This window comes from Leptidea sinapis, chromosome 11 (genome assembly GCF_905404315.1).
Source record: "Leptidea sinapis chromosome 11, ilLepSina1.1, whole genome shotgun sequence".
Lineage (NCBI taxonomy): Eukaryota > Metazoa > Arthropoda > Insecta > Lepidoptera > Pieridae > Leptidea > Leptidea sinapis.
In genome coordinates, this window is record NC_066275.1 from 7,994,075 (window position 1) to 8,066,163 (window position 72,089).

The window sequence follows — 72,089 nt, forward strand, 5'->3', positions numbered from 1 at the left end:
GAAGCTTTTCACCATGCTTATTAATTATTATCTTCAGGCTTAGGCAACGGTAAAGAAATTTGTATTTTTTTCTTGCTTTGCAGTTTTTAAAAGGTCTTTCGTCTCAAACTGATATTCAGCACTGGCATTAGCAATTTGCCTCTTAAAAATAAGACTTCGTTCCATATACGGATCAATTTTCATAAAGAAATCACAAAGCTCATTTGCCATTTTTAAGCCTTCACTAAGATTTTTCAGAATTAAATGTCACATTTCCAGTGCTTTTTGAAGCGTCTTCTTCAATGGGCTGTGAATTTAACTTTGCCTCCAAGTCGATTCAGTCAAATCTTCATCTTGCGATTCAAGCAACTCCTGAATGTCACTTGATTCTATCTGTTCGTACCCATATCGTCCTATTCCATTCGCAATTTCGGCTATGTTGGAATTCTTTTTATTAATATGCATGTACTATGTACCGATTACATCCGCGAATAAAGAAATCTTTATCCGCGAACATAGGAATTGCGTCACAATTTCTTAAACCGCGAATAGTGAAAACGCGAATGAAGGAAGCTTATTATAGAACTTAGAATATTATTAGAGAACGCTGTAATTTTGACAATATGTTAGTTTTAATTTTGCAGCTGTAAAAACAAAAAAGCAGTGTATGCTTAAGATGCATTTAAATAAATATTTGACAAAATAGTTTAATGATAGTACTTGCAAAGTGTTTCGGCTTATGCGGTAAGGTACTGAACACACCGCGTGCGCTTCCAGAACAATCCTACCACACCGACTTTTTATGTTTCATAAAGCAATTAGTAGTGAATTGTTGTTTGTTTACGCAATGCAAAATTCGTTATCTGTTTACGTTTTGTTGTCTAGGTTGGCTAAAATATGCGAGTGACAAATTGGGCTAACATCGAATACGTTAGGCAAAAGTCCAAACATATTTATCTCTTTGGAGCACGTGAAATATGGGTCATTGAAAAATGTTCGACAAGTGAAACGAATTTATGGTTCCAATTCGATTATGGCGATCCTTTCAGAAGATTTATGTATATGTTAATATGTAATTGTAACTGTAGAACCGACAATAATACTATTAAACCAATGAGTAAATACTATTTGTAATGGATTAACGTTCATTTCGGCGCAAAGGAGAGTAAAACATTAATTAAGATTAAGAGGACATGGCCAATTTCTGTATAAAAGTCGACTTAGTTATCGCATTTATTGTACACGAATGATTTTTGGTGTTTTGAATTCGTGAATATTTGCTCTTTAAATTAATATATGTAAAAAACTCAAAGAACTTGTCATTTCAACAGACTAGACACAAACATTATTAATTGTAGAGAATTACGTACACAATTAGTAACACATTTGCTAGTATGATTGTCGTAACATTGTTATCAAACTTCTATGATGCCAATAATTAACAAAAATGACATTTGACATTTGAAAAAATGTTAAACACGTAAACGCGTTCCATTTATTTATTTTTCACAGTATCGATATAAATATAATGTTCCTAAATTATGTATTTGACATTTAAATTAAATGTCTCCTGTAGTAACTCTTAGCATTGAACAAGTCCAGAGATATTAAAAATTTCGTACTATTTAATATATCTATTTTTATTAAAGAATGCATTAACTATGTATGTGTACATGGAATGTAATTTTTTGGCCATTTATTTCCAATGAGAATAATAATGATAATCTTTGAAACTTCTGAATTGCACCTTTGGTCAAGTTTTAGTGTAAAAGGAAAATATAAAAAAATTGCTAACACAATCAAAACGTTAAGAATTTAAGTCACAAAAAAACTTCTGTTGGTTTAAGTGGAATCGAGATGGACGAGGATTGTCTGATCTCAATGTTATTTACATGAGTATGAATCGAATATTCTCATATTGGGCCATAGAAAAAGCGGCTAAGTCGCATGAATTTAATGTAACATAATTATTACAGGGTGTGGGTGGTTACAAGGCGAGTAACGTGCAAGAGCTTGATGAATTCAGTAAATTGGTCCATAAATGTGAGTATGATGCATTTTAGGTCGAGACCATACACAACGAACGACTCCAAACGAAAGCTAAGAAACGAGAGAGTGTGTGTAGCCAGGCGAATGAAAGGGGAGATCTTTCGCTGTATTTAGACCAGGCCTTATATTAAGTCTGTACGTACTAAATAGCTACTTATTACTAAGTCAATAATTCGTACAAAGTAAAAGGAATATCACGATAAATTTTATAATTAAATATTAACAATAATCGTCAGTAATTATGTATGATTTGTATGTAAAGTAGGTATTACGTTACTCATAGCGTTAAATTTTAAATCAGCCAAATACTTAGTTTTTGTTAATTTATTAAATAAATTCCTCTCAACCTGAGGGGTTATGTAATACAGTTTATTATTACAAATAATTGTATTATATAATTTTATTATATATAAATAGCACATTTTAAAGGTATTCCTATGTAGAAACTGATATAATTTTAATTCCAAGCATTATATAGCGTCTATTGCATGTAATCATTTAAATGATTAGCTCCTAAAATCAAAGAAACTTTCATTATTATATTATTTTAACACATAATTAGTAGCCTAGTTTCTGAATGCTATAAATGTTATCAAAAATATACACTACTTTAATTATTGATCTTAAAAATAGCCATTATTTTTATCGAAGTCCAAGTTTCCAATTACCCTAGCTTATAATAATATAAAGCTTATTTTTGTTTATTTTATTTTATTTTTATTTAATTATTAATCTTAATTAATTATTAATTATGCGTTTAAAATTTACGAAATAACTAAGCTGAGTGATGTGTACAATACTCTATTATGCTTAGCAATGAGTATCACTCTTTGTTCCTTTATTAAAACGCATTGATTATTCAATAATAAACCTACTTAATCTTTTAACAGTATTAGTTCCATTTTACGCTAGTTGCGTGGCCGCGCAAAAGAAAGGATTTCACCAACCTATTTACCTTTCGGAGGGTATGATACGCATTATCTTTGGGAAAGGGTCCCACGGTCCAGATATTCGGGTTCGCGTGTCCAATGACGTCGACATAAAGTATTTGAGTTATGTGGAATATATTATGTTATAAAATGACGAAAAGGGCAAGTGGTCCCCCTGGTGACGATTCTCTACGACGGACTTTGACAATTGTTAATCCCACTTTGGTCGTTCTTGTTTTTAAAGCGTTATACAATTATTTTTTTGATGTATTCAAATGAACTGTGTAAATAATTAAATATTTTGAATAAAATCCAGCTAAAAATGGAATTCCACGTAAAGATAAACTTCAAACATTCATACAGTTATACCCATAGACTTATATATGTATATATATATATATATTTATTTATTTATATATTTGGGCAACTAACAAATTACACTCTTCACATGCTTAAACTTAAAATATAATAATAATATGTATAAGAGTTAATTCACTTATAAGCTACCACAGCATTCATATATATGCAAGCGGAATGAATAAATCAATGTTCTACGATTTGGCCAGTGAGTTATATGATCTGCCGAGTCTAGAAATAGTTGCGTTTTGACCCAGATTAGTCCTAGATTGTGGTACAATATATATACTAGCGTGTAGGCAAACAAAACGTGCGGGAGAGAATAACTTCTCTAACGGAGATACATCAATATAGAAATGGTAACCGAATCTATAGTTACTGTTACTGTTTTAAAAGGCATTTATTTTCTCAAAATTGATTCCTTTAGAATTCTTTTTGATGTCATTTCTAATATACTAGATACAACTACCGCTTCGGAAACAAATGGCGCTCTGGGAGAGAAGAAGCGGCACAAGAAACTCTCCCAGCATTTTTTGCGCTCATTTTTATAAAATTTACAATATTGTACTGTGATTGCTATTGCTATAAAATAATCATAATCTCGTCCCAGGCTGTCCGATCACTAATATTCAGCTGTTGAGTAGAAGGATTTACGACCGAGCGATTTTATACTAAAACATTTTAATTTCTTTATAGATAACTCCTGAACAGTGGCTGGGACTTTACTATAAAAGTGTATACATTTACCCTAACAGCATATGCATACTATGCATCTAATGAAGCCTACAAAATTACATCCACACTACTACATAGAATTAGTAATTACAAGCAATCCCTTCTTTCCAGTGTTATAATAATGAAGATAACCATTAAGAGCAAAAAGTTGACAATGTTGACATTTTTTTATTGACATGTCGTAAACAGTCAGCCACACTTGGCATTAGAATATTCCAAGTCTATTATTATAACGAATTTTATTATTTATTCTTCTGTCTTCAGCCAATTTTGTTCCGAACGTCTTTCCATTTTTATCAATAAATTCAACGATTAATCTTCTAAATCGAAATGTCTATATTTCTACTAGAAAGTACCGTAAAATAAAACTATACAGAAAATTTTAAGTTCACATTGCCCTGGATTTTTTCACATCTTAATTAAGGGCATTGCCGTTTTAAGGATTTTCCTCATGAATTTGGCTTAGCTCACCAGTGGCAGGCTTTTTAGCACAGGATACTGGTCAGACCATGTCGGTGCCTTATTTAGCGTCAAGCAGGAATATGCAAGGTTTATTGTGTTTGAATTTGAAGTGCGCCATTGAAATAACTAGGTCGATCAGACTTAACATCTTATAGGTTAACGGCCATTCCCAATATGTATACTATGAACAGATAGAGATAAATTACCATCTTCTACTGTCAGTATTTAGCTGTCAATAATCTGCGGCTGTCCCAATATACCCGATAAGTCATTCTTATCGCCTTATATTGGGACGCGTGAATTGCAATTTCCATACAAACTTCTATCGCTGGTAAGCTATACGTCGTCCCATTGACAGACAGCGTGTTCGGATAAGGTGAGTTACCGTCGATAAGTTTATTGAGACAGAAAAGTCAAGGATAGTTACAATTTTTATCTCAAGTAAGCGACAAGCGCTTTCCCGATGTCGCTCAAAATGTTGCGTTTTTCAAGAATCGTGAGCGTTGCTTGCCGCATAGCCAGGGCGTATCACTTACTATCAAGTCCATGACCTTCTCCTCTTCTTCACATTTTTTTTTGATATGACCTTCTTTACAACTGTTCCTTGTTTCGAACATCTTTCCGCAGCGGTTTTATATTAAAAGTTCTTCAGTCAGTTTTGTATATATTTTTTTTTAAATGTTAACAAACAAACAACCAACTTCAAAAACACTTTTGATATTCTTTCCAATAAAAAAAGAATTATCGAAATCGGTTGGCGTGATATTGAGTTATTCGTAAATTTCTCGCGCACATACTTTTAGCAAATTAAAAAAATTTATGGTTTTGTCATAATTGCCATTATCAGATCTGGAAAAGGTCCACACGAGCTTTCAAATAAAAAAGAATTATCAAAATTGGTTCACCCAGTCCAAAGTTTTGAGTTAACAAACAGTAAAAAAACATACAGACTTTCCTTAAGACAGGCAATGGTCCTGTAGCTCCTCTAGATACAGGTAGGATAATAGGTGTATCAGCTAAATTGTTCTGCTATTCCATATTAAAACGGAATACTCAGAATGTCTACAATCTACATACTATGATGTAAAATCCATCGAAATAGCAAACTATTGTCAAGCCTCCTCTCTCCTGTATCACACCTCCATTCACCCTATACCATACCTCTACAAATGGCTGCCGTATAATTATTATCGCATTGATTTATGGAGCTGTACCGTCAGCAGAATATAAACGGCAATTTTATCGTCAATAACCAAGCCCGGATACCTTTCATATAACGACAATATATTGTGCCAACCTTGTTATAAACACATCATCGTTTTACAGAGGAACTTTAGCGTGGATAACGTTAAGAACTGAACTGTTGTCGTTTAAATGGGAATAGGTATTTAAATGAAATTTTTATAGGATTAAAACCTTAGATCAAGGATTGGTCTCCGCTGTGCATATATAGGTACAACATTAATAATATGCCGTCTTGTGTTATTGAATTATGCACTAATTACGAAAGTAAAAAATTCATAGAATTACGTACCACGGTTAAGAAATCATGAATTATAAAATTTTATTTGATTTCATTATTTCTCTAATAAAATAAATATGACGCCATGACATCGCCGATCGCCGCCAAGCCGATCCGAGCCGAACGCCACAAAGCGGCTCGAGTCACGAGTGCGGACTTAGATTAAAGTACAGAATTGACGAACTATAAATTCTGTTTTGTTGCGGGATGATTTAGGTAGTATATTTTAGGAAATTATGTAAAAAAGGCGTTGTTTCAGTGAATGTAATACGAAATGTAATAATTTTTAATAAACAGGCGTATATACTCGTAGGTAGCTACACTATCAAACTACAAAAACAAGTTTTAAGGTAGGTAGCGGACGTAGTCAGTGGTGCTATTTGCTTAGGTAGGACTTTTTTCAGTAACACTGTCCTTTTCGGTATATCCCTTGCTAACTGCAGAAGAACCAATGGATTATTTTCTTCTTCTTCCATTATCTTATTGTAATAAGCCTTCAACAAAAAGACATTCATAATAATAATATAAGATACAAAGAATAATAATTGTAAACTTAAAAGTTTTTGGGGTCCGTCGTTAGTAAAATTGTAAAAAGTCCCTTACTGTAAATACATTTCGGTTTTGTTTTTAACCGATTTCAAAAAAGGAGGAGGTTCTCAATTCGTCGATGTTCTTTTTTTTATGTTTGTTACCTCAAAACTTTCGACTGGGTGAACCGATTTTGATAATTCTGTTTTTGTTTGAAAGCTGGTGCTTCCCGTGTGGTCCCATTGTAATTTGGTCCAGATCTGACATTGGCATCCAGAAAACCATAACAGTCTTAAATTTGCTATATATACGTATAGCAATGTGGATGATAAATTTACAATTTCGATGGTTCTTTTTTTATTGGAAAGGATAAACTTCAATGATAGTTTGGTAAGAGTTTCGTAAGGTTCTGATTACGGAATGCATGACAAACTAACGGAACTCTTCAATGCTTAGGAGCAAATTAACGATACTCGGCCGAATCTTTTTTATGATATCCGGATATTTAAGTCATCTACCATAACATAGTTATGATCAAAGAAATTGTAGTAGTCGAATATGATAATCAATGGGACTCCTTAATAACTTACAGTAAGGGTGGCGATCTGTGGCAGAATTTATAACTGTCTGTAATCAAATTGCAAAGCACTTACGTTCATTGCTGGATTTAAAAATTTAGTATATCTACAAATATTTAGACAAATTGTTAGTTAGTGTACTTCAAATTCACTAAAAATCATAAAATAAAAAAAATAACAAAAAAACAACCGACTTCAAAAACACTATCCCAAAACAATAGATATAATGTGCACTATTGCGTATTTTTATACAATCTAATTAATTAATCTAATTCTAGTTACGATTATTGTAATTTTTGGAGACGGTGTCATCCAAGATAGGTTTGTTACTACATACATAGTTATAGGTGAGATGTGCTTGAGTCGTGAGGAGAATGAGGCGAGAGCGGGTCGCGGCGGAAGGACACCGATTCTAAAAATAACTATAATCGTAACTAGAATTAGATTGTATAAAAATACGCAATTATTTTTATACTTTTTAGTGCATATTATATATTACTATAATTGTACAAAATTATATTTGATTATTCCTATCTAATTAATATTATTTATTATTAATAATTAAAACTTTTTTAAATATTTACCTTCTTAATCTAATAATATCAAAGTTTGTTATTTATGTACGGTTTTGTTTTTTATTATGTTTTATGACAATTTCAAAATGTTTTATAATTACCTCTTTTGTATTATTATGCCGACGTTACAAACGTTTGCAGCACTATTTCTGCATCTATTTAATGATGTCGTAAATTCTCAATTAAATTCAGTCCTCTCGCCTTGCTATTAACGGCCACATCTCCTCCATAAAGATTGGAATACTTATTGCTACTGTACACAATTTATTCATATTCTCTTTTTAAAGACTAGTAGGAAATACTAGATTGGTCTCCGAACGGTTTGAAATTAAACGTAAATTGGGTTATATGCACTTTCAAATTGGTGAATGCTCTGAAAAGGTATTAAGACTATTTAATCTACATAGGCAAGGGCTTTAAAACACTCTTTTATCACTTTCTGATGCCCTTGCGAGTCTTGTGTCAGTTGGTCAACTACACGCAACAACCTTTAACAACTTCGCTGTAAGTGGGTTTTCTCATGAATTCGGAAAATAAAAAAACAAATTGACACCTACAAGATTAGTCGGGTTCCAAGATAAAAGGTATGTCGTTAGCCTTGGCACTACTGACGCTCTACAAAATATCCTGTACAAAATATTATAATACACGTGAACAAATACGCACACTGATAATATGTTTTCATAACAAAATCAATCAATAAATACCACATCAATTATTTTGCACCAAGCACTATTCCTTTGACTATGCGCTAATAGGTGTTCCGTACATATAATATAATAGATTCTTTTGACTGATTCATCGACTACTGGGAAGCCTGAAGAACTACTGGGTCCATAAATATGAAATGTTTTACAAAGGTTCCTCTGTCGTTACTATTTATTATTAGTCAATACTGCGAATGGAAATTGCACTCCCAAGGAGGTAAAATAATGAAGGGACGTATGGGAGCGTGCAAACAGAGGCTATGCGCAAAGTTTGATTTTGCGCATGCATTTGCGTTCGCAAAGTACCACTTTACCACACGTTGACAAGAGCGTGCGGGAATGTAGCTGAGCGTGCGGGTATGTAGCTGATCGTGCGGGAATGTGGTGAAAATAATTATATTAAAATTTGAGCAACTTAATAGGAAAAATAGTGTACGATACTCGTGCGCACGTAGGTCATCCTACACTCGCTTCGCTCGTGCGAGAAAGATTTACTTTGCGCACTTGTATCGTAATGTACTATTATAAGGATTTCACTTTTAAAATTGTCATCAATTAATGTTGCTTTAAGTCGAAAATGGTCTCTCTACGTCGATGGAATGACGTCACTGCTGTATATTTATTTACAGCTCTCTGAAAATGACTACATTGAGTGTTGATATTATTTTACGATAGAATCACATAAATTTGCTCAAGAACTAGTAATATTCGCCATCAATAGCTTGTAATTAGTCGGGAATCTTGTTAGCTCCGTTGACATTCGGTATTGGCATTCACCCCAACACACGAGGCCTACCTTAGCCGTGAATTATCGGTGGATTGTTCGCAGACAGAACACAGATTTATGGCTGACTGGCTAATACCTGTGATGTTCATAAAGCTAACAATGTGTCATGTATGAATGGCATGTAAATAATTGTGCTGTTTAGGTATCACAGCTTGACTGACGGCTTTTAGACTTATTTACTTAACACAATTATCTTCAAATAAAGTATTTGACAAATTAAATCATTATTAATTTCAACATGATATATGATAAGATATTTATAGATAACCCGACATTTTGTCGCCCGTGATAATAATTTTTGAAGTGAAACTTCTTTACGCGCATGAGGGTAAAATTTTACGAATGAAACGCAATGAGCGATTGAGGAAGAGTATTTCTTACTCTTGGTATTCCCTACTAGCTTTGTATCTTGCAGGCTTAGCGCGTGGCCACTTGTAAGTAGAACATCTTCCCTACTAGCCTTGTATCGTGCAATTTTTATTTTAAATCCAAGATGACCGCCGCGCAATATTATGATTTCAACATTATGGATATCGTATCCGAGGAACCTCCGATACAGATATATATATCTTGAGAACTTGGGATCATATTTTTAATATAACTTGTTAATTATATTACAATTTTTTATTATACATATAGCATATATGTATAATAAAGAGGCTTCTTAGCATCTGAAATCTAAATAAGATAGAATTAATGCTAATAATTAATTAACGTACAACTCAGCTTAACAAAAGGACAGTATAATATTACTAATCTTTTAAAAGCTAATACCTAACTAATGGCTGTACCTATAAACATTATCATGTGTCATTTTAAGTCACCCTAGCTGATAAATATTTAATCATCGCTACATATTTTAAAACAAACTCCTCCACCGCGTCGCAAAAACTTAAAAATTAATGCACTTATTTTCATGCTGTTTTCAACAATGGTTAGCGTGGTTCTCTCAAGGTTTAAGTATATAATTTGTTGAGTTTATATCTATTATATATATTAACGATATTTGTTAGTAGTGTCGGGAAAATAAGCCGTCTGGGAGCTTTTAACGATAACCCTGTCTAAGCCATTTAAAATATAGCAAAATAATGTATGGTGGAACTGTGTATCTTATGTAGGTCTACAGAAAAGTCCGCGATGGCATATTATGTCTATCTCTGAAGGGTAACATAGTATATCTATTTTAAAACTTTAAAAAATTGGCAATTATAAAGTGATAATGTAAAGTCAATCCATATCAATCTACACATTTCCGATGACTTTAGACTACATTATTACCGAATACTTACATTTTAAGTTTTTTTTGATAGACCATCGTCTGATAAATTCTCGTATCTGAATTTTGAATCTGTTAACCTTATCCAATTTTGATGAAATTTTACATGTTGGCTCATATCCGGTTACACTTTGTTCTTATGATAAGCATGGGCCATCCAGTGATAAGCTTATTTTCATCAGTATTAGTACAAATACAAAACGTGCAACCAAACTATTGAATGAGCTTGCTTACGCTGTGTTTCTCGTTTTTATAAAATACCGCTAACCTTTCTACGGACATACATATAGAAAAACAGACAAATTCTATAAACCACTTTTTTGGCTTTGCTTCTTAGTAAAATAAACAGCAGTTTTCTTTAAAAAAATATTAAATGTTCAGTATTTATTTTTTTATGATTTTAGTAAAGCGTACAGAAATTCATTTTAATAAACTAATCGGAACCAAATCGATTGAACAGCACGCCAATTGATGGAATCTGTTCAATCAACTCGAGAAGCAAATGCTCAATTTGCATGTGGTACTAAAAGGAATACAATTTTCTTAAAAACCTTCGCAGATAATGTAATGAGGGTAAATTCAATTATCCAACGCTGTTGTTTTTCTAGACAAAAAGCATCGGGCTGTGATAAAAGTCGCGATGGACATTGCACATTTGTTGCGCTATACATTCCTGATTTGTGCTAGAGGTTGGCTCATACCAAGTACTGGTAAAACAGTGATCGCCCCCGCCGCATACCTCACCCCGCTGTCGTCATTTCGAGAGGGCTACTGAGGTCTATTCAAATATCCCCTGTCTGTTCGTACCCCGCCCTTCTTCCCTTCACCCGCCCGCACCTCGCAGTCTCGTTCATATTTCGTCGAACTATTTCGCGCAGCATCCCCGGGTACTGAAATGCACTCGCCAGACTTACAAACATAACAAGTAATACAAAGCTCATTGAATAAAGAACCGTATGAGCACGTAGTAAAGTTGAATTTGCATTGCATTGTTTTGCGCAGTTGGAGCTTTTTCTTGCTGATAGCTTGCCGCCTCCTAAAGCCCGGAATAGGGGTAGATATTCGGTACAAGTGTAGGGGCGCGGTTCGCCGCAAAGCTAGACGCTTCCAAGCCTCGGCCGAGCGCAAGCTAAAATATTTCATCATCCAAAAAATCCACAGAAAGAGCTACTAAGGTGCGTATTTCCTGAGTTAAGATTTCGGTTTTCCGACAGGGGTTATATAATTTTATTATCTAAAGCGGCCCCAGGGTACCCTATCCTTAACAATCATGAAGTGACGTTCACAAGTGGTGCCGCTTCAAACTATCCTGTTTCATTTCTTTGACTGACATTTTCATTTGCGGTTCATTTTTAACGAAATGATTTCGGTTTCAGATGCCGAGCTGACTCCATCACGTGGCCGTTTAACACTGAGGTAATGTATAATTAATGTAATTCTTTTCTGTTTCATAACTTTATTTATAATTTGAATTTTTTTGTATCAATAAATGATTGCGATTTTATTTTCTATAATTAAGACTTTATTAAATGTATTTATTTGCAATATTGGGTTAAACTGGCTTCAAACACCCATTGGTTGTATATATAGATACAATAATTTTAACATTATATTATGTATTTATATATATATATAAACGAATATATATTTTTTTTATAATTTCTGTACTGTATTAAAACAAAGGCCGTTTCATTTATATATATAAAGAGGCCTTTTATTTTGTTATAATAATATATTTCTCAAAAGACTGGCAACGCTCCTGTAATTCCTCTGGTGTTGCAACAGAATAGGGGCAGCGGTGATCAAGGTGGTCTCTTCATGTTACTTCGTGTACCTTTTTTCATGGAAATTACATCAATTAATTTTAAACTGTTGAAAAAAATATCTTTTACGTTTTATAGTTATAATCTTTGTTGATGGTACTTGAGGAAATTTTTCCGAGAGGTTGAGAAAATGGAGATTAAAACTTTTCCCATTTTTTTAAACGAGCACCCAATTTTAATGAAGTCGTTCTAAGTATGATGCTTACGATAAGTTAAATTAAACTGGAAAGTTTTGTTGTATTCGTAACACATATTTGAAAAAGTATGTTTTTTATTACCAGTGGGAGGCTCCTTTGCACAGTATGCCGGCTAGATTATAGGTACCACAACGGCGCCTATTTCTGCCGTGAAACAGTAATGTGTAAACATTATTGTGTTTCGGTCTGAAGTGCGCGCTAGTGAAATTACTGGCAAACGAGACTTAACATCTTATGTCTCAACGTGACGAGCGCAGTTGTAGTGCCGCTCAGAATTTTTGAGGAATTTTAAGAATTCTCAACAGTATTGCAATCTAATGGGCAGAGCGTATCAATTACCATCAACTGAACGTCCTGATCGTCTCGGCCCTTATTTTCATAAAAGAAAATAAAATTTATAATTAAAATTCAGACAGAATAATTTTGGTTGAATTGTTTGATTACGGATATTTTTACTTTCCTAAATATATCATAAAAAACTTGTTAATCGAAAAACAAAAATTGTACTAGAAATAATTTGTTAAAAAATTTAAATAATTTAATCACTACATTTTAAATTAATCTATATTTTGGCACGCTAAAATCATTTTGAATTAAATTTAGAGAAAAGTATATAGTCAGCTATTGAAGTATCATTCAATTGTTTTGATGCAATTAATTTATAATAAAAATAATCGAAAATCAGTTAAATTTAAGTAATTAATTAAAAAACTTAAAAGAAAGAGAGTTTATTGTAAATACGGTTTAAATATAGTGCGCACTTAGTAAAAGTTATTATTTTTTGCAACAAATCGACTCTTTAGTTTTACTTGTTACATTACATTACATTTACATTTTTCAACTACATTAATTAAAATAAAACACGATCTCATAGATGGTTTAAAATTATTGATAGTAAAAACAGCCAATACTTTCAACATTTCAACATCGTAATATTTAAAGTTAAAATTTATTTGATAGACTTATATATAAACTACTTGCTAGTAATAAAAAGAAAACAATAATTAAAATTTTTTGGGTATAAAAAATAGATGACCGATTCTCAGACTTTTCAAATCGTACAAAAAATTTATCTTACTACAATAATTATTGTATTCGATTGCCATCTTGCAACCCTATAGCAGATCTGTGGATGGAACAGAATAATATAAAAATAGGTATTAATCGTAGGGTAGTGAAAATTTTAAGTTGTATGTATTAAAAAAAATATTTAGGGGTGCGTTACCCTTATCCGGATAAGGATATGATATGCCGATTCTCAGACCTACGCACACAAATAAATGCAAAGATTACAAAATTTCATACAAATCGATTAAGCCGTTTCCGAAGAGTTTATTACACTTACGGTTGCTATTACAAATATCAAAATACTTTAGACTGATATCGAAAGTATGTTACATAATCAATAAAATGACATTAATAACTTTTAAATAAAAAAGCAAACGAGATGCTCGTATCCCAACACGAAAAAAATATTACTTTCGAAAAACTTGTCGGCCATAACTTATTATTATGTGACCAGAGTCGATTATTCTTCTATTTCTTTATGTTAAAGCTTAAATGGCTTTTTAAAAGTTTTTGAGGAACTTCAAAAACAGCTATACAGCGTGGTGCGATACTGGCGACATTTAATAAATACACGAGTAGAGGTATCTAGCCTTAATTGTAAAAAAAACAATCTAAATTTAAAGGAAATAGTTGAAAGTTTCAAATAAACAAATTATATATTTAGGAAACAAAATTTTGTTCACCCTTTAAGTGGTCGCGGTCGTAAACGGCACGAAGTAGATGTAAGTACCTACGCTATCGCGCGGCTACTATATTTCTTACAGGTTGTTCCGAAATATTAGTATGGAAAATTGATTTATTTATGTGAATTATGTATTTTAGTTTTCAGTTTTTTTTATGATTACGGTTAATTAGTTCTTATATAAACATAACCCGTGTGTTTATTTAATACCGCCATTGTTGCGCCACGCTGTGTGTAACAAAAGTAACAATTAAAAATTTCAGCGGAAAAATAGTACATCCAGAACGTTCCTAATATGATTTTTTTCACATAACCTCAAAATTTATGTAACGTATAACATACATTTTGAGGTTATGTCACAAAAGTGCAAAAACTAAAGTTGTAGATCTTTTTATAACCTAAAACTTTGCCATTTGACTTCTTTCCATAGTATTAGTAGTTTTTCCGGAAATCGAGATAAACCGTTTTTACCCTTAACACCCCCCCTCTTCCTTTTTTTTGTTATATTCTCTTCCTTTTCCAATAGGTTTCACTCTACTTCATTTTTTTACTTTTTATCATTTTCAACGGCTTCAGCACCGGTCTATAATGCTCATGGTAGTTTCGGATTTTAATGTTTCTGCACAAGCTTCAGAATGATTTAGAAAATTCTTTTTACATTTCACCTTCACTGTTTGTATATATTGCCTAAAAATGATTGCTCATCAGTTTAAATTCACGAAACGATCGATAAGAAACCTCAAAATCTAAATTAATACTATATTGAGAATATATTTGATTACAAATCTTACAAACAAGTCAGCTCAAGAAATGCTTAATCCAATTTTAATAAGTTCGGCGGCTTAAGTCATTCTTTGACGTAGCGATGCGTAGTCACGAGCTTATATTGCAACTTAAAATATGAGGCATCACAAATTTAAATATGCATCTGATATCCCTAGCATTAGAGTGGTTCAGCGTTATAGAAAAACAGATTGTAAGAGTAATCCCGTATAACGCGTTTTACGACCTAACATACGGGAAAAGGTACGCGAAGCTAATTAGGAACTGTACAAGTTATTATAAATTTCACACTACAGAAATATTATTTCGGAAAATCCCCGCGTATTATTTCGGAAGGCCCGTGTCTATCCGAAGCTAAATAATGGAAGAGTAACATGACAATATTTTATTTTTAAAAAATGCGATCGCACCATTGGAAATACAATACACCAGATCACGTATTAAAACATTTATTCAATTTAATATAATTTTTCGTGGATGTAATGTACAAAGTCTAATAAATACGCTCATTAGAAGTAGTAACACTACGTCACGCGCTAGAAACGCGCGTGGACGCGAACACTAGGCAAGAACATTATGTTTTTTGCAATTGAAATGTAATTACTTAGGAAAATGATGAAAAAGTCGTTAGTTAGACAATTTTGTAAATTTAAAAGGGGACGTACCTGCAATACGTCTCTCCATTCTTTTAAAGTTTGCATATGCTGTTATTTGGACAATTGCGTGGCGTTACATTCAAAGCTCGGTCGAAACCCAACTGATCGCAAACTCTGCCTAATAAGCACGTAGGTAAATTATTGCTTCTTGACAATTTTTGAGCGTGATTGTGAGTCTAGCTATTTTTGGTACGTCAATGCTGTAATCATAAGCAATGGGTGGTGCATTGGCAATGGCCAACGGCACCATATCGGGCCTTTAATCTGCTGTCAAGCGGTAATGTGCACTAATTGTTGCTTTTTAGTTTTATGAGCGTCGGCGCCGATATCTTAAGTCTCAAATTGACGAACTTTCGGTTTTCAAAGAATCCTGAGCGGCGTTGCATTGCAGGGCGATCAGTTTCAGGGCTAATTTTTTCTCATAAAATATCACACGTTATCAGAGGTACAAGAAAGGATATAGGATACATATACAAGAGTTCTCGAGGGAGTGCAATACTAATTTAACTCGGACAGAAGCTGTTTCACTAAAAGTATATTCAATGATTTACGTTTTATTAATTTACAACTCCCGTCCGTTAGAATAGGGACGGAACCTCGCAATATTAACTTCCAATGTACAAAATCGTTAAATTCAACGGTAAAAAATGTTAAAACCAGTTTTTATCACATACTAGCTGACCCGACAGACGTTGTTCTGTATATAATAAATAAAATAATGTTTTTATATGAATTTGTCAATAATATATCATAACATTAAAAATTGCTTCGTAAAATATGCACCCTGCTGTCGTAATGAAATTGTTTCACAGCAGAACTGTCGAACCGTGCGTCAATAAAATCTCTCATAGAAATTATGTATGGACACATCAAAGGAAAAACAAATTTGTTGTTTTTATTTAATTTAGCAGCATTTTCCTATTTATTCACCTTTTAAACCTTCCCTGTACTTCCACAAATAATTCAAGACCAAATTAGCCAAATCGGTCCAGCCGTTCTCGAGTTTTAGCGAGACTAACGAACAGCAATTCATTTTTATATATATAGATAGATTATTTTATTCGTAGTGTAATAATAGAAGGAGTGTTTAATAAACCCTTATTAACCGGTTAATTCCGCTATAGTTCAAACGAGACAGATATACGTTCTAAATTGTAAACCATACGGTCGTCTCGGTATAGCAGTGGTATAAACAAAAAATTAATATTCACTCTGTCAAATGACTCAAAAAACTGTTCTTAGCCGGCTTATTCGACACAATCTTTTTAATTAACTTAAATGACCAAAAACTGTTTAAAGTGATTAAATATAGAAAACACCGAACCGCCGGTTCGAATTTTTTCGGTTTTCAAGCATTTTCAAAGTGTCTGAATATGACGTCATTACAACGTCACTAACAAGGCGGCCTATCCCTATATCAATGCGCGGGGATTAAAAATCACAATATTTCGTAAACCAGAATAAGCCTTAGTGAAATTTGGAATCCGTATTTATACAAACTAATGCAAAGCTAAGTGAACAATAAGATTTGGTCACGTTATTGTATTATTAACATCAGTTGTTCGCTACTTGGTCCCGTGGTAAGCTATTATTTCAGCCAATAAGCTTGCGACTTAACTCTCTTGCGGCCAGTGATGTGGCAGAGCCAATTTATTATACGACCCGTTATAAGACTCGGAGGATTACAACGATAGCCGAAAACGATGTTACTATACGTCACTGAGCAAATTAAAGCTAGTAATATCTAGTATGAGCTGGTTATTTGGTTGATCAAACTCAATTTTGATAATATTTGATTTCATTACTACTTATATGGTTCAATATCTGAGGATTTTTTATGTTAAACTTTTTTAGGCAGGCTGAGCGTTTTATTTTTTAAATGTTTCTACGAAAATTTACCGGTCAGGTTTCTTAAAGCCTAGTTTTAAGTTATTTCTTATATATCTTCATTCCATATTTATCACAATACCAACGTATTGGTATTATATAAAGCTCGTAAAAGCTGTGATTAAGTACATAATAAACCTGTTTATTGGAGCCGTTATTTGAACAAACCAAATTACTCTGTTGACTCGCTTTTCGGATAAGATTATATTTCACATTTGTCTCGTGTGTATATTTTTTTATACTCGAATATATCCCGGGTGGTAGGTATGTTTAGTATATAAATTAGGATGTGGCGTTAATCCACAGCGCGGTTTTTAAGGAACTTTCTTCCATTTACAACCAAGCTATGGAATGGGCGTTGTGTAGTGTTTCCAAGACGATACGACACGGGTTCCCTCAAAAAAAGCGCGTACACTTTCCCAAAAGGCCGGTAACGCTCCTGTGATTCCTTTGGTGCTTAAAAGAGAAAGTAGGCGGCGGTGATCACTTAACATCAGGTGACCCGTACGCTCGTTTGCTCTCTTCCATAAAAAAAATTCTCACCAGACAAAATAACACCGCTATTTATTATGTACTGTATATAAATTGTATTGGGTATAACCCATGGAATGGATAAAACTAGTTTTTCTGTTCTGTGGTTATCACAAATAATGTGGTTATAGCCTATCCATGTTGGGATTGGCCATTAATAAAATATCTTGCATTCTTTTCTTATTATTACATAATTATTTATACTTATACATAATATCATTTCTGTTAATTTATGTAAGGCCGAAGCCGGCAGCGTCACTCTTTTTCCCAAAGAGGATGTAAATACTATTACTAATAAGAGGACTGCCTAAGTAAGAACTGAAATAATTAATATTTCCGGGACAATACGACATGGGTACCTTCAAAAAAAGCGCGTACACCTTCCTTAAAGGCCGGCAACGCTCTTGTGATTCCTCTGGTGTTGCAAGAGAATGTGGGCGGCGGTGATCACTTAACACCAGGTGACCCGTACGCTCGTTTGTCCTCCTATTCCATAAAAAAAAATTTAGTTAAGTATAAAACGCACAGTCATTTAACATAAGTTTGAAATAGTAGTAATTACAAAATCGCGATTGGCCACAAAATACAATCCGGCTAAGTTTGAAAGCGAACAGTTGCTTGTAACGTATTGGATTTAGGCTATCTCCTTTTTTTACAAGATCATAACCGTCATCTGTCAATTGACACATTTCATACAAACGAATAAATCGCTTTTTTGTTGGAGAGTCTCGCTACGCTAGTAATTCCATTTATGCTCTGTCAATATTACCTTACGCTTTGAACTCATGATGTTTCTCTTATTCTAACAGCAAAACCCAACTTCCAAATTTAAACAAATCATTTTGAAACTTTGTGGCCAAAAATATAACAAAGAGGTCTTATCTTTGAATCCGAACTCCTTGCTAGAAAACAGTATCAGATTGTACTGTAATTACTCTCATAATGATACCACCGATTGGGAATGAAGCGACAGCCCTGGGGCATTAATAAATATAAATAAATTTTCTTTGACTAACGCGAGTGTTACACATTTAAATAAAACACTTTTAAGGGATTAAAACGCGTGTAACTATAACAGTTTTTATCTGATCTCGTTTTCAGGGGCCTCGATCTGGAAAGGTCTAGAAACGTCGGGTTAACTAAAATAAAAATGTTACTTTTACGCAAAAATCTAATAAACAAAACAGTTACAATTACATGCGTTTTAATCCTTTAAAAGTGTTTTACTTAAATAAGTAAATTAATAAATTGTTAGGAAGTTTTGTTTCCTAAGATTCTTGCGCCCGTACTTCTCAGGCCTGAGACATAAATTTTCGAATGGATGGTAGTTTTTGATATTCATTGATTTTAAATCCTATTTTGAATAAAAATATTTGAATTTGAACTCTCACGCAAGATAGGCGACTACAGTAAACGTACTGATAATAGCCCGTGAATTCTTTCCGAGTTTAATATATTAGATTATATTTAATTTGAAATAAATCTTTATAATGTAAATGTGAATATAATGAACAACAGAAAGAAGTGACAATGATTAGTATTAAATTTTAATATTAATACGAAAAATTGTAAATTACACTTTACTCTTCCAATTTAGCAGCACAAAAATAAAAGTTCTAATTGTTATTAAAATCGAGACCCTTGAGAGTTGGGTACGGAACGTGACTCGTAAAATTAGCGAAGTTAGGACTAAAATGAATATGAATGGCTAATAATTTAATTCAACAAGTTATTAAAGGAAATTTTATTGGGATAGCTTCTTTATCTTGTATTAAATTGAACTTTTGAGATGATAAAACGTTTCTAAGATCCTGCAATTAATTATTCAATGGCAAGTTAATTCTTCATTCGACGAATGGCTTATTAACGGTTGGCTTAGTTGGTAAGAGCGCTAGGACGTATCCCGAAAGGCAGGAGTTCGAAACCACTATCGTTACCTATTGAACTAATTTAAATTCCCATCATAATATCTAATATATAAATTTCTCATGTCGCGGTGTTTGTAGTTAAAATCCTTGAAACGGTTTGACCGATTCTCATGAAATTTTGAGTGCATATTGGGTAGGTCTGAGAATTGGACAACATCTATTTTTCTTACCCCTAAATGTCCATGCCATTTTTTTTTTAATTTTTTGAAATTTTTTTTTTAAATTTGTTTGATTATGAGTCAGCATTAAAAAATACATACAAGTTCAATTAGTTCAATTTTCACCCATCTACGATCAACAGTTACTTTTGTATCGCGATTTTAATATCGGCAATACAACGTTTGCTGGGTCAGCTAGTATATTGATACAATTTATAATAAAAAATATCATTATAATAAAGCTTTATTTAGTCCTAAAAGGATTTAAACTTGCTGCTAATACTAAGTTAGTACAGTCAGTTATTCTTGACTTAATACGTACCCCTTTCGTGTAAAAGCCTCCTACATTTACTCATCCGCTTAAATAGATGAATTTAATTCGATTTTTTAATGATAACTGTCAATCAGAGTTCAATTTCAAGAACCTTTTGAATTGTTTTATCATCTTTTACCAGTGGGAGGCTCCTATGCACAGGATGCCGGCTAGATTATGGGTACCACAACGGTGCCTATTTCTGCCGTGAAGCAGTAATGTGTAAACACTATTATGTTAAACAAATTACGGGGCACATGAGACTTAAAATCTTTTGTCTCAAGATGACGAGCGCAGTTGTAGTGGTGCTCAGAATTTGCTCTGTAATGGGCAGGGCGTATCAATTACAATCAGCTAAACATCCTGTTCGTCACGTCCCTTATTTTCATAAAAGAAATTGTTTTATCACCTTTGCTGCCAACGAACTACTTTTGTTGAAATAAAAAAAAACCTTATACCCTTGATAGAGTACACACTATATGAGATGTAGAAGTCCTCTGGCAGTAAACTAGCGTCATTAAAAAGTAACAGTAAACCAAACGAGAAGGAGTTAACATGACGAAACTAATGTCATCATTTAAGTTTATATGACACTGCTTGTGGTGAAAAACAAATTCATTTCACAAAACCGAAAATGAGCTGTTCAACCTGATTCCTGCCGCCGAATTCCACCTTCACACGACACGCCACAAGTTAGGATATCATCCCCACCATCTGGATGTGTGGAGTTTTCTTCCACGTACTACAAAGCTGTGGAATGAGCTTCCTTGTGCGGTGTTTCCGGGACGATACGACATGGGTACCTTCAAAAAAAGCGCGTACACCTTCCTTAAAAGCCGGCAATGCTCTTGTGATTCCTCTGGTGTTGCAAGAGAATGTGGGCGGGGGTAATCACTTAACACCAGGTGACCCGTACGCTCGTTTGTCCTATTCCATAAAAAAAAATGGGAAAATACTCGAAACAACGCGCTTTCACAGAGATGAGACTTAACTAGATCGGTTTTGCGCCCCTCAAAAACCTTCTTATTATCATCTGCAGAGGGTGGCTATGTGGCTAGTCATGATTGGGTCTTAGTAACACCGCGTGCAGAATTGAACTATTGTGTTCGCCAATCATACTTATAGCTCGTCGTCAAGCCTTGTCGCCTTTACGAACCGCAGTATCTTCTTGAGGTGAGTTTTTTTTTATGAAAATAAGGGACAAGACGAGCAGGACGTTCAGCTAATGGTAATTTATATGTCCTGCCTTTACAATGCAGTGCCGCTCAGGATTCTTGAAACCCCCAAAAATTCTGAGCGGCACTATAACTACGCTCGGCACCTTGAGATAAGATGTTAAGTCTCATTTGCCCAGTAATTTCACTAGCTACGGCGCCTTTCAGACCGAAAAACAGTAATGCTTACACATTACTGCTTCACGGCTGAAATAGGCGCCGTTGTGGTACCCATAATCTAGCCGGCATCCTGCGCAAAGGAGCCTCCCACTGGTAGTATTACTAGTATTGCAAACAGCGTCTGGGAGTAGGGTATAGTCGCTAAGGATGGTGTTACGGTTATGCATTAGTGGGCCGCAATTATGGAGGAGATCAAGAGACGTTTCATGGAAAAAATCTGCGAGTTCTTTCAAAACCTTAGTCTTTTATGTAAATCTATAGAGGCGATTCCACCATATGCATAAATATATATATATATATATATATATGTTAAATATGTGCACGTTTTGATATAAGACAATATTACCTAACATTAAATGAAACAATTTATCACAGATATCGCAGATTTACAGACCATATAGGTACTGTGGTAGATACAATAAAGAAAATTGTAATGGTTAGAAAAACGTTAGAACATTGTGTAACCGTTTGCGATCCTAAAATGAATTTTACTTAAAGTGCTTTGCTTAAATTAATTTTACCGTGTAGGTATTCTTTGAAACCTTAATTTGGCTAAAGATTAAATTGGTTTGTCCGGATATTTCAGACAAGGGTTTTTATCGTTGAATTTGCATAAAATGTAGAAATTCTCACTGGTCATCTGTTACTGTTTATGGAATACAACTGGATGACAACGTTTTACGACAACCATCGCTTTATGTTGTCAAGTTCGCTATACGGTTTTTCTATAATAAAGCCGTACATTTCAAGTTGGCTACTTACATTAAGGATTGCTCTCCGCTGCGCTCCAACTAGATACCGTAGGCGTAGTCGCTATGTACGGCAACTAATACTACGTCCAAGTGGGCGTACTTGAGCCAGTCTCGAATAATGTGTGACGTTGACGTACCATGTGCTAATAATTAAAACTAAAATGCCGGGTTACGTAGTAAAACTTTGTAAAAATAATACTACAAGAAAAAAGAAAGACACTGGGATCACATATCATCAGTAAGTATTATGTATTTTATTGATTTCAATGTAAGATAACACAAAGCGTATGTTACAAAATTTGAAAGATTTCATTGAGTGTCTAGATGCCTCGACAGAACAGAGAGACAGAAGAAGCATCTAATAGTTGCCGTAATTAGAAAGCTATTGTTCTTAGGTAATACTTTATCTAGTTGGAGCGCAGCGGAGACCAATCCTAAATCTAAGATTTGGATATACGTCATATAAAAACAACAAAGGAACATGCCAAAAATTGCACCGTAATAAGCTTGGACTGCTATATTCTATACATTGCCGCATTTACTCCAGTTCTTTAAAGTATTCTAGTATCTCGGTATCTAATTGGAGCGCAGCGAAGACCAATCATGAAAAGAGTCTAGTCTCATGACTATATTTTATGAACACAGAACGCCTTTATATTTACAAACGTGCGCAGCATCCTTATAATGGTACTGTTTAATACGTATGCTAATTCATGGCGGCACCGAATTATAGATGTCGCCTAGGGCGCGACATTACGACCCCTACTCGCCCCTCGTTTCTCGACAGGCAGCCATCTTGATTCGCTCACTGTGATGTGAAAATCTTCATTTTATTATATCTAGATATAACAACTTATGATTGCACAGTTATTATTTATCTAGTTTATCTAGATGTACAACTGTATAGATATAAATTCATTGTCACGTTTCATACGTCATTTGATTTCTTTTGAAATTTTCAAACGCGCATTCAAAATAAAATGTCTTCCCACCGCGTCAGGCGCCAATTTGCTAATCATTTTAAATATTGTATTTTATTCGATGTGAGATGTGATTGTGAAACGTTATATGACAAGTTAAATATAATTACTGCAACTTTATTTATTTTTAGCGAGTGACACTTTGACGTCAAGAGTTTCAAGTCCATTCTCAAGCCAAAATCTGTATTTTCGATGACTTTATATTTTATTTATAGAGGTTTTGATCGTAGAGTGCTTCAAAATGGTACAATTAAAAAAAAACAATAATATATTATCACCTATTTGAACATATCATAACCAATTCATAAATACTTTTATCTTTAAATTTTATATTAATAATTTTCTTTTTATCTTTCTCTGAAAGTGGAAAGTTGACATATTTTTATCCCATTCAAAATAGACTGCGTCAGACTTGTGAAGAACGGGCGCAAGAAGGTCAGTGGGCCTTTTTTAAATAAAAATATGGATTACAATGTAATATCGTACTATAAACAATTATAATTAAAGAGCCTGAGGGTCTTCGCTTCATCCCAGTCTGTGGTATCATTAAGAAAATCGTTTGTGTTATAGTAACCTTTCCCACACAAACGTTTTTTAACAATTCTTTTAAATTTCGTACCATTTGTTTTGTACATTTTCTGGTATCCCATTGTAAAAGCATATACATAGCCCAATAAAAATAGTAGGTACATTTACAGTAACATTATAGTTATGACAGTTTCTAACATATTCACTTAATATGTGCCAATGTGCATATACAATATTATCAAGAATATATTGAGAGGCAACAGACGAGATGGTTATTTCTTTAAATTTTAAATAGCGCCTTTTAGCCTTTTAAATAAAACTTAGATTATAAATAGCGCGATTAGCCCTCTTCTGCAGCACAAACATGGTATTAATATCGGCAGTATTGCCAATAGCAATATACCATAGTACATAATACTATGAAAATAACTAAAGTCGTGCCGTATCTATGTCAGTTAACTGTCTAATTTTTTTAACCGCATAAATCAAATCAAATCAAATCTAAATCACTTTATTCATGTAAGTCACGTAAATGACACGTATAAATGTTAAAAAAAATACTTTTTCTTATTGAATCTAGCGCTACTTCGTAAAGGGTTGAGCTAATGAGAAGAAGTAGCAAGATACTGATTGCCACTCTTTTATATCAAGATTCACATTTTCATCGATTTACAAATCATTTCAATTACAATATAATATGTAAAGTTATGCAACAATAATACTCAAACTACAAAATATCAAAAAAAAAATGTAAATTAATACGTAAAAACTAGTAATTAGTCATATGTTATATGCTGCAGAACTAATCCTATTCGCCAATCCTTCAATATAGGGGCCAAATTGCAAATTGGAATCAAGAGTAGTGCCAAGAAATATAGCAGATTCCACTGGTTATACTCTCCATTTAATAAAATATTCCATTCTACATTTTTGACATTTGGCGCGGTAATTTTAATGTATTTAGTTTTAGACATGACATATACATATGACAGCTGTAAAAATGTCGCAAAAAATTGGCCTTTTTTTAAGAAAATAAGGGACGAGACGAGCAGGACGTTCAGCTGATGGTAATTGATACGCCTTGCCCATTACAATGCACTGCCGCTCAAGATTCTTGAAAAATCCCAATAATTCTGAGCGGTACGGTAAAACTGCGCTTGTCACCTTGAGACATAAGATGTTAAGTCTCAATTGCCTAGTAATTTCACTAGTGTCTCGAATGTTTTATAAAATTTTCATATGAAACGGTACATAATATGAAAAATTTTGTCATCCGTACAAGATTCGTCTAAGCTGCCTTTATTATCACATTTATTCCAGAACCTCACATTATCATATGTAATAAATATATAATACATTAACAAAAATTAAAAATATTACGCCTAGGACTTGAAGTTAAATGCACTGAAAAAGTTATTTCAACTTGAATAGTTGCAAGAAATTTACTGGTTTTATGTGTGTAGATTGCAGGTACATTGTACTGCAGAATTTAAACATAAATAAGTTTACTGCAGTAACAATGTAATAACTATATTCAGTAAAGCACCATTTCCCAAGTCTAGACTTGTAACAAAGGAATATGCAAATGCAATTTGAGCTAACAACATTCTGACAAGCTTTATCTAAAGCTCGCGTCTGTTAGTGAGCACTGAATGTGCTATAAAGCTGTACTTGTGTAAACGTTTAGTTTGCACAAATATTACGCTATTTTTATATTATCTTGAAAATTTATGTTTGTTTATATATAATTTGTTGTTCAAACATTAAATTTATTAAAATACCGTCAAAAGCACGTGAAATATGACGCTGTAGAAGTTACTACGATGTCATTTCTTAATGCTATTTTACTGTATGTTTATAGAACTCTCATTCATATTTTAAAAATAATAAAATCTATAATTGCTTCTTAAATCATGAGTTATTGTGTTAGTGACATCCTGAACAATGATATTTTAATAATTGGTATTGTATTAAATAAATATTAATTATATTATGCGAAATAAAGAAGATATAAGCAAGACGTTCATGCCCTGTCTTGCATTACATTGCATGCTAAGGATTTTTGATTGAACTCAAAATTTTGAGCCTATCGCAATTGCGTTCGTTATTTTGAGACACATGAGAATCTAAATTTAGAAATTAAACTATTATAGGTACATATTTTCCTTCTAGTGGTGAGGAAATTCACAAACTAAGATAAACTGCAAACCGTAAATTTTCAAATTACCTGCCGCTAAAATGCATAACGATATAAATTAGAAGTAGTTATTCGATATTGGTGTGGGAAAGGTTATTATAACATAAATGATTTTCTTAATGATACCACAGACTGGGAATGGAGCGGACACCATCGACGGATATAAAAAAGCCGCTGAGTTTCTTGCGCCCGTTCTTCTCAGGTCTGAGGCAGTCTATTTTGAATAGGTGGTAGTTTTTTGACGTTCAACAGGTGATTTTATTTTGGATATAAATATTTGAATTTGAATTACTACGGAATGTATACTCTTAACTGCAACAAATAATTAAATCATCATCAAAGTTTCTACTTTAAAATATTATGTTTTTCAAACAAAAAACATCAAATAGTGCAATTTTATATCAAAGGCTAAGTAATTCAAAAGAAAAGCAATTAAAATAAAAAAGGAAAACGCTATCGCTTCGAAATGGCACTAACATTTTCTAAAGTTAATTCTGTAAGTGGATGCCTTATAAAATAAAGCTGCATTTATTTTCTTTCATAAGATACGTACAGTTTAATTTTCTCGCTGTTCTTTAAGTTATGTTAAGATATTCTTTTTTTGTGCTGCTTTTAAACTTTAGTTGCACATTAAGTAAAGTTTAGTTTTTATTTTTTATTTTGTTATATCACTTATTGCACTATTTGGCTTACAAGATTATCAAAAAACATTTACTTAAAGTACGTATTTTGTTAAACTTATCTGATGTACTCCTTCTTGGATGATCTTGCTACCGGGAGGTCTGCTTCATGTTTTTTTATTTTCATTATTTAAGTATCTTAAAAGTAAAGTTATTATACATTTTATTTAATAAAATGCTCGCTTAATGCTTTATTTATATACGGCATGTGTGGATTGATGCATCTACTGTACTCAATAACTCTTGTGTTTATAGTTATTAATTTACTTTTTTCTTGACTTTTACCTTTTAGTTTTTCTCGTTTGAGTATTTTAGTTGCGTCACTTTGCATATATTGTTATTGAAATGATTTCTAAATTGCATTTAAAATAAGAACTGGCAAGACCTAATCTGTTTTGAAAAAGAGCAACCTAAGAGTTTCTTGCTCATTCTTCTCTGAGGATATCTGCCTTCCGAATGAGCTGTATGAAAAAAATTACATATTTATAGTGTTATATGATTTACCTATGAAATAAAAATATTTTTGATAATTTATTAAATACTTACTTAAACTAAACTATCTTGTAGTGCTTTCGGCTTAGTTAAACGCATATTTTTGATTGATTCGAAATTAGATTGATTGTATATTTTTGGAATTAATTTCGTAATTATTACAATAACTCTGTTTTAATAGCCAATGGAATCTAGTTAATGTGAAACCCCAAAATGTTAGCAATTAATTGGACGTATGTCCTGAAAAATATTCCAAACCACAAACTTCACATTTTAAGAAATTCGTGTTTAAAGTTATATAAACATAAGTGTATACATACATGTGAGTTGGGCTACTAAGTTATGATATCATTTAAAGAGTGACAATAGGGCTGCCATTTTTTGTCAGTCCATTAATATGAATCACGTGACCAGTTTTGTGTTCTTAACTCAATTTCGACATGATTGTGGTTTGGAACGTTTCTCTGGAATTACATCCAATTGATTAGCGAGAAACATAAATGTATGTGCTAATATTGCCAGCGCTATAGATATAATTGTAGATTCATATCTATACAACAGATTAAATCTAGCATGAACTAAAGCCCTTAGGTTTAAAGCTGCGATAACCATTTGGCCGGCAGCCAATGACCGCACGAGATTTATATAACGTCACAGCGATCGATAACACTATTGGCTGACACTTGGGTCCGACCCTCTTTATGATACTATTAAACATGTCACATGCTTGGACGGGTAAATTTTTAAGCAAATTGTATCTTGCAATAATGTTAGGATTTATTTTAACAAAGAGAAGTATCATGCCTTTATGTACCTAATTCTTTTATGACAATAAGGGATGAGACGAGCAGGACGTTCAGCTGATTGTAGTTGACACGTCCAGCCCATTACAATGCAGTGCCGCTCAGGATTCTTGAAAAAGCCAATAATTCTGGGCACTACAACTGCGCTCGTCATTTTGAGACATAAGATATTAAGCCTAATTTTCCCAGTTATATCACTAGCTACGGCGCCCTTCAGACCGAAATGTTTACACATTTTAATAATAATTTTAACCTTTTCCACATAAACGCTTTTTAACAATTGTTTTGCATAACGTAATACTTTTGTTTTTAACATTTTCTGGGATCTTGTTGTAAAAGCAATCGCCCAACAAAAGACTAACTAACTCGACTTAGTCGACCGAGTAGTAGGCATAACGAGTTTATGTTTGTTCCTCGTGTTAACATTATGATTGTCACAGTTTCTAGCAAATTCCTCAATGTGCTTATGAACATATAGAACATTATCAAGAATATATTGAGAAGCAACGGTCAAAATGTTTATTTCTTTAAATTTTTCTCTTAATGATTATTTAGGACCTAGGTTATAAATAGCGCGAATAGCCCTCTTCTGCAGCACAAAGATGGTATTAAAATCGGCTGCACTGCCCCATAACAATATACCACAGGAAACCAACATACCAGAAGAAGTATCATAGTTTGATTAGAGTGTCGAGCTTAGTTTAAAATTATATTAGATTAAAACGTGGTGTCTCCATAGACTGCGGCCAAAGTTATCTCGTTAACTGTAATATTAAGATGGAAGTTTTTGTGTAATGTTCACAAGTTTAATGTACCTGGCAGACATGCCCTGTAATTACATATTCAAAACGCTGACATTTTAAATGAAAATGTTTTTCTCTTACTAATAAAGATCGCATTATTTTATTTAAACAGCGACGAGATGAAATTTTGAAATGTACATGTTTTTAAGTACCTAGTGGAACGCTTTTGAGGAATTTTTTCTGCATCACACAGCTTATAATATCTTTTGACATGGAGAAGCTACAATGCTTGTTTGTATTTCAATCATTAACTCTCCCTGGTATCTTTACATTGATATTAATATCTTATATATAAAATTCTCGTGTTCCGGTGTTTATTACCAAATCGAAACGGCTAAACCAATTTGTTTCTAAATTTGTGTGTATATCGGGTCGGGCTTAGATTCGGCCAACATCTATTTTTCAAACCCATAAATGAGAAGGGACACCCACCTCTAAATATGTTTTTTTATTTTGTTTTGACAATTTTTTTTCGTTTTATTTTATTTCAAATTCTTCATACTTCATATTTTCATCCTTCTACGATCAACGCCTATACATTATGCTGTTCCATCCCCAGATCCGTAAGATGGCAATCGAATTAATTATTGTACTACGATAAATTTTATGAAGGATATAAGTAGATGTGAGAATCAGCCGTCATTCAATCAATTTTTTATACCCCAAAAATTTTAATTATTGGATTTTTTTTTACGTTTGCTGGGTCAGCTAGTAATAGTAAGATATGATAAGCTGAGAGTAGCAAATAGAGGATAGCATGATTGAATGATTTGTTGCTAGTGAAACAAGACAAATATAGCAGGACCGTGGAGTTTCTTAATATCAGACTTCTCCTCTGAGAGAGTCATACTTGCACGTATGTATTTCTTAATAAATTGTGTTTCTGAGACTCAGGCTACCCTATAAGGAAATGTTTTGATTCTGTTTCTGTATTATACCTGTATTTTAGTAGGGCTTACGAGGCATAATTTTTTATGCCTACAAAAACGAAGTGTCTATAATCATAATATAGTAAATTGGGGGTAAATGTTACAAAACAATGTAAATTTCATAATTAGTGAAAAATTATTACTTGGCAACACGGAATCTTTTCCGAACTTATAACTTGTGATAACAGTATTTTATGTGTATCTTTCTTTGTTTTTATCTTATCCGTAAGCAGCTATAATGCTTCCGTAATCCTAAGAGAGTAATGAAGAATGTTGGAGTGCATTTTGTCTTGTCGTTTGAAGTTTGAGTTGAACCAAGTTATTAAACTCAGTGCTCAGGAATTTTAAGTGTTTTTTGGTTTTAGTATACTAAGTATACTAAGGCATCTCGTAATTCTTTAAAATTCCGTTGACACTAACTCAAATAGCACACGCAGTGGCATTAATCAAATAAGGGTTTACACAACGTAAAGTGGTTAATGCTATAAGACGGTGTTTAAAGACTGCTGCTACACGTGAAAAGCAAGTAATCTGGGTGCTCGTTGCACATTAGTTCGTGGAAATCGCTTTATAATACTAAAAGTCTTAAGAAGTAATTTCCTTCAGCATATTTATATCTCCAGGTGCCTAAAGAAAGCGAACGATGAGAAGACTAATGGAAGAAATGAATCTAAAATCCCGGATACGCTAGCAGTGTTTCACTGGCAAGGGTTTCCGTGTTTCTCATGGTCGACAAAGTATATAAAAATTGAAAATTACCAGTGGATGTGTTCATTGTGGATTAATTTTTCCGTGTAGGTGAGGTATAATAGGGATTCAGGGGGAAGAAAACTCAATAGAATTATAAAATGATTAGTTATCATCTACTTTGAATAAACAATAAAGTTTATTAATACAACCTTTGTGCTGAAGAAAACGGTTATTCGCGCTATTTGTAACCTAGGGTCCTAAGGAATCATTGAGAGCAAAATTTAAAGAAATTAACATCTTGACTGTTGCCTCTCAATTTATTCTTGATAATGTTATTTATGTACATAAGCACATAAGTGAATTTGCTAGAAACTGTCATAACCATAATGTTAAAATCAGGAACAGAAATAAATTCATAATGCCTACTACTCGGCCAAGTCGAGTTTGTAAGTCTTTTGTAGGCGTTGTATATGCTTTTACAACAATATTCCAGATAATGTTCAATACAAATGCATTACGAAAGTCAAAAGAATTGTTAAAAAATGTTTGTGTGGTAAAGGTTTCTATAACATAAATAACTATCTTAATGATACCATAGATTGGGAATAGAGCGATAGAGTAACTTTATTTTTTATGAAAAATAAAAAGATACACGCTATGCGTTGCACCCGTTCTTCTCATGTCTGAGGCATATTTTTTGGAATAGGTGGTAGTTTTTGACTTTCAATCCTATTTGGAATAAAAAAAAATAATTTTAATTGTCAAATTGCTACCCTAATATTTATACAAATAATGAAAACTTTTACTACTCCAAAATTATACAAAATGTTTCTAGAAAATACGTATGATACTCGTATTAATATTTATATATTCAAAGTAAACACGATTAAAGCAGTCAAAATATTTATCGAACATCAAACAAAATAATGTAATAAAATATGTAGAGACATATATAAAATTTAATAGCAGCCAGCGTTCAGAATATATTGCCAGCAGATAAAATATGAGAAAAGCGATGAAAACTTATGTAGTTCAGCATAATATGAAATGTAATATTTGGCGTCGGATGTTTCAGGCCAACCCTTCGGGAATACATCGCAATCGATGGAGAGATACATTGTTCCAATTCTGAGGTACGCTTTGTTTAACTAAAGGGGGTGCGTTCATATATTTATGAATTCAAATGTTTGGATTGAATGCGATTAAGTTTTAGGAATTAGTTGAAAATTAATTTATCATTTCTTTATTAATATGTTTACATAATGACAATACGAATAATAAGTCATTTTTTTATTAAACGATCCTGTTTTTTTGACAGTAAGGGACAAGATGAGCAGGACGTTCAGCTGATGGTAATTGATACGCCCTGCCCATTACAATGCAGTGCCGCTCAGGATTCTTGAAACTGTAGAGCGAGTGTAACTCATTATAGAGTCTAACAATGCTGACAATAGGCCATTTTTGGCCAGTAATTGTGAGGAATTATTGAACGGGGAAAACTGCCTGCTATACAAATATGTATCCATGATATATCAAATAAAATAAGTCTTGCAAAAGTTGATTGAAAACATCAAGGATGTTCTATACGTATAATTCTTAAATTAAGGATTCCAACTAGATACAGCAGGCGTAGTCGCAAAGTGCGGCAACTAATTCATCGCCCAAGTGGGCGTACTCGAGCCAGTCTTGAACAATGTGAGACGTTGACGTGCCACATGTTCTGTTAAACTTTGCTAATAATTGAAACTAAAATGCCGGGTGCGTAGTAAACCATTGTAGAAATAATACAATAAGAAATAAAAATACACTGGGGTCACAGATAATCAGTATTTTGTATTTTATTAATTTCAATATAAAATAACACGAAGCGTATTTTACAAAATTTTAAAGATGCCATTGCATGTCAAGATGCCGTTATAAGAAAGCTTTTGTTCTGAGGTAATGCGGTATCTATGTAGTTGGAGACCAATCCTTAATGTAACATTTAGATATACGTCGTATAAAAGCAAAAAATAAATTATGAAAGTTTTTTTATTTATAATTAAATAGCAAAAGGGTCCAGAGTTGATTACAAAATATATAATAATGTTCAAGAATTTACATATAGATTATATGGCTGCACTTCTTAGAACATAACTTTTTACTGCAGCTTTTTTCAACCTCATTGAGTCTGAATATTTGATGTTAATATTTTTTTACCAGAGGATTCACAAGAGCATTGCCAACCTTATGAACCTTATAAACGTATAATCGGGGGTTGATTTTAATATTAGATGCTAATATGCTAAAATAATTCTGTTCATCAAAATATAATTATTAATGATGCCAAAAGAGAAAATCATCTTATCTATACACAGCTTTATTTTGCACGAATTAGTCATGGAGATTTCCAAACTATCTTTATCTTATTAATGTTTTTGTAACATATATTTGCTGTTTTAAATTAATAGTTGTTATTATTTAAACACAAATTTGAAAAAAGTTAATTACAACAATTGTTCATCAAAATGAAATATGAAGTTTGATTTTATGGTTACAAATTCTCTCTTGTTCAGTAGATTAATATGTATATTAATTAAAGCCTCATATACTCCATTTCTCTGTTTTAAACAATTTGAATTATAATAAGATTATTTGTTTTCATTGAGCTATGGATCTCGTTAGACTAAAAGCCTCTTTAAGAAATTTATTACAAGCACAGAATGCCAGTTAAATTGGTATCATAATGGTGCAAGTTCTGTCGACAAGCAGAAATGTGCAAGCATTTGTTTTTTTATTTGAAGGCCCCATAATGATGAGTGCAAATACAAAGCTCAATAGAATTTCGTATCTTTCTTGTTTTAGAATGTCACTACATTGTATTTGACAGGGCACTTACCATCAAGTAAACGGCTTGGGCTCTTGTCCATTATTCTCAAAGAAAATTAATAAGATTAGGTACTAATTAATAAGAACAGAAATATCTAATATAATGTCTACACGTACCTATTCTAAGTTTAACCATCAATATAATAAATGCTTCATCATCGCATAACTAAATTAACAAGTTAAACAATTGAAACTTCGTTAACCTATTGCCAGTTATGGCTTTTATCGATAAGCGTAATCGACAGTGAACAATCCCAAAGTTGGAAGATGTTGTTTGCTCGACAGCGTGCAAGATTAATAACATTGAAAGGACACTATAGGGGGGATGGGGGAGGAAAATTTCACTCCCTCTGAAAGTAGATTTCCGTTAGTTCTATTTGGGCTAATTACTTGTAGATATTTACGCGTGCTACCGATGCGGGTGCTGTTGGATTTATAAATGAACTTCAATTAGAATGTGTTTAATTCGTACCGGTGCCTGTAAATTTGCTCGTAACGTATTCATTTACATTATTGTGTTTTCGGATGAAAGCGTTCCATTTTCCTTTCATCACTAATTATACCTGAGTGAAATTTATATACATTACTCAAATATACCACCCGTGGATAAATCATATATATGTATTGTAATTATACACAGATAGATTATAATTTTACAATTTAAATCTAATATTATATTTCTTATATGAGTTCATTAAAGTGTCGTTAATAATAAATAGGATTTTGAAAAGTCTTTTTGAAACATCTGTTAGCCAATTCACTCTTTTGCTCCTTCTGGTGACCATCAGGAGATCATTAATTCTTCTTTTCCATAAAAAATCGCTGTGTTTATAACTCCACGGTAATTTATAACTCTATACGAAATAAAACTACAACTGAACGATTAGAGCCGACAAAACGGCAGTTTTCAATAACCTAGCTATCCTTAGCTTAACTTACTAGAGGTAGACAAATCTTTAAATTTACGCTTACTTACATTTCAATAACCTACCGATAGATTGGACTAAAACTAATAATATAACTATATTGCACATTACTATGGATAAATAAGCTGTTGTCAATAAACGGTGTAGCAATATATACGTAACTAGAGATACGTTATCCGTTAATCCGGACGAACGTTATATTAAATACTGAAGAAGGTTTCAATTCTAAAATAAATATAAATATAAAGAAAAATGAAAAAATAGTTACACAGTGAAAATATAACACAGTTTGGTAAACTAGCAGAGATAAATCGTATGATGATACGTCAGAGAGTATTAACACATAACGATCAATCCAACTACGTCAGGCTGCGAAAATTGATGAGTTAAAAGATCGGGCCAGTCGTTCGGAGGCCTCCGGGGAAACAATGAGGCCTTCTCTTTCAACGCGGTTCCCTCGCGCAATTAAGTGCTTTTTGTTGAACCGCGCTTTCCTCAGAATACAATGGGTGACGATGATTTGCGGAAAACGTTTCAGATTATTTTTCCTAGTCTGCGGAGAGCTTTTAAGAAATCTTGTTATTTTCCTCTCTTCTATCTCGCTAATAGCTCTATGCTTCAAAAGGTTATATGTTTTTTTGCTTCTTAAGGTATATGAAAGATGTTCACGGCTTAAATAATACTTTTTTTACGTATTATTAACTCTAGTTGGTGGTTTTTGTTTTTTGTGCTTTTTTGCAATCTGGATTGACTGCAAGAGGTTTTTTCTAAAGTGATTGTGTGTGGAATAAGATTTTGCACTTGCACTATTTACCGCACAGTCAGCTGGCGACGATTATTGCTAACAAAAATGGTGGTAATTCAAAATACTTACGACCACCTTACGGTACCTTTCCCAGTTTTAATCGTAATGATATTCTATGTTACGTTGACTAACGTTATTAACATTAATCGAGAATTTTCGATGGTTCTTTATAAGCTTGCTGTATAAGTCAAGTCAATAGAGAAAATACTTTTAAATGGCGTCACTTACCATTCTATTTCACTCATACACTATTGCTGTCTATGCTCACACACGCGACAGTATATAGCGGAATTGCAGGCGAATTCCAGTATTAATTTTAAAAGGAAAGAAATACTTCTTTAAGCCAGCTCATATTTTTATTTTGTGGGCATTGAATTAGACTAACTTTCATCGTTCAGGTATGCCTTAGATAATTTATACGTCTAGATACTTTTACCAGTGGGAGGCTCCTTTGCACAGGATGCCGGCTAGATTATGGGTACCATAACGGCGCCTATTTCTGCCGTGAAGCAGTAATGTGTAAGCATTACTGTGTTGCCGTCGGAAGGGCGCCTTAGCTAGCTAAATATACAGTCTCTCGCTGCTAGAAAACCGATGAAAACAGTCCAGGTTTATTACTTATGTGTGCGTGACTAGCTACGCCTTTCACTTGCGATTTGTATGTCACTTTGTGTTAGTGCCCAATATAGAGGCTAACTGTCAACCTCAAGTTTTTTGACGTTTTTACAACTGTCACGTTCTATCTAGACGTATAAATAATCTAAGACTATAACATTCATTCTGGTGAAGTCAGCTCGAGTTTGGTTTTCCTTTGAAAAATTGAGAAAAAGAATGTCTTGAGTTTTTATATAAAATGCAAAGAAATTTCAATAATAACATGACATAAAGCAGACACCATGAGGAGTCATTGTAAAAAAATATGTCAAAAAGCGCTCTATGTAAATATATCTCGTTGTCACACACACACGCTCACATTCAACAGAAATTGAAAAAAAAAAACAAAAACAATCGTTTTTATTTTATTATTCATAAGACTATATTATATAATGTTTGAATATATCGTATAATTAACAATGATAATAATGTGAGAATTGTTGAAATTATGAATAAATATGGAAGAAAGTGTAATGGAAATTCCAATTCATTTAATTTAATAAGATTGATAATATGTAATGATAAATTTTACTTTTTTGTATAAATAAAAATATAATAATAATTATTGTTCATATAAATTCAATTATAATTTTAATACAAATAAGTGGATAGAATATCTTCTTTTAAATATTTCAAACCAAATATAATGCTTACAAATTCGTAAAACGATGAATTTTCACTTCTAAGATGCAGTCTTTTTCAACGTCTTTTTCAAGAGAGTTTTTTCAACGTTTGAATGTTTGCTGTTGTATACCTACATGATCTTGTTTTTAAAATATAATTAAAAAAATATATTTTACTTCCAGGCCGTCGCAGCAGGTCCAGACTCACTTCATCGACTGCACAACTGAAAACAACCGAAGATTTTTATTCAAGATATTAATGAGGAACAGTTATGAACCTAACGATAGATCTCAAGTTTTCATTCGGTTGTATGAACGAGCCTATTCCGTTTAACACATATGTCCTATATATTTTTATCTTATGTTGAAAGTCTTAGATAATTCATAGATCACTATACGTCTAGATGTAGCTGTGAAACCGTCGAAATAAATTGAGTTTGACAGTTATATTCTATTTTGAGCAATTCACCGCACACAAACAAAAAGTGACATACATCGCGAGTGTTAGACGTAGCTTGTCACGCACTCTATAGTAATAAACCTGGCCTGTTTTCATCGGTTATCTAGCAGCAAGAGTATCTAGACGTTTAAACTATCTAAGTTGAAAATAATGTCTATTATTCTACTATAATTATCTGTGCATATTTTTCAAATGTGTCCATCAAAATTCGTGAAAGTTACAACTTAAATCTTGCTTAGAATTTTTTATGTATTTACTTCATATGATTCTGTCCAGTGCTATTTAATGTCTTTCTTTGGTTAAAGACATATTATTTTAACTACAATACTACTAATATATTACATTGCTATAAAGTCGGTAAAGTTAAACATAAAAAGCCATAACGATAACTAGGGAGTTCCTAAATTAAAAGTTCGTTTCACTTCTTAGTAAAATTTCTTAAAGTCCTTATCCTTAGTTCACGATACCACCAAATGATGTTTAGTATTTATTCCAATAAAGACAAAATCACTTCGACACACTTCGCGAGGCTTCTTATTTGATCGATTTGATCGCGTGTAATGCGCAGCTGCTCGAAATGTCTCAAATTCAGTGCTCTGTCAATAGCTAAATCACTTGCCGTCGTCGCATAGAAACGGTTCTTCATTCTTCTATGGCATTTGAGTATAAGAGCTGTTTGACCTGATTCTTTCCGATTCTACCTTCGAACGACACGGCACAAATGAGGATATCATCCCCACTATCTGGATGTCTTGCGATCCTTTACAGTGCTATTTTCAAGGACTTTTCTCCCACGCACAAATACGACATGTGTACTTTCAAAAAAGTGCATTGCAATCCGGCAATGCTCCTGTGATTCTTCCGGTGTTGCAAGAGCAATTGGGCAGTGGTGATCACATGACCACACACACACATGACCCGTTAGACCCCCATGAGCTGTTAACTCCTCGAACTCTCGAACTAGAGTTACTCACTTTTCAGTGTGTGATTTTGTAAGCTTAGCAGAATAAACACTAAATATTTATAACATTTTTAATACTAAATACAAAACATTCCTTTTTAATAAATTAGGCACGATAGATCAAAATTAATTAACATGGGACAAACACGAATCGGTATAACATGGCACAAATATAAGTAAGTCGAAATCATAGACCGCAGTTAGCTCATAAATGTTCCTTATTACACATGAAGATAGAAGAAGAAAGAAGAAATAACTTGGCACATTCGTGATCTACCCTGTAGATCCGGGCTTTTGTAGTTTAAGCAAATCAGAAGCTCGTCTCTACAGGTATCTCACGGCTGGAAGACCTCGCTACTAACTTCTATCAACACACAGCAAACAAGATAGAAGAGAACACAAAAGAAACATTGAAGACTAATATAGATTTCCTTGTAATGTTTATGATTTTGTATGTATAGTAAGGCCAACGATAAGAGATAAAGAATGTAAACAATGTTTCAGGGCTTCAAAACATTTTTAGTTGAATAAATTATATACAAAAAATTCCCTATCCTAATCGAAGAAATCTAAGACGAAGGTTTTTAACCAATGTGTGTTGCCAGTGATGACATACGAAACGCGGACGTGGTCGCTAACTATGGGCCTTATGAGGAAGCTCATTGTTGCTCAGCGGGCAATGGAGAGGACTATGCTCGGAGTTTCCCTACGAGATTTAATAAGAAATTAGGTATCCAATCCGTAGGAGAACCAATGTCACCGATTTAGCCCAAATGATTGCGAAACTGAAGTGGTACAGATGGTCGTTGGGGCAGTAAAGTCCTCCAATGGCGACCACGTACCGGAAGACGTAGTGTTGGTAGGCCCCCCATAAGATGGACCGACGATCTGGTCAAGATCGCCGAAGTAGATTGGATGAGAGCAGCGCAGGACCGATCGTCATGGCGATCTTTGGGGGAGGTCTTTGCCAGCAGTGGATATTTTCCGGCTGAAATGATGATGATGGTCCTAATCGCTGTCGTCTGTAGTAGACAAAGATTCGTAGGAAGAGTGCAAATCAGCCGTATTTATGACAATATAACTCAGTAACGGTCCGTTTGGTTACATACTTTATCTCCTCTCGTTGGCCTTACTATAGTATGTTTCATATAGGTTGTTATTTGTGTAAATACTGTAAAGATATAAACTATCTATCATAGTATATATCTTTACAATATTTACATATATAGTCATACATAGTCTATCTAGTCATATGTCGTACTCATCGATGTCTAGTTTGTTATATGTCTAGCCATGGGGAGTTCCCGAAACTGCTTAAACTAACACAAGGATTATTGAGTGGTGAAAGCCAGATCTTATTATAATCTTTCAGTTTTAGTAAAGCAAATCGGAGAAAAATACGCCATTTTCTGTCGTTGATTTGCCTTTGGATTAAAGTTATAATGATGTATGAACAACATGTAATCTAATGATTAGCTGTGTGTTATAATTACCATCAGCTGAACGTCCTGCTCGTCTCATCCCTTATTCTCATAAAAAAAATCTAAAAAACACGACACCATATTATATTTTCACCTATTATTTAAAACCAAATTAATTATTATTATGCTAAAATTGAATGAACAAAAAAACTATTAGATATGTTTCTGTGCAGAAGACTATATTATAGACGTAAAGTGAGGGTAACTAATTATTCATATTATTTAACACTAGCTGATACCCCGCGACTTCGTCCGCGTTCACACAGGACTAAGCACGAAGTAGCGGCATTTAAATTAAATTTTTAATATAAAAGAATATAGGCTGTTACGACACTTTTTGTAAATAATTATAATGTGTTCGACAAAGTCGTAGAACATTATTTTCTTCACGCGATATATCGTAAATTATAGGTATTTCTTTATCAAAGTATTATCAAGTAACAATATTGGAGTTTTAGAAAGGGCCACCAGGGATAGTGTGACTTCAGAACAGTGAAAAAATTTTTCATATCGGCTCAGTAGTTTCAGAGCCTATTCAATGCAAACAAACAATCAAATCTTTCCACTTTATAATGTTATAGTATATAATTTTTATGACTTTATTAAATAAAAACGGTTTGTGCTAACACGACACAAGTTAAAACGTTGTCTAGGCGATGTAAATAATACGAAATACACTATTATTTGGTTCTTCAAACACGCAGTATCTAATTACAATTAGAATATTTATATACATAATACTAGCTGGTGACTAGTGCTTCAAAGTCAAAGTCAAATAAACATTATTCAATTAGGCTTAACCAAAACGCTTTAGATATTTCTCTTAAATTACTGAATCTACCATATGTTCGGAAAAAAGAGAGCTCGTGAGAAGAACATACAAGAACCTCAACAGCCACTATTTTCAATCAAAAATTATTTTACAATGACTGTAATATACATAACAAATTATTTTGTAAGGTGCTGCATCGAATAAATGTGAATCATGTTTAAATAATATCAAATATTTCACAAAAAGTAATAAAGAATATTTATTATATAATAAATATTTATTATATAAATTTTCGTAAATGTGATGCATCAACCCTTAGAGCTTGAATTCATTGTTTCTTTATTTATTTATTAAAGCGCACCATATAATATACAGTACAATTTCTTAATGTTAATTTTTAATTTTAAATTTATTATTCAAACAAAACAAATCTTATAACTATATTTACAATACTACGACTACATAAAATTAAAACTATCATTACGTGGAAGCGTACCAAGAATACTGGCAGCATTACCGCGTTGGATTGCAAGGCTGATCTGTTGACCGAAATAGCTGCCAGCGCTTGGGTTTCCAGTAGCCTAATCGAGGCGCGATGATAGCATTTTGAACATTCTCCGCGTCTCTGGGCCCCACGGGCCAAGTGTCTCGACACCAAACGGCACAAAGATGTATGACTCACTGAGACCAACATATTTGCGACGCTTGCTGTCTTCGGCAGTCGAAGCAGCAGCCCCAGCACCAACTGACGTACGAGTAACTTGGACATGAGAAGGAGCCAGAGTGTCGACGCAAGTAGCGTCCCGCACCAGCTTACGTTTTTTAACGCTTTTAACGTTTTTTTATTAATTTCTTATGTTACAATTAGTAATTCTAAAGTAAAGGGGACAAGGGCAGTTTGTGAAAGGTTTTTGTCATTATTAGTAATCGTATCCAACAAATACAATTTTCATCTAAAGAAATGCATTCAAACAAAGTTTCATATAATTTAAAATCTTTTATGTTTATAAAGAAATTTTTAGAAGTTCGTTCATTACAACAATTATTTCGTTTTTCTCTGTTCATGTAAAGGAATAATGTAATAGCCGAACTGACAGACTGTGTGTCGAACAATTTATCTTACATAATTATTAAGGCTCACAAATGGAAATATAAACTATCCTATCTCTCAAGTTGGATCAAACTGCATAGATAGTGCAAAATTTTATTAAAATTGGTTTGACGTATGCCGCAGAGCTAAAGCTATCTGCTAGTTGGGCAATATGTGAAGCTGAACTCCACTGAAGCTTTTTATCTACCGTGATACCCAAGAAGACCGTAGTTTCCACAAGTTCCAATCTCTGGCCATTTATAAGTACGTTGGTTTGTACCTCCGCTGTGTTTGGTGAAATGAACCGTAAACACTTTGTTTCTTTACTGTCTAAGTGCAGATTTTTCGTCGCATACCAACGCACTATCTTCGAAAGTGCATTGTTTACCCCGTCAATAATATCTGCACGTCGCTTCACTTTAAAAATAAGTGAAGTATCCTGAGCAAACAATTTAATCTCATGGCCTATCATCAGTAGTTTCAGAGATCATCGCGTGTAATCATAGTGATACGAGATTATTATCTATCTATCTATATCTTTATATATAATTCTTGTGTGCGTGTGTATGTCACTGTACTGCTCCTAGACGGCTAGACCGATTCTAATGAAACTTTCTGTGTGTATTCAGGTGGATTTGAGAATGGTTTAGATTCACAATTGAACTACCTCCTAAACGGCTGGACCGATTTTGATGATATTTTTGTGTGTTCCAGTGAATTTGAGATTGGTGTGTGTCTTCAGGTGGATTCGAAAATGGTTTAGATTCACAATTAAACTACCTCCTAAACGGCTGGACTGATTTTGATGACTTTTTTGTTTGTTTCAGTGAATTTGAGATTGGTTTAGATTCTCAATTCCGCCCATATAATATAATTCTCCTGCTCATGTGTATGTTAGTGAACTGCTCCTAACGGCTGGACCGATTTTTCAAATTTAAAACATGTATACAGGACAACGTCTGTTGAGTCCACTAGTATATATATAAAAATGAATTGCTGTTCGTTAGTCTCGCTAAAACTCGAGAACGGCTGGACCGATTTGCTAATTTTGGTCTTGAATTATTTGTGGAAGTCCAGAGAAGGTTTAAAAGGTGAATAAATAAGAAAATACTGCTAAATTAAATAAAAACAACAAAATTGTTTTTACTTTGATGAGTCCATACATAATTACTATGAGAGAATTTATTGACGCACAGTTTGACAGTTCTGCTGTGAAACAATTACATTACGACAGCAGGATGCATATTTTACGAAGTAATTTTTGATGTTATGATATATTATTGACAAATTCATATAAAAAAATTATTTTATTTATTATATACAGAACAACGTCTGTCGGGTCAGCTAGTATATAATAAATATATGTCATTATAATTGTATATTTACCTTTTTAGTTACTCAGGACTCAGGAATTTTGCTCTGACTAATCGCGTTTAGCGGACTCGAACCGACGTTACCTGAACCAGCGTTACACAGACGACCGTGACAGCTCAGACTTTCTCAGTAAATAAAAACAGTACAGTAATAAAGTGCTCAGTGCACCAAAAGAAGGTTTCACTTAAAAATTTTTTTTTTATTATAAGCACTAAATATATGTTTCTGAATCGGGGTTTACTCAGTAGATTTGTTATTTAGGATTAGGAAAAATACGACATCTTGCGGTAGAAAAGTACACATTCTCTCCCAGGACACATTGATTTAAATTAGAACGCATGACTTCAGTTAAATGCATTAATCATTTCAAACCACTCTTAGCAACAAGCTATATATGTATATTACCATTTACCAATTATATTTTGTGTCCTCGATTAAAATCGAATGTAAAAAATTCCCTAAAAATTCATTATACTTAAAAAAGTGCCTTCGTATCTATGCTGCTATTCAGCCTAAAACTGCGTAATTAATTAAATATGTATATAGTATACATATCAAATATACGACATAGATATGTGAGCAAACACTAGCAGCTAAAGATTCGACCCATGGGTAGATGTGAGCTAGTTCCAGGGGCTAAAGATGCGGTCCATGGCTATTAGGAAAAAATACGAGTTGATACAGGAGCAACAGATGTAAGCTAGCACTAGTAGCTAAAGACAATCCTAAGGCTAGGAGGATCAATTGAAATATAGAAATAGGAGCAACAGATGTGAACTTGCACTAGGGGCTAAAGATTTAAACTAAGGGTAGGAGGACCAAACATATAGGACATAGATAAAGGCATTACAGATGTGAGCTAACATTTGGAGCTAAAGATGCTAGAGCTGTGCCATGGCTAGTAGGAACAAATGCGAGTTTATATAGGAGCTACATATGTGAGCTAGCACTAGGTGCTAAAGGTAACACCAAAGACTAGGGGAATAAATGCAAGTTATATATAGGAGCAACAGATGTGAGCCAGGACTAGGTGTTAAGGATGTCACCTAAGGCTAGGAAAATCAAATGCAAGATAGATATAAGAGCAACAAGTATGAGCTAATACTAGGAGCTAAAGATAAGACCTATGGCTAGGGGAACAAATGCAAGTTATATATAGAAACAACAGATGTGAGCTAACACTAGGAGGTAAAGATGCGATCTGAGGCTAGTAAGAACAATTGCGAGATAGATATAGGAACTACATATGTGAGCTAGCATTAAGAGCTGGAGAAAAAAGGCTACATATTCCAATTAAAGTTATAAGCTAGAGATCTAAGGTGTGGTTACAAATGTGAAGAAAGTATTGGACACATAGATTCGATTTTAGAATGAGTCAAAAAGGAAGGCTGAATGCTACATTTTCAGGAGATAAAACTGGCTGAGGATGATAACCTGTTATTCGGTGAAGCAGTATGAAAATGCCCTGTAATAAAGAGAACCCAACTGCTATGGCATTTAAAATAACAATTGAACCCACCTTAATTGAGACGACTAGAAGACGTAGATAAAGAATAATTAAGTAGGTATTAGATAGCGATAAGATAAGAAAATTTTTTACATGTTAACCATTATCGGACAGACAATTATTATTATATTTATACACGTGAATGTATTGGGTAAGGTCGGCTTTTAGTTGAGCACCGTCCTAAAAAAAATTGTAGGTGTGTATGTACAATGAGTATGAGTAATAAAAATAAAGTAAAAATATCTTGTGCAATATCATTTTTTTTATGAAAATAAGGGACAAGACGAGCAGGACGTTCAGCTGATGGTAATTGATACGCCCTGCCCATTACAATGCAGTGCCGCTCAGGATTCTTGAAACCCCCAAAAATTCTGAGCGGCACTACAACTGCGCCTGTCACCTTGAGACAAGATATTAAGTCTCATTTGCCCAGTAATTTCACTAGCTACGGCGCCCTTCAGACCGAAACACAGTAATGCTTACACATTACTGCTTCACGGCAGAAATAGGCGCCGTTGTGGTACCCATAATATAGCCGGCATCCTGTGCAAAGGAGCCTCCCACTGGATCATGGCCTTAATTTATAAAATTTATATCATATTCCATCTAGAAATATCTATACTTACGAAATAAGAGCTAATAATTCATAACAAAGTATATTAAACCATTATTATTGTACAGAAATACTTTAATATTGTAAATCCAACAGAATAAATAAAAATATAGCCATCTACAGCCGAATTAAAAATAGCAGTTTTAAAGCCGTATATAGCATAGAAATCAAGTAAAATATCAAAAATAATATAATATCTGAATCGTTGTTTTATTCAAACCTATTACCTAACCTTAAATAATAATATCATACCATCTGGATATGTGGCGGTCCTCCACAATGCAGTCGCAAGGAGCTTTCTTTCACGTAATACATAGCTGCGAATGGGCTTCTTATGCAATGTTTCCGGGACGATACGACATGGGTACCTTCAAAAACACCAACATTAAAGGCTGGCAACGCTCCTGTGATTCCCCTGGTGTTGCAAGAGAATGTAGGTGGTGGTGATCACTTAACACCCGTACGCTCGTTTGTCCTACGTTTCCATAAAAAAGCCCTTACATAGAATAAGATAGAATTTACTAAGTAGTCAGATAATTCCAGATTTTTTATGGTAGAGGATGATGGTAGGTGATCACCGCAGCCCATACTCTCTTGCAACACCAGAGGATTCACAACAGCGTTGTCGACCTTATATGGAGTCAAATACACGTACAATGCGAGCAAGAATCGAACTGTGGGTTCCGTGGCGAGAGTCTACCCATTGTGCCTAAGGTTATTGTTATGTAGGTTATTAAGCCTATATTCATAGTAAACCAACAATTATATTTGTGTCCGCCAATAGCAGAGGAACATGAAATTTACTTGATAAAAGGTGATTCATCTCTTACACGTGATTTGTAGGAGGTACTTTACATTTTTTTCATTTCTCGTCGCCTAGCATAGGGTCATTCTTCTAACGGTCATTTTCAATAACGTATCTCTTGTTATAGATACCGTGCTGTCACCGTTTAGTGACAAGATCTTATCAATCCATGGTTATGTCCAATAGAGTTATAGTCCAAAGCTTTATGTCGATAGGTTATTGAAATGTAAGTAAGAGTAAAATGATAGATTTGTCTGCCTCTAGTAAGTCAAACTATGGATAGATAGGTTATTGAAAACGGCCGTAAGTGAGTCGGTATGACGAGCCGCAATCGCTACTAGACAATGGTGAGTAAACACGTAGGATTCGATTGACAAGTTCCAATTCATCAGCGCTGCCCAATGACGTATGTATAGAACGTCATTGGCGCTGCCCTTAGCAATAATTCATGACTTTCAACATGCCATAAAAGTACACAGCCCAAAAAAAAATAACAAGCTCAGAGAAATGAAATAAACTATTATGTTTGCGTGGGGTTTTTTGAACACTCTGGTATCGAAACTTACGTACATCGCTAGATCTACGTGCTCTAAAACAAACCTTATAAGTTGTAAGTTAATGTTGCAAACTAAAGTATATATATTATTAAAATACTATAGTATTACAACTGTCTATTTATTACACAAGGAGATAATAAACTGCTCAAATAAAATAAAACATGGTGAATTCTCAAAGCAATTTCTTCAATCTCAAAACATTTAAGAAAAACTATATTTGTTTATGTAAACCTCTTTTTTAACGCGTGTAATTGTAATTTTAGTTAATTTGACTTTTCTTGACTTTTCCAGGGTAGTTTTTCAGGGGGAATTCTGTTTATTTAGGTGATATCAAATATAAACTAGGGATTTTTCGTGGATTAAAAGTAATTAAGTCAACCGGTTAGAAATCTTGAATGAATGTTTTGGGATATTACGAAAATGCGCTCGCTATGAATTGCTGTTGACTTGAAAATTATGTTCTTAATACTTCCGCTACTCAACAAGAGATGGCGTTAGTGCGTAATTTATTTAATGTTTGTTGTTTCCTACAATTTATCAGATACTTATTAATAGAGGGCGGGCACAAGGATCCAATTCCCGTTTCAAGTTCTGTTTTATTCAGATCATCCAAACATACAACATCTACATAATATTATTATGTGGAATAGGAGAATAGCTTTCGGGGCATTCTTCCTCTGGCTAAATCTAATTAAGAACGAATTTTTCTTAGTAGAATCTTGATACTCGATATCGATATATATAAAGTTTTGGAAGATGACATCTAAATACAGTTTCTTTAGGTGATAAATTCAGATTTCTTTCTTAATAAAACACTTTTTAAAGGACAACAACGCGTGAAAATTTGAATCTTACAATAGATTTTTGCGTAAAAGTTACATTTTTATTATTATTTTAGTTAACCCGACGTTTCAAGACATTTCCATATCTCGTTTTCAGGGGTACCAAAGAGAATTTAAGCACTACGTTAAAGGGGTACTGCTGATAAAATGAGTCAAGATAGTATTTGTTAAAGGTAAGTTGTCAATATGAAGCTTAGCGCCATTGATTGCCTCGGAGGTGGTAGTTACTGTACACAGATGGTGTTTGGCAAAATTTACTGACAGTGTCTGACTTTTTTGGTATGTAGTTTTGGGTTTTCATTTAGAGACTATTGGATCTCGAGAAAATACTAGATTACTTTCTGTTAGGTGATTAGTATTGTACCCACGTATACTTAACTAACACATTACATTACCTACATATTATTACCCTTAAAATAAAGGCATTGTATGAATATATTATTTGATATTATATTTGCTATCAATCCTTGATAATTAAGCATCATGAAACGCCATTGGGTAAGTCATATTTATGTACTTTTAACACTCTATTTTATTTCCTACTTTTGAACCTATTTTCTCTAATTCTTATCAGGCGCTGTTTTGAGTCATCTAGCTTTTAACTATATCAGTTTTTTATATAATATTTTAAATATAACAAGAGCCGTAAGGCGATTCAAATAAACTTGCTCGACACAAAAATACAATAGTCTTCTGAATTTGCCAATAAGGTGTTTTATATCAAATTGTTGAACTTGTCAACTGGATAGAGAAGTTCTACATACGATTGAAGATCTTTTTTACCTCTTTATCATAAGACAGTGTGTTTTATTTTCTTTTCGATTAAAGGAGCTCACGAGCTGTTTTGATTTATGTGTCTTAGAAAATACCCAGATATAAAAGACTGTATCATCAAACCTAATTTAAATAAGAGAAGTTATACTATTTTATTTACTTTTTATACTATGCGCCGTGCTTAGAGCTGGATACAACCGGGTTCTCTTGAAAATGAGCATAGTCAAAGGCGATAGCGCCTTCTGTGCTATATCCCAGCGGATATTCCCAGGGGAGTGCCGCTTGGGCTTCTCTTCCCCAAGAGAGGTCACTTTCGATGAAGCCTTAGAGCGTACATGCCCAAAGTCAAACTCAGGTGGTGTTAAGTGGGTAGGTACGTAGGTTCTTGTGAGTCCCACATAACCACTGCAGCCGGCTGCGTTAGTATCCCGTTATCCCGGAGGGTAACATTTTCTCCTTTGCCTGGGCGCAAAAAAAAAAAGTCAACATAAAATCATGGGCGAGGCAATTACTTACTAACAGTTGATCTCGTATCAAACAATATTTATTTGTATTTAATTTTTATTTCACTCATAAACCGTATCTGACATTAATAATCACTACAGATATCTCATCACCAGCTACCAAGACCGCACTATCAATAGATAAATAAGAAAATACTTTATCAAATCCGTTCATATTAAATTGGTTAGACAACTGAACTTATAAATCACCTGGCTTACAACACCGACCGCCCATTTTGACTTTCCTTATCGAACATTGATAAATAGTTTGTGACATAGTTATTTTTAATACTTATCTTAAAATGTTATAGACCTACAGGACAGTAGCTGGTTCGAATTGTGACAGTAATGTGTATTTCGATTTAATATAAAACAACTTTGTTAAACATTAATTATCGATTTGAATTTGTATTTAAGTGCTTGCTTAATTTAGATCGAAAGTCCTTGTCTGCCATTGAAATACAACTTAAAGAAATAGATATATTCGAGCAATTTGCGAGAGATAACAATTTAAATGGAATACTTTTTACAAAAATAAAATTTTTAAAATGCGTGTAAATTTAACATATATAATTTAAATTTCCTTTACTTTGCAATTACTATTTCTGAAGTAAACAATGTTTAAATTGCCTTATCATATGAATTTTTCTTTAAAAAAGTATTTCAATAAAATGTAAGATACTCGCGTTAATCAAACTTTACAATTATTATGTCTATACTGTTCTTGGTACTGGAATACACGTTGTCTACTAGTAATCTAATACATCACTAGTTGTTTAGCATAATATAAAAAAAATTGTCGAGTTACTGAATAATGTTAGAGACCGCTTAGATTTTCTCTATAGCATCACATATGGATTGTGTGAATTGTAAAACTCAGGTGAGCCCAAGTCGAGAAAACTATAAAAAAAAACGTCTTTGCTCTATGACAATATCTCTATAAGATAAACAGGGTTATACATTGCATATAAAAAAGTTTGTTTCTGTGTTTCGGTATGAAGAGCGCCGTACCTAGTAGAATTACTGGGCAAATGAGACTTAACATCTTATGTCTCAAGGAGACCAGCGCAACTGTAGCAACCGCTCAGAGTTTTTGGGTTTTTCAAGTAAGTATGAGCGGCACTGCATTGTAATGGGCAGGGCGTATCAATTACCATCAGCTGAATTTCCTGCTCGTCTCGTCCAAAGAAAAAAAAATTTGTGTATTTGAAAAAAATAAATTCCAAGTTGATATGAAAGCCTCTATCAATGCCAATTTGAATAATACCAGTATCACTATTTACATTAATTATTATCATTCTTAAAGTTATATTACATATATATTCTTAGATTCATCAACATTAGTTGACATTTGGACGCACGCGACACGCGACAGCACGGTAGCTTCATGTTAAATAGTACAGATAAGAGGTTATTAATGTGGACAACGCGGAGATAGGCAAGAGAAATAAGCTATGACACAAATGAGAGACGACGGGCGCAGAGCTACGTGTGTATCTCACATATTGTATTGTGATTCTCTTTTGCTTTCATCGATTGAAAGTATTATTTAGAAAGGAGGTCTGCATGTTTTTCTTTCAAGAGTCAGTTTTGAGCTATGTCTAGTCTGGAATTATTCACGTATTAAATTTTCTCATGCACCTCTAAACTCTTTTTATAAAATTTGCATGTGCAGGAACATAATATAACTCCAAATTTAGAACATAAGTATAACCTCGAAATAATACATTGCTAATTACAAATTCACATAGAAATCGTAGGTGAAGATATGCTGAAAATTGAAAAATCCTGTCTTATTACTAAAAAGTAATGTTTTTTGTCTTAGTTCGAACGTACACTAGACTCGACTGATTACAAGGTAGTATTTAATTTATAGAATGGTTAAATTAGTTTGACTGGGCTGTTTGCGCACTTACCCTCTTCTTGATTGGGACACTCTGAAATTATATTTTATTATAACAATAAGTTACGTTAATTATGTTTGTGACCGCGACTATATCTGCGTTTATAACGGTGATGGAAAACTCTTATAGATCCGAGATCAACTTCCTCTGCGGCCGTGAATTTCTTCCAGTCCCTACTAACATAGTAAATTGCCAGGACTGCAATTAACATAAGCATTGCATATTAGTGTGGATAATTAGTGCCAACAAGACGTTGTTAACTATTGGTATCCAGTGATGTGTTAGCCTTAGAATTTAGTTGAAGATATTTCATCACTATGAGCGTCAGTTATCTTCTCCTCCTATCGCCTACTCCAACCAGGACTGGCCGTTCCAGACAGATAGTCTTTTCATGCTGCTGCAGGCATCTGGGAGCGAAACTGTAGATTGGAAAATTTGTGCCCGTTGTTCGGCCATGAGTACAGGAGCACTCTGAAAGCACATGCAGTGGCGTTTCTTCTTCCTCCATGCATCTCCTGCAAATAGGTCTGTCCTGTTCGCCACACCTATGGTAACAGACGCTTAAGGGCCAGTGACCGGTTTTAATACCTATAATTTTGTCCCAATATAGTCTGTCAAGTTGTAAGCGAACCATTTTGATGCCAACGGAACTGAAGTGTTTGTTTATTTGCATCCTTCAACATTTCTCAATTCATTATTTTCTTACAATTTATAGAAAAACAAAATATTCAAATTAAAATTTTGTCAAACGCCATTAAGAAAACGATGGCAAAGTACTTGGAGCTCGCGACCTATAAACATTTACAAACGATCTTGTTTGTTCGTAACTTCGCTACATTCGATTCTATGAGAGTCACGTAAATTTCTGTGACTTTGTAATACCTATTTTATTAAAAACTAGTCGACAACACATATTAAGAAAATTATGACTGATATTGAAGTGAAACTTCTTTAGAATCGTTGTGATTTCAAACCGGATACAACGGAAAAAAGGACAGGAAAGAGACACAAATAAAAAAATGTGTAGGATGAAGCCGGCAAAGAATGGGACAGAAATATGCATACTATTTTATTTTTATGTATGACGCGAGTAGGTATACCTTGATATATTCTTATGTCATACGCACGACTTATAACTGCATAGACACCAGGAGAACATAAATATGGTAGCGGTGTTAGTAATGTATATTTCATAGAGGTTGAAATCATGTGTCATCCTAGCAATATGTACCAGGACTTCATATGCAGTTTAGAGGTTCATACACAATGCAGGTTTCACTTCTGCCATGTGTACTTTGTATACACGCAATTTTTTTTTTAAGAATGCCAATAAAGCCTTAGTGGTACCTATAGTTCTTGTTACAATAATATGTAGACATAAATTGCGTTTGTTCATGTGACGTGTGTTAATTTTTAATATATATATATTTTAAATATAAGGGAAGACTAGTTCAAAACGGGTAGCCGGCCTAAAACGGGTAAGCAGTTATAGGCTTCGGGGGTTACCCGTTTTTGGCCAATATGCGGGCAAAACGGGTTTTTAGAGACCTTTTGTATTTCTAATACCAATTAAATACATTTCACAAAAAAACAAAAAATTGTGTTTTATTTTATAGATTGATAAATATCCTTTGTATTAATGTAAAATAAGCTAAGAATTAAGTTGAACTTGTCGTATTTTTTGACATTCTCGCTTAGTTTACCCATTTTAGGCCACCTTCTCCTATGTTAAATTGAAATGGAATTAAATCTAACATAACGATATACTATAGGGTTAAATACTAATTACAGAGAAGAGCACAATCAGCCTAATATTTTTAAATGTTGTTTTAACGCTTACTTTTGCTCTTGTATATGTTAATACTATAATTTGCCTTAAAAGATAATGGATTTAGAACTAACTTTAGAATGAGTACTGGAGCCCTATTACCAAAATCGAAACACGAAGTTTCGGTTGACGGATCGTACATTTTCCTATTATGGAAGTGTTTCGGATACGAAGATCGATACGAAGTTCGCGATTAGACATTTTGTCTTTCGTTTACCTTATTCACTTGACATTTACTTTTTCGTTGTTTGACATTATTATGATCAAGACTACAACTTTTTATATTTATTTCTATGTTTCCGAAACGAAATCCGTCCGCACTATTCGGATCCGAAGTACTTTGGTAATACGATTTAATTCGAACTTCGTCGTTCTTTCGTTTCGGACCGAAACTTCAGCTTTCGATTTTGGTAATAGACCTCCTGTACTAATACTTGTGTTAATGTAATTATTAGTTTAATAAATAAATAATTATTGAAGTAAAACTTCTTTAGGCGCGACTACGAGGTAACTGGATGACAATGCAACGGTGGTCTGCTACGATATTGTTTTTGATTTCATCGGCAATAATTAGGACAGGCAAAAGGTTCGAGCCCATACAGCCATCTTCGTTAATATTCAATAACAATGTCATATTGATATGTCGTAATCAGTTAAATGAAATTTCGGAATCCCAGAAACATATAACTCTACATCATTCTTTCAAAAATAAATAAAATTTCACTTGTTTAAATAATATAAATATAATGATTTTTTTATTCTATGTAGAAAATGAAATGCTAACTTTGGCTAAAATGAGGATATAGCTTTTCCCAGAACAAAGAATAGCAAAAAAATCTTACAATGCTCCTAGCTCTTCAGTAATACGTGAGTGCTTAGTTGGTAATACGGCTTTATTTAATAGTCCGGTCAATTTAGACATTCGAAGTTACATAAAGTCCCAACAAGCTGAAAATCAGTGAAATTGTTCAAAACATAATTATAAACAATGTTTAAAAGTTCCCCATCATTCCCGTGTATGGAATTTTTTTTATTCAAGGTCAAAAAAATGAGTTTTTCGCGATTTTCAGCAAAACGGTAAGTTTTATCATAAAAGTACAAAAATTGTAGATCATAAAATTATCTATAAAAAATGTATCAATACTTTTTTCTTGCGAGCCACCTTTTCTGCGATATAACGATTAATATAAATAGTTAGTTAAAAGTTATAAAAGTTGTTATCGTCATAATATGCACACGTTTCCACACCACCTATGAGATAATGTACTTAGCGCGTTTTTTATAACTTGCTTGAATCAATAAATGAAAGAATAACATCTTGTCTAATTAAAACGCCAATTCTAAACAAGTCCAAGTTCCCGGGTGAATATTCGCAACATTTAAATTCATTTGATTGATGTTGTTCATTTATCACTCCCCTCGTTTGCGCCTTCGATCGCCTTCATATAAAACTTTTAAAACGGGTCACGAGGTCTCTCCCTGATAACTTCGGAGCACTTCATGTTCGCGTAATTAAAATTTGAAAATCGATTCTGAAGCTTCTTCATTTGTGGAACAGATATTATTAATTCATTTCTCTTTTAAATCTGAAACGCTTCGGTGGCGGAAAACTGTTGACTCTATAAAATTACAATATACTTGCGTAAAGACGACTTCACAGGTCGATAATACGTTACCACTTTCAATTTGTCAATGTGTGCATTCGCTAGTTTTTACGGTTTCGTAGGCAAATGGCAAAAACCGGAATCCTTATAGAATCGTCATATCTGTCTGTCCGTCCATGTATGTCACAGCCACTTTCTTCCAAAACTATAAGAACTATACTGTTGAAAATTGGTAAGTCGATGTATTCTATGAACCGCACTAAATTTTTTCATCAAACCCATACGTGTGGTTTCTATGGATAGGTCTTCGAAAATGATGTTGAGTCTTCTAATATCATTTTTTTCTAAACTGAATAGTCTGCGCGAGAGACACCTTCAAAGTGGTAAAATGTGTGTCCCCTCCCTGTATCTTCTAAAATAAGAGAATAATAAAACTAAAAGAAATATATGATGTTCATTACCATGCAAACTTCCACCGAAAATTCGTTTGAAAGGGATCTAGAAAGTAGTTTTTTTAATACGTATAAATGATGAGAGCTCACTTGCACCGCATGATTTAGAGCAAAGATTTTTTAATATCATTTTCTTTCAATGTAACTTTAATATTTTTTTTTATGGAATAGGAGGACAAACGAGCGTACGGGTCACCTGGTGTTAAGTGATCACCGCCGCCCACACTCTCCTGCAACACCAGAGGAATCACAAGAGCGTTGCCGGCCTTTAAGGAAGGTGTACGCGCTTTTCTTGAAGGTACCCATGTCATATCGTCCCGGAAACACCGCACAAGGAAGCTCATTCCACAGCTTCGTGGTACGAGGAAGAAAGCTCCTTGAAAACCGCACTGTGGAGGACCGCCACACATCCAGATGGTGGGGATAATATCGTAACTTTTTGGCGTATCGTGCGAAGGTGAAATTCGGCGGAAATAATATTTTGTTACTTGCTGCTACGGAACCCTTCATGGGCGAGTCCGACTCGCACTTGGCCGATTTTTTAATATTCAAATTAGGGAGCAAATTTCAATAGTGGCTGACTGCTTACGACTTCTCAATGAAAATAAGTTACAGTCATACAATAGATTCTTTTACCTTTTTTATCATACTGTATCTTTGTTAGAGATGTTCTTCTCTCTTTTTTTTGTTCTTCTTTCTTCTCTTGCACGCATTGTTTGTCTGTCCACTTGTATATTGTAAGTCTGTACTCGAGGACAATGAAATGACGTCACAGCTCAATATTTAGTTACAGCGTACCGTATTTACGTCGCTCTGAATGGAATTGGTGTCGACAGGATCCGATATTACCCGAGCGAGCTGTTACATAGCCTGACGGCTGTTTCTCATTCAATACCCACAAATTAAAGTGATCACCACAACTAAATAAGTTATCACTTCACAAAGCAATCTTTTCTCACTTTCAATCTGTATAATGATCTAATGCTTAGTGATTGTTACAAGACAACCAGTTAACCCTGGGTCTCACATTCATCCATAGCTAACGGTGTTTGCAGAAGTTACTTCGATTCGAATAGACTTTCAAAATATATGTAACATTTTCACAATAATCATACTTTTGTGTCCCTTCCCTTTAGTCTCACAGTAAGATGTGATCGTGAAGCAATTGCCTAACACAGCTTTTGCGAACTTAAAAGGGAATTCCTTTATATTGTATTTACTAATACTCAAAAAATTAATTTGTGATTTTTTCTTCACCATAAGTGTTATGATTGCACAAACAACGATTATTGAACGATTTACTGGACTCCTGTTTAATTAGTTAATCGACATTTTTTTATATTGTTAAGGATTTTATAAATTATAAGTAAACTTTTTGCATGACAATTTAAATTATATGACTGAATAGAAGACACTACAATAAATTTAAGATCTATAATATATACTGTATTCGAAGCAATAAATAAATTTCATTTCATTTCATTTCTAATTAAATAAAAAAAAATGTCTCTGTTATGACCATATAACATCACCTACAATCAATGTTAATTTCTTAGATAATTCAAACGTCTAAATAGAGCCTGTTGGTGTTGGGCGACGCATTAAAACAGGCCAGGCTTATTACTTTAGTGTGCACGACAAGCTATGTTTTACACTCGCTATACCTACATGTCTTTTTATTAGTGTGCGTGCGTTGCTAAGACTAGAGGTTAATACTTCGCCGCTGTCTATCTGTAATCTTTATGTATAAATGATCTAAGATTTCCGTGTTGGTTAGCTTGCTATCCAACGCAATCCTAGGCTGATCTGTTGACCGAAATAGCTAGAAATTTGCCCTGTGCTTCCCCGGGGCGTAAAAAGAATAGGGTAGTCCCAGGGCCAAGGGTGTCATAAGAGGCGACTTAGGGGTTTTTTAGTGGGAGAATCACGCTGCCGTCTTATGACGTTAACACAATGGGGCACTCGCACAGAATACCGGCGTAAAATAGCGGCCTAGTGCCGCTCTGTTTCGTATAGGTTAGTGTCGAGGATCGGAGGCCATACAAAGCGCAGGTCCGGCCACACATAGAATATTGCTGTCATCTCTGGGGTGATGCACCCCAATATCAGTTCGATCCATTTGACCGCGTGCAACGCAGGGGAGCTCGAATGGTTGGGGACCCAGTGCTCTGTGAACGGCTGGATCACTAGGTGTTGCGTAGAGATGTCGCTTCATTGAGTGTCTTCTACCGCATTTATCACGGGGAGTGTTCCGAAGAGCTGTTTAACCTGATTCCTGCCGCTGAATTCCACCTTTGCAAGTCACGCCACAAGTTAGGATATCATCCCCACCATCTGTAGGTGTGACGGTCCTCCACAGTGCGGTTTTCAAGGAGCTTTCTTCCACGTTCTACAAAGCTGTGGAATGGGCTTCCTTCCGGGATGATATGAAATGGGTACCTTTAAAAAAAACTTGGGTTTCCAGTAATCCTATTTAGGCGCGTAGATAAATGTTAATTGCGTCAAGAATTCGCATATAAACATGCAACAACAAGAAGATACGTTATTAATTACCAATTTAACAAGTATTTCTTAATAATTTAACAAGAAGAAAATTACAAATTTGAAAAGCATAAAACGACGTTGATTTAACTTTGATGCAAAGCCCAAAGGTTCAGTTTGAAACTCTCATTTTGCTTATATTTCAAGTTGGAGATTCAGTTTATCGCCGTCAAAACATTGAAGTTAGATCGCGTCAGTACGTCACTCCGATGGTATCTCCCGATGATTGGAGGCGCGCCCCGCACCAACTTCGCCCGATTCCACGATAAGTCAATCATTTCGAAACTTGAAATATCGATACAGCGTTCAAACAATATAAACAAATTTAAATGCGTTATATTAATTTTGATTTTACGATACTGTTGTTTAGACACGGTTCTGCAGGATACGCGGTTAAAAAGAAAATAATAATAAATGGGTTGTATTTTCATAGTGTTATTAGTTACTAACATAATTATAACTACTACAATGAGTTTCTTGCCACTTCTTCTCATTAAAGTTCAACTTTCTCCGAAGTGGTAGTTAGTGGTTAAAAGTATAGATTAATGTATAACCCAAATGAATAGTAATTTTGATTTGATTTGATTATCTTCTTATCCGCCTTTATTGTATGAGATTTGTTTTTTTTTACTATCTATGAGTATGATGCCCTATACCTTGGGGGCAATGCAGCTAATAATCTTATGACTTTTGTGCTGGTGATAAGGTCTATTTGTGCAATTTATGTCTTAAGCTTTTTTAAAAGAAAAATTATATGAAATTAACACATTGTTTGGTGTTTCACAATATATTTAATTTTAATGTAATGCAGGTAGGAAAGCAAATTAATGAATATGTTAGTAAATCTAAATTATTAATTCTAGAGTTTATCACGATCGTTTTTCGCAGGCCCGTGGCGTATCCTCTAGAACGGTATCTGCTTTTCAATAATTGATACAAAACATAAACCAGGAAATAAAATAAATGTTTGAATACGTAAGCTAATTGAAGGAATGAGATGATTTTTTTTTAGAATAACAATATTTCATGATGTGGCATAATACTTTGTGCTATATATCGCATCATCAATATACGAGGTACAAGTAAACAATGTAGTTATGACCTTAATAAGTAATACTAACTTACATTACATTTTCAGTAGGTATCTTAAAAAAATAGCGAAACCCTTTAGGAAAGATGGCCTAACTATGAACCAAAATTCTTTCGCTGACTTAATGGGTCACGTTCAAATACCCATTACCACTAGCGGCAATGAAATTGAATACGTATATATATATATATATATATATATATATATATATATATATATATATATATATATATCTAGGCAAACAAATATCATTTGATAAAAATTTCAACGAAGAAGAAGTCGAAAGAAGAAGGAATCTAACCTGGAAAAAATTGTGATCTTTGAAAGAAATTCCAAAGGGAGATTTCAATCTAACGCTTCAGCGTTAGATTGAAATTTCTTCAGAAAACTAGTAGTAGTTGACACATGCTTATTACCTTGTCTTCTATATGGATGTCAAAAATGGACTTTCACGAATAAGGTAAAACAAAAAATTAGAACGACACAGAGAGCAATAGAAAGAAGCATATTGAAAATAGGAAAAATTCAAAAGATAAGAAATGTTCTAATTAGACAAAGAACAAAAATAAAAGATGCACGCATTGAAACTAAAATGGCAATGGGCCGTTTATATATCACGACTCACAGACAACAGATGGACGATACAGACAACGAAATGGAAAGGGCCAGTGGGTATTAGAGAAGTTGGAAGACCGTGTAAGAGGTGGGCTGATGATGTGATTGAATACGCTGGAAAAGACTGGCTAATATTGGGCAAAGACCGTATAGTGTCGAAAAAATGGAGGAGGCTTTCATCCAAAGAGGGGCCTATACTACTAATTAAATATTCATTATTAAGAAATAGAAAAAAAAATACTAACATAAAACTATTCTCTTTTTAAGTTCTTATAATATAAGGCTTAAGTTAAGTTAAGTTTACTAACAATAATTATAAGTTTGTTTTAATTTTTAAATTTAGTTTAACTTAATTATGTAATTTAGTATGGGATTTTTATTTTATTTTTATATTAATGGCTCACGTTAGGCTACACTTTTTCTCAACAAAAGACCATCTACTGTTTTTTGTTGAATGAATGAGTAGAAGCGATCATATAGCTTAAAATTTGCTTGCACATCAACCTTAATCATAAATGATCAACTGAATGATGTCATTATGCTAACTTTATGTTAAAAATTATTGGTTCAGAATTATTATTGGTGTACTTGAGTAACTTGCGATCGCTTTCCATTTCAGTCGGCAGATGTCCACTGCTGGACAATGGCCTCACCTAAAGATTGCTTGATCGGATCGATCCTGCGCTGCCCTTATCCAACCTATTCTGGTGATCTTGACCAGATCATCGGTCCATCTCGTGGGGGGCCTACCAACACTACGTCTTCCAGTACGTGGTCGCCATTCGAGAACTTTTCTGCCCCAACGGCCATCTGTCCGTCGACTGCTGATGTCCCTGCCCACTGCCACTTCAATTCGCAACCATCTGGGCTATGTCATTGACTTTGGTTCTCCTACGGGTCTGCTCATTTCTGATTCAATCTCGCAGGGAAACTCGGAGCATAGCAATATCTATTGCCCTCTGAGCGGCCAATAAGGTCCCTATCATTTATATTAAAAACTGTTTAAATTTCAACAAGATCAGAAGTAAGAACGTACTGTCGTCATGTAGTAGGTATACCTCAGTGTATGTCATTGCCGTTGGTACTATTAATTTTGATATTCTAACTTTACGCGTCTTACAAATCCGTACTGCTTGACGTCTAGTGTACCGTTGACATATACAAAAGAGTATCGTCTTTAGAACCAATAAATCTTTCTATTACTACAACAGCATTTCTACCATCAGCATTGCTCCTTTGCACAGGATGCTGGCTAGATAATGGTAATATGTGCTAGTGAAATTACTGGGCAAATGAGACTTAACATCTTAGGTCTCAAGGTGACGAGCGCTATTGTAGTGCGTCATGTCCCTTATTTTTCATTAAAAAACAATATTTTTCAAAGTGGTGTTAAATGATAAAACGTATATTTTAAAAGTGCAAATTTTGAACCATAATCAATAAAGTAATATGTATTTGATTATATTTGAGTGAATATATAACTTGTCACGAGCCTTAAGCGGTGTCGTTGAATATGAAGAAGTTAAAAGCAGAACTTCAATAGCGAGGTGCACGTGGAGTGAGATGTGCGAATCACACGTTCTTTACAAAATGCTCAAAATCCCTGCCGGCCAGATAGCCGATAAAACTTAATTAACACAGACAAAATAACATACTTCATATATAAATAAAGTAAGAAAGATGTCATATATAAAGATAGAACACACAAATTGTCAGGAAATTTGTTTTGCTGACGCTACCACATGCACAATAATTACAAATCCTGTTCCGTAATGTCGCATACTTCTATACATGTAGGTATCGAAAAAAGTTTTAATTTAGCCAAGTCGCTATTGTGAGTCTTTAAAAAGCTTCAAGTATTGTATGCATTTAACAAGGAGCCGTGGTGACAGTTATAAATGGATTTTCTACTATTTTTCTCAGCAAAGGATCGGTTTTGGTACCTCGGGTCTTTGTTCAGTTTCGTTTCGACGTCGCACTGAAATCGTACAGCTGATATTATTTTCTTTTGAAACATTTTAAATTGTTGAATTGTTTTTTTTTTTATGGAATAGGAGGACAAACCAGCGTACGGGTCACCTGGTGTTAAGTGATCACCGCCGGCCACATTCTCTTGCAACACCAGTGGAATCACAGGAGCGTTGCCGGCGTTTTTTGAAGGTAACCATGTCGTATCGTCCCGGAAACACCACACAAAGAAGCTCATTCCACAGGTTTGTAGTACGTGGAAGAAATCTCCTTGAAAACCACACTGTGAGTAGTGTTTGGTAGAAATGTAGAATATATTTTTTCTGTTTAACATTTCTGGTAGTAATTTATTTAGATGAAGTTTATAGTTAAATAGAAATAAAATTAAATATACAAAAAGGGAGAGAAAATAAAAAAAACTTAAGTATAATTTAAGTTATATAAATTAATGTCATACTCAATTTAAATAGCTCCTCGTCAGCCTGCTTTCGTCGTAATGTCATTGACTCCCTGTGTATATTTTCCTCTAGAGGGGTCAAAATTCCGAAGCTAAAGCTAATGTTTTGAAGGACCAACTGAATTCGCTCTCTGAAATTATTATCATTATTTTAAATTTACAATCAATCTTCGGTAAGAAGATGTGGAATAACAAATAAAAAAAAACTTTGAAAAACAAAATTTTATGAACGATGCGGGATTCGAACCCACGACCTCCGGCGTTCCGTGCTGGTGCTCTAACCAACTGAGCTAACCGTTCGAGTACCTCCTCGTAATAAAATTCTGTTGTGGCTCAGGTTGTGGATCTGAGAGTTGAACAAAGCAAACAGAATTTGAAATTTTATTTGTGTATTAATCCTAGAAGTGAGTTATCACTTTAAAAACATAACATATTGTTTAAAAAAAAACTATTTGAATCGCCAAAAGCTCAAAGTAACTTCAGTTTTGAGTCTTTTTAGAATTTTTCTAGATCGTTGCTACATAAGTGACGACAGCTTCTACGACTTTCGACGGTTCGACGACTTCTTTGAAGCTTTTGTTTCCTCTTACAACTTCGATATTTTCTATTCTTTCATCTTATTCTCTTTCAGTCCCTTCAACTTTTCTTGATATTTTTGAAATACATCAATACTTTTTTCTCATATCACTTACAAAATTAATACTTTTGTAGTTTATTGGTCTTGATGATTGCAATTCTTAGATAAAATTATTCATATTTTGAAAAGTATCGTCAAGGTCAAAGTCAACTAAACTTTATTTAATTAGTCTAAGCGCTTTAGAATCTTCACTATAAATATTTCTTATAAATTACTGAATTTAATATATGTTTGGAAGAAGTAGAGCTCGTGAGAAGAACATACACGAAACTCAACGGCCAATCTTTTCAGTCAAATAGAGTATTTTACAATGGCTGTAATATACATAACAAATTAGTTTGTTAGCATGTGCAGCACGCATCAAATATATGCATTATTTCAAAAAAGGAATAAAGAATAAACTTTATAAAAAATATAAATGACCATGCAATTTTTTTATGACATTGAGGGACGAGACGAGCAGGACGTTCAACTGATGATAATTGATACACCCTGTCCATTACAAATGCAGTGCCGCTCAGGATTCTTGCAAAACCCAAAAAACGTGAGCGGCACTACAGTTGCGCGCGTCATCTCGACACATAAGATGTTAGTTAAGTCTTATTTGCCCAGTAATTTCACTAGCTACGGCGCCTTAAACTTGCATATTACTGCTTCACGGCAGAAATAGGCACCGTTGAGGTACCCATAATCTAATCTAATATATATTTATATATATATCTAGAGCATATAATATAATTTGAGTTAATCTAAATCATCGTACACGGATGCGACGAAGCGGTATTTTTCGGAATCCTACGTTCGCTTTCGCCACATCATTACTCATTCTGGGACGGCCACGTTGCAGAGCGCTTTTTGCGACATGCCTCGACTGATGCAGTTCCTGACTCGCTGAAATGTAGACGACAAGAAATATTACACGATCGAAGAAGATTTTCGAGATTCAACAAATTACTCCTGTTAAAACGTTTTTGTAAATAATATGAGAATTTAATGACGTCAATGTGACGAGAGTTCTAATAGTGCAATCATAAGAATTTCGAAATATTATTTTTTAGACATTTACTTCTTATTTGAAAGGTTAGGGATGATTAAGATGAGCATGTCAGAATATTGTAGTTTACTTTCCTTTTATGACATATCTGTTTAACATTCCACAACCGCGCGTTTTGTTCGAAATTGCTTGCCTCGCACAGCCACTTTGTGGAATCAAATACCGGCAGCGGTCTTCCCGAACAGATACGACTAACCTTAAAAAAAAAGGATACTCCCACCTTAAAGGCCGGCAACGCATTTCTTGACACACCTGTTGTTGCGGATGTCCATGGGCGGTTGTCTCACCTCATCCTGTCAGCCTCTTGCCCGTTTGCCCCCTCTCATATAAAAAAAAATATTGATTAAATTAAGATTTTTCTTATTTATTACGATTTTTCTTATAACATAAGGAAGGAAATATAATATAACAGGTTTGTGTTTAGTATAATCAAAAATACATAAAGTAGTCGCTTAAATTGATTAATTGAAAATTTAATTTAAAAAAGTTGCAGCAGGTACAATTCAACAAATATATGTGATCTAAGAATGTAGTTTCCAGGCTTTGATATTCTCCTGTGTTTTTTTAACGTTCAGTAATAATTGCTGTTCAATATACAAGGGATCTATCACCTACTACCAAATGAGTGCAGATACTCGTATATCTATTCTATGACATGAAAGTGTGAGCCAAAAATCGTATCAGTGTCTGTTCTGTTTTCAAATTTTATAAAGGAAGAAAGAGGACGCCACTCTCTCTTTTCTTGATTACTCTCACACATTCTTATTTTGATTTATATAGCACTTTTACAATTTCAAAATTTGTAAATTTTACACCTACCTTTGATACCTTTGATTTGATTATTTGTTCGCACTTTCTCGATTTACTTGTCAGCTGTCTACTGCTGGTAACAGACAGGACAAAATATTAGAGGAACGGTACGGAAACGTAATAAGAAGCGGGCAATACTACAACAGACAGGCGACAACTTGATCACATGTGTGTAGGTGATGTCATCGGCCCATCAAAAAGGACTGTTTTTATTTTTACTTATTGAGGGTATTTTCTGACTCAAATGAAATTGCACAAGAGTTGTTGCATGTCACTGTCCTGTTGCGATTGAAATGATTTGCTAAAAGTGATAATAAAGCATACGAAAGGAACAACAACAAGGAACTTTCTTCCAAGCACAACAAAGCTGTGGAATGGTTCTTTGTGCGGTAATTATGAGATGATACGACATGGTTACCTTCAAGAAAAGCGCGTACACTTTCTTTAATGTCTTGTGTGCTAACTTCATAACAGCGAACTATACGGTGGTCTCATGCTGTTAACTGTAAACCCTAACTCAGATATTAACACCAACTGGACCAGTGTGCAGAACATTCTGCTAATAGCTACAACTGAGTTCCTTACTAAGGATAAAGCAGACTACCCGAGAAAAGGATAAACTTCCGAAGAATCTGGGAAGAAGATAAAGCAGAAGTAAGACTAAAGCTACTTTAATAAACTGACCATACACAATGCAGAAGATCATCAGGAAGAATCTAATATCTTTGCCGCATTGAATACAATGATTATCTGAACATGCGAAGACATAGAGAAGCACTCGAAAACACTGCACACAAGGGAGTTAATGTCAAAAATATGGGTTATAGGAGACGATGCGGGTTCGCAACTAACAGAGATTGACTATGTGACCAAAAGATGCAGATGCAAATTGGTCTAACAGTCAACAGATCGAAGACCAAAATCTTAATAGTATATAGAGAGATAGTACTTTATCTCAAACCGTGCTCCGGTTAAGTGATCTTAGATATCTCTCAAAGTTACTTTCTGCATTAAGTCTGCACTGAATAAATTGAACCAAATATGACAAAACAGAGAAATATCGCCCATATTCTGGTTTCATTTTAGAGAAGCACAACCTTCAGCAAAAGAGTGTAACGAAGATCGACTTGGAAAACACGAATAAAGATAGTTTTCCTATACAAAATTCATTACATGGCTTTTAACACCACTTTCTATTCTTGGATTCATAGTTTTCTCATTTTTGGTTGTGCGTTGATAAAATAAATCGAATATAAAAATTATTATCATGATTAAAGCCACGGCCATCACATTCCAATTTCATCATGAAATAAGATTTATTATAACAAAAAATATGCTATTATAAATATATACAACAAAAATCTATTTTAAAGACACCACAATTGACTTGTACGAAGGATAATAACAGAATTGTTGTTACGCTTCCGAATGACCGAATATTTCTTATCTCTGCTACTGTTTGACTGTTGCCCATGGGACCAATCCATCAAATAATTTCGAATCTATGGGATTCACCAAACTATATTGTTTTGCAATACGATAGTCGGCGTGCGTCAAAATATTTACGGTGATTTGGTATGATTTTCCGGACGATCGATCAGGTAACTGGTGGCATTTAGAAAGTGAGTTGATATTGTAGATCCGTGAAATTGAAGTTGATTTAAGTGTAATGCAACAGTCAATGTAAGATTGATTGGGCGAAAAATTGAGTTTGTATGAAGATGTGATCATCTTTGATGTTACTAGATGAGTATCGATCAAAATAAGCACGTGTTGCGTGAATGGAAAGTAACATTTAAATTAATAATATGTGTCTTGAACACAATTATAACAATACCAATTTTATAAAGAGATAATATTAGTCTTTTTTGTAATAACTTTAAAATTACCGACACTAAAAACATTTGCTAAAATAGTAATCAAGTTTCCTACCTTATCAAAACCTTAACAAAACCTCTCTATTGAAAAGTAAGTGTATACAGTTGAATCGTACCCCGAACAACATACAAGAAAATCTCATCAAATTTTAATAATATTTGGGATGTTATTGGTTCCTTATAAAATATGTTATCAACAATTACTTCGGAATTTTTTTAAAATGAACAGCCTCATATTAATTCACGATAAAATAATAATAAAGCCTTTTTATTCCCTTAACTGACATAATAATATAAAAAATAAGAAATATATACATTTAAATAATATTTTTGTGGGTATAAGCCTTCTCCAACAATTTCCAGGTTGTTCTTGAGTTTGCTTTCTGAGTCCAATTTTCTCCAGCAATTTTTTTTATCTCATCAACCCATCGTTCCTTAGGGCGTCCTCTGGCTCTCTTGCCTCGTGGTCGAGTCCAATTGGTGACCAGCTTTGTCCACCGTCCATCTGTGGATCTGGCCACATGACCAGCCCATCTCCACTTCAGTTTTTTCATATGTTGAAGGGCATCTATCACTTTCGTTTTATTGCGGATGTTTTCTGATTTTTGATATTTTTTGAAAAGGAAACAGAACAGATATCACGATTAAATATTGCATAAAAATCTCAAATGTGTCATCTGTGTTTTTGAGCATAAAAATTTGGATGTTGATTACAAAAGGAAAAAGTTTATAGTAATTGAAACTTTGAAAAGTTAACACCAGTTAGGGTGATATGTTGCTGGAAACACTTTTGGATATCACATTACATTGTCCATTTTACGCTTTTTTGACCCAGCTGATCCAAAATTAACATACCCACAAATTATATCATTCACATCAACCAAGTTATATATAGATAGATTTATAAGCCAGCACGTATAAATTTACTAGAATTTTTATGGGTCCTAGTTATTTGTTATCTAAGTAGCAAATATCATCATTTCAGCCGGAAGACGTCCACTGCTGGACAAAGGCCTCCCCCAAAGATCGCCATGACGATCGATCCTGCGCTGCCCTCATGCAACCTATTCCAGCGATCTTGAACAAATAGTCGTTCCATCTTGTGGGGGCCTACCAACCATTCGTGGGGTTTACTGTCCCATCGGCCATCAGTCCGTCAAGCTATGTTGCCTGCCCACTGCCACTTCAGTTTCGCAACCATCTGCTGCTGCTATGTAAGTTTGGTTCTCCTAAACATCTCCTCCCAGGAAATCGTAGCAAACTTTTAATTTAAAAATGCAATGAAAAATTATTTTGAAATGTATGCTCAATTGGATAGTTTCGGCTAGACAAAAACTTATTAATGAGACTTATTTGTGATACAACAAACTACCGCCTATCTTCGCCTGCGTAAAGTCAAAGTCAACGTTTTTGTTTGCATAAACATGTTAGATTGATGTTACATAACTATTATAAAGTACATGTTTGCCACATTTATGACGTGCTTATTTTATAAAATGCATTTCTAAATCATAAGTAACAATTATATCAATTTAACAAAAGATTAGTAGCAGTATTTTATAATATATAGTCAAGTTTTTAGTTGAAAATATTCGACTTATGAATATAAGCAGTTTTTACTAAGGTATATTTTCAATTTAGATGAGAAATTCCTATTTGACGATACCTCTCTTATTATTTTTGGGGTTTGATTACAGTTTATGTAGTTGAAGTTCACGTACTAATCTGACAATTAAATCTGATTTTCTTCAAAATTTTATAGGTATTTCAAAGTTTTGCACGGAATTTATATATTTTTTTATAAATTTGAGAATCTCTCTCCCTCTCTAATCCAAATAAGGCCTAACCATTTCGTTTATTTATTGAATTAGGCGCTATTTTGCGGAAAACCATAATTATCCAAATGTTTTGAGTTTTCTTGAGTCTTAATTCCGCAAATATTTGACTTCAAACAATTCGACACGAGGCATCCTCAGGAGATGTTGACTCGCCAAACTCTGGCACGAGACTGTCTTGTTTGTTTCTCGACATTGGTGTTGTTTTTGTTTGAAGACAAATATTGGCAGATTTAACACTCAAGAAAACTCAAAACATTTGGATAATTTGGCTGTAACAAATCTGACAGACAGAATATGAATAAAAATGATATTTTCGTGTAAATTCTTAGTAAAAATGCATAAAAATACGAAACCAGCTGTTTTTATAATGAACTGACTATATAAATTCACACAAATAAAATATGAAAACAAAATTTATGAACGATGCGGGAGTCGAACCTGCAACCTCTCGCGTTCCGTGTTAGCGCTCTTCCAACTGAGCCAACCGTTCGAGACACGTATTATACTCAGGTTGGTGCTTCATCTACAGGATCCACTTTACAGTTGATAACCTGGTCAACCCGAATATTTGCATATTAGGAAATTGACTTGAAATGTCGCTCTTGCAAATCTAAACAATTTGTCATGTTTTAACGTGAAACATTTGAAGTTATAATTAATCCCAGAAGTGAGGGTTATGATTTTAAAACAAACTGTTTAAAGTGACACAAACAGTGGGAGGCTCCTTTGCACCAGATGCCGGCTAGATTATGGGTACCACAACGGCGCCTATTTCTGCCGTGAAGCAGTAATGTGTAAGCATTACTGTGTTTCGGTCTGAAGGGCGCCGTAGCTAGTGAAATTACTGGGCAAATGAGACTTAACATCTTAGTCTCAAGGTGACGAGCGCAATTGTGGTGCCGCTCAGAATTTTTGAGTTTTTCAAGAATCCTGAGCGGCACTGCATTGTAATGGGCAGGCGTATCAATTACCATCAGCTGAACGTCCTGCTCGTCTCATCCCTTATTATCATAAAAAAAAAACAGCAATTCATACGTAACAATATATACTAGCAAGACAGTATACACACACAGAGGGTATTCATCTAAATTCAGCAATCGCTAACGAAAGTAACACAAAAAGCGAGCAACAGTCGTTATTCCCAAAGGGATTATTCGCTGGATGAAGTGCAAAGTGTGACTGAGGGGTGAAGATAAGGGGGATATTTATTCAGACTGATACTTCGCCCTGAATTCCGTACTAAGATATGCATTAAAATGTAAATTCTTTGAAGGGGCTCCTGTTACAATGGATTGGTAACTAATACCTATATGGTAACCGATAGTGTACCAAAACTGTATATACGTTTAATCGTATATGCAGTTTTGAAATGAAATGAAATGAAATTATTTATTTTGCCTTCGAATAGGGTATGTCCAGATCTTAAATATTGGTACACTGTATATATGATTAAGCGTATATACAGTTTTGAAATGAAATGAAATTATTTATTTTGCCTTGGAATAGGGTATGTCCAGATCTTAAATATTGATACACTGTATATACGATTAATCGTATATACAGTTTTGAAATGAAATGAAATTATTTATTTTGCCTTCGAATAGGGTATGTCCAGATCTTAAATATTGGTACACTGTATATATGATTAAGCGTATATACAGTTTTGAAATGAAATGAAATTATTTATTTTGCCTTGGAATAGGGTATGTCCAGATCTTAAATATTGGTACACTGTATATATGATTAATCGTATATACAGTTTTGAAATGAAATGAAATTATTTATTTTGCCTTGGAATAGGGTATGTCCAGATTTTAAATAAAGTTTTGGTACATTATCGGCAACCATATTGGTAGCAGTTCTCTTTTAAGCAATATATTATAGTTATATTTAATATTATAAATACGTACCAATACATTCATACTAGCCAGACCATTTTTGAGTTTTTTTTAAATCATTACTTTCCTTACCCTTTTTTTACTGTCACTATTAATTTGATGACTGGTGACGTCATTAAATTAACAGAATACTGCAAATGTTTTGAAATTTTCTCTTACGTGGACACAAACTAACAATGCTATTAGCTTTTTTCGCTCATTATTTTAAAAATAAATATTTTATATCGTATGGCGAGTGCCTACAATCGTTCAATATTTTACTATTAGAGAGAACATTTTCACATTCTTTTTTTCAGGAAGAGGAGAACAATTCAATGTACAGGTCACCTCATGTTAAGTGATCACCACCGCCCACATTCTGTTGCAAAACCAAAGAACTTTATGAAGGCAACCATGTCGTATCGTCCCGGAAACAGCGCACAAGGAAGCTCATTCCACAACTTAGTTGTACGTGGAAGAAAGTTCCTTGAAAACCACAGGGATACCAGTGGGAGGCTTCTTTGTACCGGATGCCGGCTTGATTATGGGTCGGCGCCTAATTCTGCCGTGAAGCAGTAATGTGTAAGCATTACTGTGTTTCGGTCTGAAGGGCGCCGTAGGTAGTGAGATTCAGTAATCTCAGTGGCAAATGAGACTTGACAGCTTATGTCTCAAGGTGATGAGCGCAGCTACTCAAAATTTTTGGGTTTTTTCAATAATCTTGAGCGGCACTGCATTGTATTGGGCAAGGCGTATCAATTACCATCAGCTGAACGTCCTGCTCATCTCATCCCTTATTTAAAAAAAAACAGTGCAGAGAAACGCCAGATAATTATTTCACCTGTTTGTTTGAAATCCTTTATCCAATTTATAATCAAATACATATAACTATTCAGTGTAAAAATCTATCAATAATAACAGCACATTGATTACTTCTATCTCATGTATTAGTAATTAGCTGACCCGACAGACGTTGTTCTGTTCATAATAAAAAAAAATCTTGTGGGTGGATTATCGTAAAATCCAAAAAAAATCTTAGCTCGACGAAAGGAGTATTCCCACCAAATTTCAAGTCTCTACGCCTTATAGTTCCAGAGATATCGTGATGAGTGACTATATACGTGGAAATCTCTTATATATCTATAGATTACAACCGAATGTATTGTGATAATGTTATCAAAATAATGTCACATGACAGAGTATGTAATATATTGATTAAGACCACCCAGTCCTAAAGATTCTCAGGAAATCGTTTCCAATAACATTATAAGGGCGCAAGAGGAAAAAAATTGTATCGCGACAGCAGCACTGCACTGTCGCGACTGTACTCTGATTAATGAAACCTCTCATCACTCGTCCGTAAACACCCTTATCAACGAACACAAGCTCAGCGATACACTGTCATAATAGTTAAGATATAAAGGTTATATTTCTGAGAAGAAATTTTATTTTAAAGGTCCTTATCTGAATAAGATTAAGAATACCGAAATGTTACCCCTCAAAGCTTGTAGCATTTGACGTTTCGTTATATGCGTATGTTTGAAATGGCAAAATATGGGATTATTAGCTTTGGGAATGTATTTAGTTTGTCTGTACTTGATATTCTTGCACAGAAAGGAAATGGACCCGCATCTAATCTGGACGGCATCAACCTATAAGAGTGACAATTAAACGTATTATAAATATGAAATAACCTTAGATTAAGGTTTGGTCTCCACTGCGCTCCAACTAGATACCGCAGGCCTAGTCGCAAAGTACGGCAACTAATACTACGCCCAAGTACTCGAGCCACTTTCAAAAAATGTGAGGTTGTGTTGACGTGCCTCATGTTCTGTTAAACTTTGCTTATAATTGAAACCTAAATGCAGGAATGAGTAGTAAAATAAATAAGAAAGACACTGGGATTACATAATATCATCAGTAAGTATTTTGTATTTTATTAATTTCAATGTAAAATCACACGAAGCGTATGTTACAAAATTTTAAAGATGCTATTGAATGTCAAGATGCCATCGAATAGTTGCCGTAATAAAAAAACTATTATTCTTAGGTAGTGCGGTACCCAGTTGGAGCGCAGTGGAGACCAATCCTTAATCTAAGGAAATAACATATAGCGTACCCCAGTAACAACACGTACCTTCTGTGCCCATCATTCTTGTCATTCAAGATTGACTCAAATATTACAATGCAGCGGATTACATGTTCGAATCCCGCTAAGAGGTGATGGTCATATTACTGTAAAGGAACTTACTCTTAAGCTTCACTTAAATTTTAGAAGTTTGGGCGGTTATGACGTCATTTTCTATACTTAAAAAATTCTTTTTCCCCAAACGTCTTATGGAAACTATAAAAAAACATGGAAGTTACTACAATAAGTTTAAATCCTCAAAATTCTAATACCCACATACTTCCAGTAGGTAATATAACTAATAATTACTAAAATAAACTTTTGTTTTTGTTTATAATAAAAATTAAGAAATTAGTTCTTACAGCATAATAATAATGATATAAGAAAAATGAACTGTATTGATAAAAGAAAATATAAAAAATCGAATTGGTATTTAATAGATTCGATAGATGCATTAATACACAGTATCGTAATAATAAGTATTGCTGTAACTAAATAAGATCACTTATTCAAAACAATTTACAATAATGTTTAAACTAACTTTGTTACATATTACGTCAGGGACAAGTATTACAGGGGAGTGACGTAAGCTTATATACGTTTGACAGGCGATGCTTTCATGTCAGAAACTTGCGGGGTTTTGAAGTAGGTGTTGATGTGAAGTTAGTATAACGTAACAAGTACTGACTAACAACAACGAATAGCCTATAATAGATACCCAGTTTGTTATTTTAAAATGAAATCTCTCTCTTCTGGGATTAAATGTACAATTTTAATTTGTAACAAAATTTCTAGACGATGCAGGACTCGAACCCGTGACCTCTCGGGTTGCATCCGAGCGCTCCTACCAACTGAGCCAACCGTCCAAGTGACGTATCGATCGTAATGTTTTGTTCAAGTCTCAGTTTCGAGTCCATAAATTACGGTATAAAATACATTTGTATTTTTATAATACATTTTTTATGTTTCTTTTTATATTTGAGAGGGGGTAAAAGGCTCACGTGATGGGATGGATGTAACCGTCGATATATTATGT

General features: G+C 33.9%; 1 long non-coding RNA gene and 1 other non-coding gene across 2 annotated transcripts; one reads left to right on the forward strand and one right to left on the reverse strand.

Moving 5' to 3' along the window:
* Positions 1 to 11,557: 11,557 nt before the first annotated feature.
* LOC126966903 (uncharacterized) lies at positions 11,558 to 37,079 on the forward strand. Its single transcript, XR_007729841.1, has 4 exons — positions 11,558 to 11,659; positions 11,861 to 11,900; positions 31,834 to 31,891; positions 36,818 to 37,079. It is a non-coding gene; the product is annotated as an uncharacterized LOC126966903 (long non-coding RNA).
* Positions 37,080 to 71,845: 34,766 nt separating this feature from the next.
* Positions 71,846 to 71,919, reverse strand: Trnac-gca (transfer RNA cysteine (anticodon GCA)). The gene has a single exon. It is a non-coding gene; the product is annotated as a tRNA-Cys (tRNA).
* Positions 71,920 to 72,089: the final 170 nt, after the last annotated feature.